This window comes from Eulemur rufifrons, chromosome 7 (genome assembly GCF_041146395.1).
Source record: "Eulemur rufifrons isolate Redbay chromosome 7, OSU_ERuf_1, whole genome shotgun sequence".
Lineage (NCBI taxonomy): Eukaryota > Metazoa > Chordata > Mammalia > Primates > Lemuridae > Eulemur > Eulemur rufifrons.
In genome coordinates, this window is record NC_090989.1 from 38,142,917 (window position 1) to 38,215,005 (window position 72,089).

The window sequence follows — 72,089 nt, forward strand, 5'->3', positions numbered from 1 at the left end:
TGGTCATGTGGAGTGATTTTTGTTCCCCCAAGAATGAATTATACCAAACTCAACTCATTTTTTTTATCTTTATGGTTGCTATAACTGATAGAATATGAATATAACATAGGCTTATTATACCTTGATATCAGCAAACTTCTTTTTCTTATTAAAGATTTTAAAAGTCTTCAAAGTGATTTTAGAAATGAAAGTTAAATAAAATCTTGATGACTTTGCATGAATGAATCCATAGATAGTTATAATCCCTCAAAAGTGTTTATAAGTGAATCAATACAAAGATGAATGAATGTCTTTAGATGATGCACAAAAAATTCTTCATTTCATTTAAAATTATCCATTAATCAAGTATGGAATGGGGAGGACTGAGTAGGAATTTATGTTTTAAAAAGTGCTAAAAGTTTTGCTGAACTAAAATTTTAGTGTGATTCAAAGATCACTATTGTCAAAACTTCTTATGCAATTGCAGAATATCTTATCAGAAATACAGTGTATAGGACAAGAGAGGTAACCGATTACATAATTCCAAGATCACATCTAAAAAATTATATTTCACCTGGATGACACCTAATGAAGGGAAATAATCAGGAGGGCAATCTGGATGGTAAAAATTTGGACATTTAATGAATGAGAGAAATTTAATATATAGAATAGATATGTGTATGTGTTCCAGATGTAAGTATTGAGAATATGTTGATCTCTTTTTGAGAAACAGAACACAATCTGACTCATATTTTAACAGAATTACTCTGTTATATTGAGATAAGAGCAGAGGAGATAGGATGGAAGTGGGAAAACAAGATAGGTGGTAATGATGCAGAACAGAGAGGAAGACTTCCCTGAATTGGGATGATTCAAAACGGTGAAATGCTCTATCTTTTTGGCTTTCCCGTATTTTTAAAGCTAAAGGCAGCAAGATTTGGTGGTATAACATGTAGGGTGTGAAACATCACACACCCTAAACTGCATTTTATTCACAGTATAATTTCAGATTTTAAAGGAACCTTAGAAATATTCTCATCAAAGCTTTGATTTTTTTAAAGGAATATCGTCTACAACTTGCTCTTTCTTGAATACTTCAGTGACAAAAAACTCACTACCTCACACAGCACCCATATCATTTTAGAATAGCTCTACTTTTAAGAGCTCTTTTCTTACACTTACTTATGCAATGAGACAAAGCATCCATCTCTGTGGTAGATGAGTGAGAAAAGATGAAGATACTGGTAGGAAGGTAGGTAAGAGAAAAGGAATGAGAAATCATGTTTGTTTCTTCACTGGTGTATCCTCAGTATACAGCTTTTTATGTGCGTCATTAGCTACGTAATAAATATTTTTCAGTATCTGAGCAATTTGGAGGAAGAGTGTTGGGTCATAATGATGTGACCATAGGATATTAGTAAGAATACAATTTTAATGTTTTTTTTATTCTCTATGTTTACATATGTATATTGGTGATTGAGTTTCTATATGACGATAGTGGTTTTAAACAAATGAAGAATACTATTGCATTCCACTTTACAGCTTCTTGGAGTCCCAAATCTCAAGCTATTTTTAACTAACTATATCATACCCTTCAAACAGGGAGTGATATATAAAATATGTATAGGTACAATGTGGCCACCAACTTATCCAAATGGATGCCAGCTAGACTGGTGCATATCAGCTGAATATCAGCCTGCTTCAACTATGGGAGAATCAAGCTATTAGAGTGTTGAATTTAAATAGTACATATTTCTATTTTGTCTTTATTGTAATGAACAAGCCCTGTCTTTAGCTCCTGCTGTGCACTTTTGGAGGGTCTTCCATATGGTTGCTGCTAAGTATTTTGGCATTTTCCCAACTGTTACAATTGGGTCAGTGGGGGGGATTGTATAGGAGTAATAAAATAAGGGTGACTGCAGCAGGGAGGAGTACGATTACTACACACATAACAGCTTATTGCCTCTCATGCATTCAAGCACAGATCTATGCCATTCATTACAACAGGCAGCCAGGGCCAATTGCCATAAAAATTACTCCAGAAAAGGCCAGGTTTTGGGTGCAGAGACTGTGTCTCCTCACATTTTTTCCTAATGTTTCCTTACTTCACCTTCCCACAATATCTAGAATAACTTGAGGAGGAGCCAAACAATTATACCTTACATATTACTTTGTCATTCTGAGAAAGTTTTCTTGAACAGACTCTTAGCTAAATTTTAGCAGCAGCCTCCTTATCAGTGGCTATGCAGGCTTTGATATCTTATGAGGGGAAAAAATGGGTAAGGCAAGTATGATTGTCCCAAATACATAAAAATTTTTGAGACATAACTCATAAATCCAGAAGTGATTAACAATATTGACACGATTATTGGAGCGTATTCCCTATCAGAAATGACATCTATGAAATAAAATACTACTGTTATTTTTATCCTGTGGAAGGCAGTGTTGCTTAAAGCAGCAGTGGATTGGGAGGAAAAGTTCAATACTAAATTGAGATTCTAAATAACGAAATAACACATTAAACAGAGATATGTGTGTATACATGTACAGACACATGATTTCCATATTTATAGTCCTACATGCAGGGATCCTTTAAATGATTCATTACATTATTCCTTTAATATGATATGGAGTTGTTTTCCCCCTACCCCCCCCCCCATCAAACACCAATATACAGCTATGCAGAATTCTAATAGGATCACGGTATAGCCTTGAAATTTTCTGAGTCATGATTTACAAGAAATCAATAGAGTTGGAGACATTCAAACCGGTTTACAAATGTGTGGATTTTTTATTTTTTTACGTTTCCGGCCAAGAACATGGAAGTGTTCCATTAAGAAACTTGCGCTCATTCCCTTCCTCCTCGCGCCAACCCCAACTCTAGACACCCCATTCCCGGAAACCCGCGCCGGGTCGGGTCGCCGGAGTCCGGGGGCCCAGGGTGGCGGGTGAGCGCCTCGGGTACCGCAGGGGGCTGTGCGGGTGGGCGCCGGGGAGATCGCTGAGCGAGTCAGTGTCGAAAAGAGCGTGAACTCGAGGGACAGTCACCGGTGCGGAACTCAGCACTCCTACGAGCCGCTGCTCTTACGCACGTAAGAAAACACTAACACTGACAGCGACGGGACGGTGATAAATCAACGCGGAGTGGGTCCAGGCGGTTCCGGGACGAACCTCTCTTGTTCTGCCGTCCCCGGAGTAGCCCTAATTGCAGCTTCTCCCGGGGCAAGGAGGAAAGCACTAAGGCTGATCTCTGTTCTCCATCAGCCAAGGACCTGAGCAGAGAGGCCCCCTGCCACCGCCCGCCGTGTCCCGCGCTCTTACACCCACACAAGCCGCAGCCTCGCCCCGCGGCAACCCCGCGAGCGGGAAGAGAGGGCAGCCGCTGAGGTGAGGGAAGTGGCAGCGGCTTCAGGCGCCGCAGTGCGCAGGCGCGCGCCAAACGCGCAGGCGCCGCCTAGAAGTGACTTCTCCAAAAAGTGTCTTAGTTCCTAGTCACCTGAGCTCCCGGCGACGCGGCTGCGGTAGCTTCGCGGATACACGCCCTCCGCGGGTCGTGTCTGGCGACCCTGCCCACCTCCCCTTGGCCCTTCGCTCCGCTACCCCGAACCCGCCAAGGGCCTGTCCTTTCCCTGTCTCGGGCCGGACCGGGCCAAGCCGGGCCGCCAGGGCGCGGTCCCTGACCATGGCGTCCCTCTTCAAGAAGAAAACCGTAGATGGTGAGTTCCAGGCCGGGCTGAAAGGGCCCAGCTCTGCGTTTCCCCGGCTTTTGGTGGGGGGGGGGGGGCGGCTTTCGGCTGCGATTCTTGCTGATGTCCCTGTGGCGGAGCTGGTTCGAGTGGCCCCACAGGTGACTGCTCTCGCTGCGTCACTTCTCTGCTTCTCCATCTCTTCTGACCCCACCTCAATCTCACCTGGCTCATCTGGCTTCTTTCCTCTGATCACACTCCCCCCGCCCTCGTATTTCCTCGACAGGATCCTTTTTCGCAGGAGGCAGGGACCCTTGAGGGTCATTAGACTCGGTGATTTAATGAATTTCTTGTTGATTTCTTCTGCTCGATTTGTTACTCTTCAGTTTGGAGATGTACTACTTCTAGGCATCCAGCCAGGAAACCTCTCTTGGAGTAGGGGGAGGGGATAATAGATAGGCTCTAATTACAAAATGAACTTTGGTCTGGGCAGGTTGCCCCTTTAGGACAGTATCAGTGGAAGTGTGAAACAAATGCTTCTTAATTGACTCCAGTAGAAAAATAAAAGGAACCCTAGGGAAATTTCCAGATTTAGTTTTCATAATGGATTTTTCACCCTTATGATCATCTTTTGCTAACTATAGTAAAAGATGTGGTATGTATTATCTGCATAGAAGTTTAAATTTTAGATATTTGCATTGTTTCAGACATTTAGCTCAGCATCATCTTCAGAGGGGGAAAAAAGTGAATACAGGAATGTACATATTTTGTGGTGTTCATATGCAATGCCTGTAATGTATTTATATAACACTGATTAATTAGTGTTAATTTTCATTGACTGCTACCAGGACTTAAATTCATTAAAGTTATTTATAAATCGTGTTTCCCAATACATGTTGAGTCTAGGTTGTTGCTGGTTGAACCAAAGAATCACTTCTTTGTAAGGGTCTAACTCTGCCACAAAAGGAGCAGTGGTAGCTAGACAGTGATTGGTACAAATAGGGTGCTCAATCCAGACCTGGAAGTAACTCCTTCCTTCCTTTGTGTTGACTGCTCCATTGCCAGCAAAATTATTTTGGGAAGGACAACAAAGCCATCGTCTTCACCTTAATGCTCTACTCTTCAGTGCACCGCATAAATACCACCTTACCTCTAAATCATCACACAGCATTATGTGTTTTTGCTTATTCTGGGTATTTGAAAAAATTGGAAAAAATATTTTTTTTGGTTTATTAACTTTTTATTAATCGAGAAGTACCATTTACAATACCAGGAATAACTAACAACTTGGTATATAATGTAACACAATTATGAGAAATGGGTTTTATGTGTGTTTCTCATAAGAATGCTGTTTAATCTTTAACATGGCACTTTATTTTTTCACTGTTTGAGCACCAATATTGTGATCTTCATTTATTATACAGTACTCTGGGCATGGGGATGGTGGGCTAGGATTTTTTTTTTTTTTATTGTTGCTTGAGTTTTATATAGTGAGAATTTACTAAACAGAGGAAAAATGGTTTTATCTCTCTTACTGTGATGTTACACATTGAATTAATTTTTTTAACATCAAAAGCCGAATATCCTAGTTTTAACTGCTATCTGTCAAATGTTTTCAAAGACATAAATCCCATTTCTGTGCTTCCTGGTGCTTTTGGCAATCTAGGGACTATTGTACTTAAAGTGTAGAGGAAAGAGAAAAAAGACAAAGAGAATGTGCAGTAAGAGTGTTTTCAGTTAATTCTTCTAAGAAATAATGCTTTTGCTGAATAGACTTATTTGTGAAAAAAGTCTTAAGGCCTTTTGCTAGGAGCTATGCCTAGCAAATTAAATTAAAGCTCTATATGTGAGATTTCTGAATGTAAATTTGGCCACCATGTATACTTACTGTAACTACCAAGCTGCATACTTGATGTTTTTTAAAAATTATGTCAATTCAAATCATTTACTGACATTTTAATTATAGATCTGTATTTTCATTATTTTGATATGCAGCTTCACTGTTTTTACTTCTTGTTTTATTACAAGAAAGGTTTTGAGTTTTGTTTAAGAGGTGGCTGCATTCTTCTTAGCAGTAATGAGGCTATGTATTATGAAATTTAATGTATTTTTATGCATTTCTCTCAGATCCTTAGATGTATTGATTATTGATCTTAAGATCTTTTATTGTATGCTGACTTTTTATCTGTTCCAGCAGTAATAAAATTCTGATATATAAGCAAAATATGTAACTGCTTATAGATCTGGGGAATAATTGAATCTTTTTGTCTCTTTGGATTGGCTGGAAGAGTTATATACTGTATCATTAAAGACTACTGCACATGTAAATTAAAAAGGGCGACAACATTACAGCCCTTATTACTATTCAGAGTTATGTTTAATTCATTTTTGACACAAAGATGAACAAGTCTCTGTAGTGTATACTTTGTTACAGAAATTAATGAGAGGTGTACCTCAATGCCATTGAATAGAAGGATTCTTGTGAATTGAAATTACAATTGAGTACTATTTGGTTTTCCTTTTACTTACTGTAATATATATACATATATATTGTTATTAATATATTCATGGACAGTGTTTATTTTTCCCCTGTGAGACTAATTGTGACCTATTTATTGAAGCTAATTATGAACCTGTAAATCAAGATGCCATGAGAACTTGTCATAATGCACAACTAAACATGCCTTTTAAAAAGTGAAGTTCTTTAAGCATTATAATTTTTGTCTGTTATCCTCAGTAAAGACAAATTTGAGGTCCAATTCTTAAGGCAGCATTATGTTAAGCATTTTGCATGCACTATCTTATGTAATTCTCATAAAACCTGACATAAGTACTATTATTATCCTCATTTTATAGATGCGGACATTGAGAAGCAAAGGACTCAGTAACTTGCCCAAGATCATACAGCTACTAAGTGTCAGAGTCAGGACCTTGTCACTTTATGTATTATCATTGTTATTTTTTTTTATTAGAGATCAATCCATGGCACAATTTAATTTGTTGTTCTTGTTACGTACAATAAGTACATAATTAACTTCAATAAATAGGTCACAGTTGGAATTCTCAGCTTTTGGTGGGTGCCATGCAGTATTTACATTTTGTATGTGAACCAGACTCTTATTTTGGAATTAGTAGCAACTCTTTAATTTCTAATGGTGGTAGAACTAGAAATACCTCTCTTTTTCCTGACTCTCCCTAGACCTAGCATTTCTTAGGAAGTATGGTCCAGTCTCTTTTTGCTTCTCATGTTAATCTCTTGAAGGAGTAGTGATGTGTCCTATCCCTACTTCTTCCTTACTTCTCAGATGCCTCCCATTGTGTAGCAGTTTGCTTTGTGTTGCATGCAATGAGGTAGATCTTGCTTAGATCCTCAGTGACCTCTAGATTGTCAAATTTAATGGCGGTTTTTTAATGATCATCTTGAGTCCATGTTTTGCATTTGTTTCTGATATTTTTTTCTTTGAAATTCTCTCTTTCTTGACTTCCCTAATATAACTCTCTTAATTTTCCTCAAATTACTCTGACCAATCCTTTTCTTTCTTTTTTCAAGTTTTTCTCTTCTCTTTTCCTTCCTTCCCTCCCTCCCTCCCTTCCTTCCTTTCTCTCTCTCTCTTTCTTTCTTTCCCCTTTTTTTTTTTTTTTTAACTTATTCCTTGAATGTTAGTGTTCTTCTTGGTTCCATCCTGGGCAACCACTGTTCTAATTGTACATTCTCTCCCTGAATGATCTTTATTCACTTCTATTTTAGTTATAACCTAAGTACTGATGGATCCCCAATTTATATCTCTAGATATACTTTCTGAGTTTCAGACCAGTATGTCCAAAAATTTGCTGAATATCTGTACCTGAATGTCCCACATTACCTCAATTTAAAGATCTCAAACAGAATTCAGCATCATCTCCTTTAAAGTTTCTTTCCTAAGTTTTCGTCCTCCAGTGTTGGCAGTACTTGAGGTTGTCCTCTACTTTCAACTAATTACCAACTAATTACCCGCTTCTTTTGCCTTTTAAATATTTGGCACATATGATTTTCCTCTGTGTGCCTGCAATTCTTTGCTGTAATTCAGATCCTACTCATCTTTGACTTTACCATATCACCTGTTTACTTTATGTCCCTGTAACTTCATAGCCTTTAAATCCTTCGTCCACAAAGTTGGCTATGTGATTGATAAACGTGCAGCCTAAATCTGACTATGCTGCTCCTCAGTGTAAACCCATTTATTGAATCTCAGATACTGAAAAGACCAAGTGTGAGTATTTTAATAATGCATGTATGACTCTCCTTAATCTGGCCCTTGTCTTTCTTTCCAGCCATGTCTATTGACATTTTTACTGTCCAGCAACACGGTTCTTCTGTTCATCAGTATATACCATAGTCTTTCTTACCCTGTCATATTTTTGCTTATGATGGCCTTATGCCTAGAGTTCTCATTTTCCCTTCCTTTAGCTAACCTAAACTATCTCAGGTTTTTTCCTTTTCCAGTAAGTCTTCTCTGATGCTACCTCAAACTGTGTTAAGGACCTCACTTCTTGTATTCCTGTTTTGTAACATTTGCTTTCTGATGTGCATTCACTAGAACCAAAGTACATCCTTCTACACTTGCAAAGTTGGATTATGTTTATTTTAAAACTTTCCCTACATTTCATAATTGCAAGGTTTCAGAGTCTTCAGCATATATGAAAATATCTCTGCAGTAGTGTATAACTTAGAGACTCAATCATTAAAATGATAGCATTTACTGATCAAAAGTAGTGTTTACAGAATCCAGAGCTTAGTATAGTCTACATCCACATTATTGTCACCCATTGTAAGCTTTAGTGGAAGCTTAGAGATAATTTTAAGAATGTTGCAGACAGAAGAGGAACAAAGATTTTTGGGTTTTGCTACATTGGAATGATATTCATATGTGCTAGTTTTCTAGAGCTTAGAATTTGTGAAGTTTTGACTTAGTTGGGATAAATCTGTCAACAGGTCAGTTTTGATGCCACATTTCTGATATGTTAAGAGGAAATAATGTCTACAATCTATATAAACTGAGTACCCTTCCGACACATTTCTTCTTTTTTCCAGAATACAGTAGGACATTCTCATGCTGGGACCTACAGTATTCAGATCTTTCCTAGGATATTGTGTGTCTGCCTAGTACTCCTTATTCTGAATATTTAAAAACTCAAATTTTACTTTCTATTTAACCCCTACATTCTTGTTACACCAAAGAAAAATAGTTGATTGTGGGTTTCAGAAGCACAGTATGTTCTTCTGAGCATTTTTCTTAGCAAAACTTCTCCATAATTTTAGAACAGCTATTTCTGTAGAAAAATCTCTTTCGTTTGTGTTCTCCATCCCTAGCATGACACCAAAGACAGGTGTTTCTTTGCATACTACTCTTTCCTATCTTCAAGTCCAGTCCGTAGGTTTGTGAGACTTTTCTTCCAGGGACGCCTTCCCTCTCATTCTCTCATTTATCTAAGATGAAATATGCCCTTTGATAGTTTTCTGAACTGAAGCTTTTATTAATGATGTTGCCAAAGACTTGGTCTTTGGGGACCAGGTGAGACCTAAAGGTCCACTGATGCATGTCCATCTCAATACCTTCCTTCAGCTCTTGAAAACACTGACATTTTGCTAATAATAAAATAAATTCATTTGAATGAATTCCTCAAGGCTTGAGTGACTTTTAAGACTTACTGGTAGGATCCACACATTTCTTTTTGCTTCCTCTTATGCTGCCATAGAATTTGCCTCTCCTGTTTTCTCTTTAATATTGTGTCTTTTCCTTCCAAGTCCTGCTGAGTTTTTCAGCTTCAACCTGGTTCTTCAGTTGGTTGGCTCCCTTGACCATATGAACAGTAAAGCTGTTGGCATGTTCTTCCACTGTTCTTTCTGTTTCCCATTGTTGCTTTTTGCCTGTTTTTGTTTTTCTTTTCCATGAATTAAAACTGGTTAAGTAAGCTAATATTCATCCCTGAGTTTCTGATACAACATTTTCAAAAGGTGCTTGCTTGTTTTTGTTTTTCTTTTCCATGTATTAAAACTGGTTAATTAAGCTGATAATATTCATCCCTGAGTTTCTGATACATTTCCAAAGATGAGAAACAAATTTAGTTTTCATATCAAATTCTAATCTCTCCTATTCACTCTTTCACTGTCATTTTCCTTCTTCCTCTGAGTAAATCTGTTTCCTAGAACCAACATTTTACTGACCTTTAATGTTTCTTTTTTAGGCCTTAGCTTTAAAGCTTGTAGCATTTTTGAAAATTTTTTTCTCCTCATAAATCCAAGAAGATGGAACATCCCCCCACATAGCCAGGATGCCTTCCCATTTTATTGTTCATTGGTGAGACTCTGTCTCAAAAAAAAGAAAGAAAGAAAGAAAGAGAGAAAGAGAGAGAGAAAAAGAAAAAGAGGGGAAAGCAGAAAATTATAAGGGAAATGGCTGATTATTTCAGTGCGGTATGTTTCCATTGTAGAAAGCTATCTATCATAGTTTAGATTTTACTGTTGTTAAATTATCTTTCTTGACAACCAATAGATTTTATTATTAATATATGTTTTAAAAGAATGTGTTAAATATGCCTATAAGACAAACTCTTTCACATTTCAATATATGTGTTTGTACTCCTTTAGATCACTAATAACTATGACTTACTGGAATAGTATCTAGCATGAAGTAAGGTGGGAAGACAAACAAATAAAGTACATGTATTCCCTACCCTTAAAGAGATTATAATATTGGGACAAAATCATACCTCCTAAGAAATAAATCTAATGGAAAATAAATTTGGCCATAAAATCATTAAAGGTGTCTCAGAACTGTTCTTATGTTATTCCTTCTGAATTAATGGAGAAGGCCAAATCATTAAATGTGGGTTTGATATAGGAATTGTTTTAAAAGAAATGTAATTTGTTTGTTTTATAGGATATTCTCATTGTCTCATATGAAAAGATGTTTTACTATATTTTCCTACTTACCATAATATGTTTTAAAGTGTTATTATGTTTTAGTATGTAATATTAGATACTCTGAGTTTATAGCTTAGAACTGTTTAAATATTAATAGGTCTTTTAACAATTATGAGGCTGTGGAATGTGCAGTAGTTAATTTGCTTTATTTTTCCTTTTATGATATACGGTGACAGTTATGATACATATATTAATAGTTATATAAAATTAAGAAAAGTGGAATCAAATTATTTTAATTACATTGCATGTTTTTTTGAAATTGTATGTAATACTTTTCAATAAAGATGACTATGTCTAGTCTCAACTCTGATTCTCAGACACCTATTGGGTGTTATAACAATTCAGTTCAGTTCTGACACTAATTATCTAGAGTTAGAGGAGATCCTATAGGTCAAGGGCTCAGTCCCACAAGACTGTCTCTACTTCAGATGCCACTCACAAGTCCCACGTTGCCACCTGTACTTCTGACTGACCATGTGTTTCTATAACTATGTCTTCAGGTTTGGTAATTTGCTAGGACAACTCTCAGAACTCAGGAAAGTGTTTTATTTACTATTACTGGTTTATTGTAAAGTATACAATTAAGGAACAGCTGAATGGAAAATTACGTGGGTCAAGGGTGGGAGGGGGAACAGGGTGTGCGCGCCATCTTCCTAGCACATCAATGTGTTCACTAACTGGAAGGCTCCCTGAATCTCAAGCACCCTCCCACCCCTTCAGGTCTCGGAGTGGGGCTGACAGTTGCCGCCCTCTGATCAAGTGCTTGGTCTTACTGGTAACCAATTCCATCCTGCAGCTATCAGCCACCAGCCTCTCCACAGGATGTGCTTAGGTGTGGTGGAAAGGGGTTTGTTATGACCAACAAAAGACATTGTTATCATTTAGGAAATTCTAAGGGTTTTAGTCCCTCTCTGGCAGGAACTCAGGACAAAGACCAAATTTGTATTGATACCCTAGTAATGTAAAAAAATACATGTTGATAGAATTTTTAGGTTTTAGCAATCAAGGCTTTCAGCAATTGCTGTGTACCTGTGTTAGTTATCTGGCCACAGGTTAACTTTTCAATATAATTGCTTCTCTTTCTGAGCAGTACTGTTGTAGCTATAGCAGACTGCCATCACTATTGAATACTGTCACTTCTTCTGTACTAGTTTAGAGTTCCTTAGTACACGAAGGGGTTGTACTCTGGAAGTTCATTTGTAATTTCATAGTTTTAAATTTAGAACACATTTTCTATCAAAATAGTGGGGTAAGTGGTAAATATTTTCATACCACTCCATTGGCTTTGACTTTAGATAGGGAACTAAGTCCAAAAGAAGAAAATTGAGTGTTTGAGTATTGAGGGTGAAGAGGTTAATGATCCCTTTGAAAAATAAGGAAAACAAGAGCTTTTTGTTGTTTGTTTGGGATCAGTTTATAGATGTCTAAGTGAGGCAAGATACAGTGTGTTATGGGCTGAATTGTCCCACGCCCACCCAAATTCATATGATGAAGCTCTGATCCATAATGTGACTGTGGTTGGAAATAGGGCCTGTAAAGAGGTAATTAAGGTCAAATGAGGTTATAAGGATGGGGCCCTGATCCAGTATGATTGGTGTCTTTATAAGAAGAGGAAGATCCACCAGGAAGAGGCACATACTGAGAAAAAGCCATCTGAGGACATCACGAGAAGGTGGATATCTACAAGACAAGGAGAGAGGCCTCAGGAGAAATTAGACCTGCTGGCACCTTGACCTTGGACTTTCAGCCTCTAGAATTATGAGAAAATGAATTTCTATTGTTTAAACCACATAGTTTGTGATATTTTGTTTTGACAGCCCATGACAGCCCTAGCAAACTAACACGGCATGTTATTTTAGAATAGGATCACAACTAGTGCACTATGAAACTAATATCAAGAAAATGTTAATAGATACTTCTTAAAAAGGATTCTTAGCTTAATAAATTTGGGCAATAATCTGTAATCACTTTTTAAGGATTGATAATGCATATTCATACATTAAACATTCTCAGAAGCCTTAAAGCAAATAAATTTATTTTTATTCAATTTCAGCATTTCCCAAATATATTTGTCTACACAACATTGTTATGAAACCAAACTGGGGTCCACTCATCTGGCACTGAAGCCAAGAATTGTAGTGGGAGGAAGAGGCATTTTTTATTGTATGGTGCCATGCAAGGATGACAGGCAACTAATGCCTAACACCCAAACTCTCTGATGGCTTACAAGCAAGGGTTTTTAAAGGCAGGGGTACATTTCAGAAAAGCAGAAGTTGCAGGCAAAGTGTAAATCAGTACATGGGGGTTACACATTGGCCTAGCTCCAAAAGACAGGATTCCTGAAGTGGGGCTTAAGTGTCATGGGTGGACTCAGAGATTCTTAGATTAGTGGAAAGGAATGTTAAGTTGGGTGTGATGGGCACTTCAATTCCTCTGTTCTCCCTTATGTGCATTTTTTAACTGTGGGAGTTTCTGAAAAACAACTCAAGAGCATATGTTACTTTCCACGGGGATCCAAAACACCTTGTCTCTGGTTTGTACTGAGGACCATTGTTATTACTGTCTTCCTGGTCATCAGGTTGCCCATTCACTTTTCAGGGCTGGCTAGATAGTTGCCCCGAACTTCCCTTAAAGGGACTCAATATTTTTCGTTATTTCCCCACTTGAGAGGTCCCTGCTCCTTCTCAACATGCACTCTCTCTCTTTTAAATGAAATGTACATTTCCCATCCAGTCCTGGTCATTTTGGAAGGCCCCTGTTTCTTCATTTCCATTACCAATATGCTATGGTTTCATATTCTTATATTTAAACTTTAGAATTCATCCCTAGTAAATCTTAAGCATTAGATATTCACCAATATAACTTAATTGAGAAACACAGTAAACAAAGGAAGGAAAAATATAATAGATGTATGTAAGATAAAGGAGCTTTGGCATTTTATTTTAACCTTTATTCAGAAAGTCATTCTGGTTGATTAGTTTTATCAGCAATATAACTAATAACTATTACCATAACTACTATGACTATATATTTAGTAATAATTACAGTTATCCTAAAAAGGTTGAGGAGTTCCGGCTTTGTTCTCTTAATTGTGATGAAATTCATATAATAACGATTTTAAGGTAAATAATTCAGTGGTATTTAGTACGTTCACAATGGTGTTTAACCACCACCTGTGTTTAGTTCTAAAACATTTTCATCATCTCCAGATAAAACCCTGTACCAATTAGACAGTGACTCATCATCCTCCCTGCTCCCCAACCCCTGGCAACCACCAGTCTGCTTTCTGTCTTTATGGATTTACTTATTCTGGATATTTCATATAAATGTAATCATAAATTATGACCTTTGTATCTTTCAAGCCTTGAAATGGCTTGTATCTTTCAAGCCATTTTAAAATTGAGTTGTGTTTTGAGTTATAAGAATTACTTATATATTCCAGATACCAGACTCTTATCAGAAATATGATTTGCATATATTTTTTCCCATTCTGTAGGTTGTCTTTTCACTTGATAATGTCCTTTGATGTACAGAAGTTTTTAATTTTCATGAAGTGTAATTTATTTTTTTGTTCCTTATGTTTTTAGTGTTATATCTAGGAATCTGTTGTCAAATTCCAAGTCATGAAGATTTACTCCTATGTATTCTAAGAATTTTATGATTTTAGCTCTTATATTTGGGTCACTGATCTTGTTGAATTAATTTTTGTATACAATATGACATAGGGGTCCAATTTTATTCTTTTTTTACATGGACATCCAGTTGTCCTGGTACTATTTGATAAAGAAACTGTTTTTTTCTGTAGTTATTTTTAATCTACGTCTTTATTAAAAAGTTACTCTAGTGAAGTGGTTAAGATCATTGGGAGATAGATGCTTGGATCCAAATCTGGTATTACTGTTTGCCACCTACATGACATTGGACAAGTTATTTAACCTAACACTTAATTTTCTTATATATCAAATAATAGAAACTCCATAGTATTATTATTATGAACATTAAATTGAATAATGTATGTGTTACCACCCAACCAGGTTCATTGCCCACTGCCCAAGAGAAAGGCAGTACACTGAGACAGCAGGTGTTATGGCAGGGAAAGGGATTAATTCCGCAGAGTGCTAAGTGGGGAAATGGGAGGAATTTCTCAAATCCTCCTCCCTGAGAATTTGAGAGATGAGATTTTTAAAGACAGTTTGGCAGGCAAAGGATTAGGCAATAGGGGCAAAATCTTGCATTGAATTTGTTCCTGGGTTGGGGTCACAATTCCACTTGAGTCAGATTCTTGGTATGAGCCGCTGGTCTGGGTGGATCAGCCAACCCACTGGAATACGGGACTTGGAAGATATCTCAGAAACTACCTTTAGGTTTTCAAAAGGTGATGTTATCTAAGGACAAAGTTAAGAATCTTTATGACTACCAGCTATGTGACTACAGTGTAGCAATTATAGAGAAGCAAACAAGGGAACAGTGACTAATTATTATCATTATTTTTACTAGGCCTTTGCCTTCACAGAGTTTTCAGGCTCTTACCCCAGTTCTTGTCTTGCACCCCTTTAATGAAAAGGGTGGTTTTATATGTAGCAAGATTGTTGATTATAAGAGATCAGTGTTTGCAAGAGTTAACATTGATTCTGTGATCGTTTGAAGAAATCATTTAGTAACAACCAACCCAAATTACAGTTCATCAAGCCTAGAGTAATACTTTAATTCTTCAAAAGGTAGGACTGAAGAATCCAAATGATGGATTGGATTGACATTATTGGAAAGACATTATGATTGAGTATATGTTTACAGTACATCCAAACATCAGGGTGTTATTTACTCCTTAAAATAATCCTTTCTTTTGAGTAAGAAACCTGAGGTTTAGAGTGTTACTAACTTTTCCAAGATATAATCATATAATGATCAAGTGGCAGAGGTGGCATTTAAATATGTATCTGCCTCATTGGAAGGTCTGCTGTTTCACTGTTATGACTTACTGTAGGAAAAAAAAAAAAAGATTTAATAAATACAAGATCTGTCTGCCTTCCTGAAATTTCATATAGTACTGGAGTATGGAGAGATAGAAAGCATGGGAGAGTGTGTGTGTGTGTGAGAGAGAGAGAGAGGGAGAGAGAGACACAGACAGACATATATATGTGCCATATAAAATGTTATGTACAAATCAGTTCTCTAGGGGAATATTTTATTGTGATTTAATGTATACTTTGGATTAAATCTCAGGCTATAGAATATTTATACTCGCCTTCTGTTAATTCTTCATATAATTGATATTTATAATCCAAGTTTTAATATTTAACTTTTTAGTATAATTAAATTGAAATAAAAATGTGTAAATGTAGTAAATATAGGTTTTTTTTTTTAATCATGATCTCTGAGTCCAGCATTTTAAATGGTATTGAAAATTTTACAACCCATAAATTCAGGTTTCTTTTGTGGTTCTCTTAGATGTCATAAAGGAACAGAATCGAGAGTTACGAGGTACACAGAGGGCTATAATCAGAGATCGAGCAGCTTTAGAGAAACAAGAAAAACAGCTGGTAAGTAGAACATTAAATTTCAGTGTAACTTTTCAAACAAATTTGGAAATTAGTGTTGGAATAATTAACTAACTAGGAAAAAGGCACATGGCAGGTGGTAAGTGATTTACTTGACTAAGAAATGGCATTTAATGACTTCCTGCATCTTCTGCTTACCTTTGTTTATTGTGTCATTCTGCTGACTTTTATCAGGATTCTGTGTATTCTGAATCAAATTATTATTCAGGTTATGAAAGTCATGAATGCCTAGGAAGAAATACTGCTCAAAATGGAAGCCCCTTCTTAGTTAACAGCAAAGATAAAATAGTCATGGAAAACAAGAGAGGGTTATAAAAAAAGTAATTACATTAGCTCATAGGTGTCTTACTTGATATTTTAAAGATCATTGTGTCTGTGACAATGAATATACTTTTTTTAATAGACTCATCTACTTCATCTTTAATATTCTGTATGCTATATTTTTAAATATATGTTGCCTCAATCTTTACAAAAACAGCTTTATTGAGTTATTGACATGCAATAAACTGTACATGTTTAAAGCATGCAATTTGATAGATTTGACATATATATAAACTCAGGAAACCATTATTATAGTCAAGCTTGTACATATCCATCATCCCCAAAAGTTTTCTTACGCCCTTGGGAATCCCTCCTACCCAACCCTTTCTGTCTCCCTGTTCCTCAGTGAGGCAAATACTGATTTGTTACTGTAGATTAGTTTACATTTCTAGAATTTTATATAAATGGAATTTTATAATAATTAACTCTTTTTTTTATATATGTCTTCTTTCACTCAGCATAATTATTTTGAGGTTAATCAATGTTGCATGTATCAGTATTATTATATTTTTTATTGATGCATGTTATTCCATTGTGTGGATATTTCACAATCTATTTATATCTTTACTAGCCAGTGGACATTCAGGTTATTTCCAGGTTTTGGTTATTTTGAATAAAGTTACTAAAAACATTCAAGTAAAGTCTTTGTGTGAACATGAGTTTTCACTTCTCACGGGTATATTCCTACGAGTAAGATGCTATGTCATAGGGTAAATGTGTTTCACTGTATAAGAAAGTGTTAAACAATTTTCAAAGCAACTATATTTTTCTTCCCAATAGAAATGTGAGACTTACAATATACTTGGAATTGGCAGTCTTTAATTTTAAGCCATTCTGGTGGGTTTGTAGTAGATTGTCATTTTAGATCACATTTCCCTGTTCACTAATGATGCTGAGCTGCTTTTCATGTACCTATTTGCCATTTACATATATTCTTTACCAGTGTCTATTGAAATATTTTACCCACTTTTTTCATCAAATTGTTTTCTTATTAATTAGTTGTAATAGTTCTTTATATATTCTAGATACCAGTATTTATTAAGTATCTGTTTTTCAAATATTCTTTCCAAGTTCTTGGCCTTGTCTTTCATTTTCCTAAGTATCTTTCGAGGAACAAAAATTGCTTTTGGTTTTGTATTGTGGTCAGGTACAATTTGTTCTTTTTTTTTCTGTAGTTAGTATGTTTAGTGCCCTATCTAAGCAATCTTTGCCTAACTCAAAGTCACTGATATTTTCTCTTATTTTTTCTCCTAGAAGTATTACAATTTTACTGCTTACATTTAAAAATGTGAACCATATTAAGTTTCAGTCTGGTGTCAGGTAAGGGTAGAGGTTCACTTTTTGCATATGGAAATTGAGTTATTCCAACATAATTTGTTGCTGGCACCTTTCCCTTGTCACCACTTGTCATTTGAATTAGTTGTCTAAATGCATGTGGGCATCTTTCTGGGCTCTGTGCTATTCCATTGGTATATATGACTATTCTTAAGCCAATACTACATTGTTTTTATTATTGTACCTTTAAAGTAAATCTTGTAGCTAGAAAGTGTTAATCCTTTAACTTTGTACTTCTTTTTTAATAATTGTTTTGAGTATTTTTGGTGATTTCCATTTTCCTATGAACTTTAGAATTCGCTGGTCATTTCTACAGAAAAGGTCTAGAATTTGATTTGGATTACACTGAATATGTAAGTCAATTTGGGAAGAATTAACATCTTAATATTAAGTCTTCTGACCCATGAAGATAGTATTTCTCTCTACTTATTTAGATCTTTAATTTTTCTCAGCAGCGTTTTATACTTGTAAATTTAAAGGTCTTGCACTTCTTTTGTCAGATTTATCCCTGAGTATTTCATATTTTTGATGCCAAATGATATTTTAAGAACAAATTCAATTTCTGACTTTTTGGTTTTTGAATATAGAACTATATTAAATTTTTGTATATTCATCGTGAATCCTATAATCTTAATAAACTCACTTGTTCTTGTAGACTTTTTGTAGATTACATGAGATTTCTATATAGAGATAATCATGTAATGTGAATTAATAAAACTACTACATCTTCCTTCTCAATCTTGAAACCTTTTTTCATTTCTTTTTCTGACCTTTTTACACTGGCTAGAACTTCCCATACAATGTTGAGTGTAATTGTTGAGAACAGACATCCTTATCTTTTTACTTTTTCTTAGGGGAAAAAACATTCTCTTTCACAATTAAGTATGATATTAAGTATAGGCTTTTTGTAGAAGCCCTTTTCTAGGTTGTAGAAGTTCCTTTTTATCTAGTCTGCTGAGAGTTTTTATCAAGAATGAATTTTGTCAAATATTTTGTTTGATATTTTTTGTATCTGTTGAAATGATTGTGTAGTTTCTCTTTAGTCTGTTAATGTAGTGAATTAAATCAATTGATTATCAAAAGTTGAATCAACCTTTTGTTTCTGGGATACACCCTACTTGGTAATGATGTATTTTTTGGAATGTATTTTCAATTTACTGAAATTTTGAGAATAATTTTATCTATGTTCATGAAAGATATTGACTTGTTAGGGGTTTAGTGTAGTGTTTTTATTTGATTTGATATCAGAGTAACAATGTTAGCATCATAGCATGAGTTGGCAAGGATCCCATACTCTTTTCTTTACTGGAAGGGTTTGTATATTTTACCTTAAATGTTTGATAGGATTCATCAGTACAGTCATCTATGAGTTAAGTTTTCCTAGTGGATAGGTTTTTTTAAACTATGTATTTTTTTTTAATACATGTAGAGTAAATTAAGTTATCTGTCATTTGAATGAGCTTTGGTAGTTTGAGTCTGTTAAGTAATTTGTCCATTTCTACTAAATATATCATTTATAATATTCCCTTATTATTCTTTAACATCTTTAAGATGTGAAGTGATGCCCTTCTTTTCAGTGTCAGTATTTATTTGTGTGTTCTCTATCTTTCTCTGTCTGTCTTGGTTTTTTTCTTCAGTCTGGCTGGTGTTTATCAGTTTGATTGATCTCATATTTAAGAAAACAGCTTTTGGTTTCGTTGATTTCCTGTACTGGTTTTTCTTTTTTAGTTTGTAAATTTCTTTTCTTGTTTATATTGTTTCCTTCTTATGGCTTATTGCTTTGTGTTTCATTTGTTCTTCCTTCTACTTTATATTGAAGCTTACGAGGTATCCATTGTTTTTTGATACAAGCTTTGATGCTATAAATTGCCTTCCAGGAACTTTTTTAACTAAAACTCACAAATTTTGATATGTTGCATTTTCACTTTAAGTTCAAAATGTGATCTTATTTTCTCTGTGATTTTTTTTTTTTCTTTAACCCATGACTTACTTAGAACTGTATTTTTAAATTTCTGCTTATTGGTGATTTTGCTCCCCTATTTTTCTTATTAATTTCTAGTTTAATTTCATTTTGATTAGAGAGTGTATTTGTGTGATTTCAGTCCTCTAAAATATATTGAGTCCTGTTTTCTGTTGCAGAATATGAAATATTTTGGTGATTGTTTAGTGCACAATTATAAAGAATGTATATTCTGCTTTAGGTGATGGAGTTTCTTATAAATGTCAGGTCAGATTGGTGATAGTGTTTTTTAAGTTTTCTGTATGGACACAGATTTTCTGTCTACTTGTAATAATTATAGGTTATATACTTAAGAGAGGAGTTGTTGATATCTCTCATGATAATTTTGTATTTGTCTATTTCTCTTTTCAGTTCTGTCAGTTGTGTTCCATATATTTTGAAGCACTTTTATTAGGTGCATACACATTTAGCATTGTCATGATATCTTTATGTACTGAATCCTAAATCATGTAATGTTCCTTTTTATTTCTGGTAATAGTCACTGTTCTCAAGTTTAGTTGATCTGATATTAATAGAGCCACTTCAGATTTGTAGATGTTGGTAAATATTTATATAGTATTTATTTTTTCATCTTTTACCCAGCTTTGTTTTTATATTTAAAGTTGGTGTCTTGCGATAGCATATATCTTATCTGACAAGCTGCCTTTTAATTGAGATATAAAATGGACCATTTTGCTTAATATAATTATCCATATTATTAGCTTTAAATCTAACATTTTGCTCTTTATTTTCTCTTTTCCACCAACTCTTTGTTTAATTTGTTTGTTCCTTTTTTCCTATCTAGTTTTGTATTAGTTTTTTTTAAATTTTTCTTCTAGGCTACGTATGTACGCTTTTGAAGATTTGCTTTGTATTTGTGGATGAAAGTCCTAGTTCTCTTTTTTCCATGTGAACATGTGGAGGAAATTGCCCTCTCAGATTACTCTTTCTCTCTATGACTTTATGGTAGCCTCTTCCCTTCTTCATGATCAGAGAGAAAGAGTGTATTATATGTAATAGGTCTATTCTTCTGAAATAAATTATTGAGGGCTACTCTTTAATAATTTTATTCCCCTCCTTTTATTTGCTCTCACAGGAATTAGAAATTAAGAAAATGGCCAAGATTGGTAATAAAGAAGCTTGTCGAGTTTTAGCCAAACAGCTTGTACATCTACGAAAACAGAAAACAAGAACTTTTGCCGTAAGTTCAAAAGTTACTTCTATGTCCACACAAACAAAAGTGATGAATTCCCAGATGAAGATGGCTGGAGCAATGTCTACGACAGCAAAAGTAAGTTGGAGCCTTTATATCCATAAATTTATACTTTTTTATCAAAGATATTTAAATATTGATATTCAAGTCAGATTTAAAAGCATCTCCTGGTGTATATGTGGTGCAGAGTCTATAATTTTAGTAAAATGAGTTATAATACTAGATAATCCAAGTAATTACTTCTAGATTCTTTATTGCTATATTTTAATATGAAATTTCTTCTTTTAGGACATTTTCATCTTCCTAAGATCTCATGTAGCTTCTAAATTTATAAAATTGACTTTTAAAAGTGTTTGCTCTCTTGCCTTAAACTGTCTGAAGATTTTTGGGCTTCTTCTTTCATTAAGCTGTAAGTCTGATTTCTTTTGAGTAATAATTTCCTCTTTATTCATTTTTATGAATATGCCAGAAGGACACAAGAATACTATCAGAAGGATTTATCAGTTACTGTTTTTCTGGAACTTATGTTTAACTTACTGCCTAGGCTGGAAACTTTTTATTAAATAGTAGTGTTGAGCATAAAGATTACTCATTTTGCAATTTTCTGCAATTGGTAGCCTAGGAAAAGGTACCTAATGTGGTCCTGCCATATAGAGATGTCTGAATTGGAATTCTCACTTAAGTTTCATAGAAATGTGTTAACACAGCAAATATTTATGTCCTCTAGGTAGAAACTATAAGAAGTGATGAGGATGAAATGGGAAGCAAAACCAGGCATGAGCCTAACCTTCATGAAGCTTATGGTCTATTTAAGAGGCAGCCCATTTGAAAGGTAGTTTGTACAGTGGTTAGGAACATAAGCTCTAGAGCCAGACTACTTGGGTTCAGATCTCACTTTACTTAGTAGCTGTATGACCTTGGGCAAGTTATTTAGCTTTTCTGTGCCTTCTTTCTCCATTTGTAATGTACTAAAAGTGGTAATACCTAGCACGTAAAGTTTGTGTCACGTTTAAATGTTATTTAACTTTAATATTAATGTTATTATACGTAAGGTGCTTAGAACACTGCCTGGCATACAGTAAGGTTATATAGGCATTAGCTACCCTACTATCATCATCAACATCATTATTGTTATTAGTATTGTTTATAACAATAGTTTAGGTTGCAATTAAAGTAATATAATTTACACTAATAAATGGAAAATTTCACCTGTAGTGAGTAGGATTTAATGGGAGTATCTGTTCTAATCTGGGATGTTAGACTTTCCTAAGAAAGTCGTATATAAACTAAAATCTGAAGTATTGATAGGGAAAGCAAGTGGAGAAGAGCATTCCAGGTGAGGGACTACTATATGTAAAGGTCCTGTGGCGGGAGAGAACATAGTACATTTGAGGGAATAAAAGAGCAGTGTGCCTAGAGGACAGTGATGCAAAAGACTATCTTATTAAGCAGAGTTCACTCAATATTAGGTCTCATAGGCAAATTATGGAGTTTGACTTTTAGCACTAAGAGCAATAGAAGTAGCAGGGAGTGCAGTGTCATACATGGAAAGATTACTTTGGCTACAGCATTGCATACAGATTGAGAAAGGATTATGTTTACTTCGTGTCTTTCAAACCAACATATTTTCTATTTTATGGTATCTTGAATATACTGAATTAAACTATATAAAACATACATACACATCATATATATATAAATACAGTCATGCTTCACTTAACAACGGGGATATATTCTGAGAAATTCATCCTTAGGCAATTTCATCATTATGGAAACATCATGGAATGTACTTTCACAAACCTAGGTGGTATAGCCTATTACACACCTAGACTATATGGTATAGCATACTGCTACTAGGCTACGCTATATTGAATACTATAGGCAATTGTAAGACAATGGTAAGTATCTGTGTATCTAAACATAGACAGTGTTCAGTAAAAATACAGCACTGTAATCTTATGGGATCACCATTGTATATGCAGTCCATGGTTGACCAAAACATATGGTACATGGCTATAAATAAATTTTCTCCATACTAGATAGTATTAATCTCTTATAATGATATAGTTGGAGATATATAGTATAAGAGTATTGTTTTCACATAATTTTATAAAACTCAATTTTTTAAGTTTCTTTAAACCATAATTTAAAATGTGTTAATAGATTATGTATGCTAAAATATCCTCTAATCTTTTTTATAATAATTTAGACTTTAAAAATGTTAATGAAAATTTTTAAGAATTTTTTAAATTTATTGACCTTATCTACACATGTATGCACATATATTTGCACCTGCCACATAATAGATAAATTTAATTTTCCTGTTGGAATAGCAATGAATTTTATGTTGAAAGTATTTTTTATTACATAATTTTTTGCCTGAAGTTCAGATAAGTTTTTTTTCACATTGGCTTTTATTATATAGATGTTAAGCAGATAGTTTACAAATGAATATTTCATTTTTTCCTAGAATACTTAACAGTATGTTTGATTATGACAGGACAGATATCTTTTAAAAGCCTGTCTATATTTGATATATTCCCTTTTGATTTATTCCATAGTAAAACTTTCATAATTATGAAGCTAACATGAATTATTTTAATATATTTAAAGACAATGCAGGCAGTTAACAAGAAGATGGATCCGCAAAAGACATTACAAACAATGCAGAATTTCCAGAAGGAAAACATGAAAATGGAGATGACTGAAGAAATGAGTAAGTTTAAGAAGTTGTAATGAAATTTACAGTTTTCTCTTCTTTGAATTAGCCAAGTTTATTTAGTAACATTTTCATATTCTCATCTATGAAGGCAGAAGTAATGAAACAAAATGTAATAGAGCAACCTCATAATAGATATTTATATTGTAATTCAATGTATTTTTAAATTGACAATGTGTGTGTCTCAAAATTCTATTAGCATTTAACTGAGGGAAAAGTATAAAATATGTTATGTTGTATTTCTATTACACATTGGCCTCAGCAGTTTTACTTATTGGTTAGTGTACCAAAACCAACTTGTGAATAAAATAATTCTTCATGGTATAAATTAGGTAGTTTCAGAGTTACAGTGTTTATATTGGAGGTAGAGGTGGAGCTGTTCCTTTTATTTTTATTCTTTTATTTTTTTTTCCTCTCACAGTAGTCATTTAGTATTTAGTTTTCTTCTTTTTGAACATAAACTAATTTATATGTTATTGCGGAAATATGGAGAATCCAAAGAAACAGAGCATATAAAAATCATCTCACCTTACACCACCCAGATATGGTTCCTGATAATGTACATTTCCTTCCTGTATTTTCCCGTATTTTATAAAAGTGAGATCATGTTACATGTACAATAACGAATATTAGCCTGCTTTTTAAAAATGTAATAATATAACATAAGCGTGTACTCATGACCTTAAATCATCTCTGAAGTCTTTTTTAAAAATTGCTTTAATATTACAAAACATCAATATACCCTAATTTATCAAACCATTCTTACATTGGTCAATAAGATTGTTTTTAAAATTTTCAGTATATTTGATAATTATTTGAAAAATATGTTTATATATTATCTTTGACTGAATTTCTTAAATCTCCTTTGAATATTAACTTCTTTAAGACTTTTTGGGTCATATTACCAAAAAGCAAAAATTTCCCAGAAAGAATTTTTATTTCACCAGTAATGAATGAGTGACCTTCATAGCACCCTGGTCAACATTAAATCATTACTTTTTTTATATGTCAAAAACTGGCGTCATTGTTTTGAAAGATATTTTCTAATTGATTTACATCTATGTAGGGACATGCCATTTTAGCTCTGCTTATCTGCTAGCATTTTAGTTTAATAGCATTTAATTTATAAAATAGTATCTAACTAAATTACCAGGGTTAGTTTTTATTTCAAACCTTTACTTTGAAAAATATGATTCTTTCAAGGCTCTTGAAACTTCAGTGAATTTTTAGTGACCAAGAGAATTGTTGTTTATATAATGATCACAGTATTTAACATGTTTATGTGATTTCCAATGATGGCACAGGTGTGAGCAGGTCTTATAAGAGAAATTAAATTTTCCATTAAGCTATAATGAAAAGAATCAATAATCCTTTATTTAATCATATATCTATTGTATCTATCATAGTTGTTATCATTTGTATTTTAGTACTTTGTTAGTCTGAAATGATAGTTATTGATGATTACTCGTTTATTTAATACCTAGTAAAGTAAACTAACAATATTTTTATCCAAAGTTAAATTCAAGGTATAAATGAACATATCTTTTTACCATTAGAATTTATATTCTGCCATGTTGCTCCAAAACTTACTCACATTCAAGTCTTGGAGACAAGATCATTGGGAAATTTTTCTCATAACTGTGATTAGTTTTGTTACACTTTTCCTGAAAGCATTCTTTGTTAATCTGTGATTACACCTGTCTGGTGTTTTTCATCTATCCCCTTCATTCATTTTTTTCTGCAACTACCTCTTCATTCAGACCTTTATAAACTCCGCATCTCCCTACCTCCTTTATAACTACCATACAAGTAACACACTACTGAATTATTTTTCCAGAAGCCTCTACACATGCTGATCAGATTCCTTCAGTGGCTTTCTGCTGACTACAAAGTAAAATCCCCAAATAATAAATCAAAAATAATTTTCTGGTCAAGCGCCTTTAAAATTTTACCAGTGAGAATACTGAGTCCCAGAGAAAGGTAAAATGACTTTCTCCCAAAGTTGCCTGGGTACTTAATAGACTAAATGAGATTATAATTCAAATCTTAACATTAACTTTATTTCTTCCAAGATGATATTCCATTTTTTTAATCCTTAAGCTCTTTAGCCTTTTCCATATTTATACTATTGAGCTAACTCAAAAAATTAAACTGTCAAATCATGCTCATACAGATCAGAGACCTTAACCAATATTAACCTTTATTAATAATGTCAAGGATACAGACAATTAAAATGGACAGGCAAAGCAGTGAGAGGGCTGAGACATCCCAAATCAATCACCAAATCTTTTCTCCCTATTTCGAATACGAGCTCTCTGACCCGGAATAATAGATAGTTGCTTATCATCTCAAGTTGAAGGGATTATTTAGATTATGAAACATCTCCAATACCCCAGACAGTCAGCTACTTTATGTGACATTTTCCAGGGAGTCATGGCTCATAAACCCATAGATTGTAGGTTTGCTACTGTAGCATCCTAAACTAGAACATCCTGCTGAGAGCATTCCATAGACAAGGGCTCTCTTTCTAGCAAATACTAGTCTATTTACCAGGAGCCCCAATTATCAACGTGATTACAAGGAGATCAGACGAGGTTTCAGATTGTCTATCTTTTTCAGGGGACATCCCTCAGTAATCAGGAGAGGAATGATTACAAGCCAGCTTCTTTAATTTTTTTTTTTTTCTTCCAGACATTGTCCATTCATGGACCTTGAATAACAACCAAACAGAATAATTTACTCTTTCTTGTTTGTGTCCCTGTTGCCTCACCGTGTCTTTGCTCATGCTGTTCCCTCTGTGTTCTGCGGGACTGCCTCACATGTTCCTTCCTCCCAGTTGGACATCACCTTTTTTGTCTGAAACTTTATAATCACTTATCTAAATCTATTCATTAATTTTTCTTTTGTACTCAAGTGCAAACTACCTAAGATCTTTATTTTTCTCCATCTATCCGTCCATCATATTTATATTACATGCCAAGCACTTAAGTGTACAGTTTCAAAGATAAATAAGACATAATCCCAAGCTTTCAAAAATTCTTTCCCCACAACTCAGCATGATGCCTTCTATACAGAATGCTTTCAATAAATATTTTGGGAAGGGAAGGGAGGAAGGGTCATAGAAATAGTTATCCTGAAAGGTTAAATTGGACATCATTCTTTGGGCAAATTTAATAAAATATTGAACCTTAGACTGCATTAGAATATTATCCTTATATCTTTAATGTAAATTTAAGAAATATGAAAATAATGATTATAGGTATAAAAAGAGTAAATTGTCTTTAAATATTAACAGGATATTTAATTGATGCATATTCTTCCCTGGTTAAGTTCAACAGCTATCAGCTCAGTGGATACAATTTGTGGAATCATATTTTTTTTTCAAATCTTAAGCCTATAGCTGTAAATATCACATAGTTTTTTTCTATTAGATATATTTTTTTTAAAAAGCAGAGTAGACTTATTTTACTGCAGAAGTAAAACAAGTACATTTGTGTTGGAATGAACATTATTCCAAATTTAGTGGCTCAAAAATGTATTTACCAATGTACTTTACTGATATCTTAAAGTGACTTCTGTAGATGATTGATTCACTAAATTTACTTTCTATATTATAAATATAAAAAAATACACATAGCTGGGCTAGCTTCTAAAAATGCATTAATAAGTCTAACCTGGAATTTGTTTGACAGTAACTGCTTTGTTCCCTCCTTTCCCCATTCCCCAGTCAATGATACACTCGATGACATCTTTGAGGGCTCTGATGATGAAGAAGAAAGCCAGGATATTGTGAATCAAGTCCTTGATGAAATTGGAATTGAAATCTCTGGAAAGGTGTGAACATGTTCTTTTCTTAGTTGGAAATAGTTTCTACCACTTCTGTCAGTTAATTGTTATAAGTTGTTTTTTACCAGTAGGTGCACGTTTTTATATTTGTTTCAAAAGTAAATTACATCACATCCTTGATGTCCTAGCCTAAATGTTTGCTAACACACATTTTTTCCTCTTTTCCTTTCTTTAATACAGATGGCCAAAGCTCCATCAGCTGCCCGAAGCTTACCATCTGCCTCTACTTCAAAGGCTACAATCTCTGATGAAGAGATTGAACGGCAACTCAAAGCTTTAGGAGTAGATTAGTCAAAAAAAAGTCATAATATTTTTGCTTATGTAGTATAAACCAGGCACAGTGCAGATTCCTTTTACAAAACACATTTATTTTGCAAAAATAAAGAACATGATTGAACAGTTGTTTCCTAACCCATGGCTATTTTGAATCTTTTGCCAAAGAATGACAATGATGCAAAAATGGGAACAGTTTGGATTTTAATTAGAACTATTTAGGAGTGATGATGTGTAAAAAGTTGACTTTTTTTCTGCATGGCACAGAGAAATTATATTCATTACTTAGTGTCAGTTTATGTTCTAAATCTTTTTACACTGAATATAAAAATCTTGTTAAATGCCACTAGGCATCAACTTAAAGAGACTTGTAAAAATATTAAAAGTATATCATTAATTCTGTATCTGTTGCTTGTCTTTCGTAAGTGATTATGTGTTATGACCATAGGCAGTTCAGCTGCCAAATTATTTTTAAATGAGCTAAAAGAAGAGTGCTATTTAAACATCTGTCTTAAGCAAAAACTGTCATGGCTTTTTTTTTTTTTTTTTTTCCTTTGGGAGAACATTCTAGTTGATAAGTTTATTACCTTTCCAAATGTGCTTGGCACCTGCCTTAAATAGCACAGACATTTTGTACACATCATTAAATTATTTTGACTGGCAAAAAAGAATTACATCTTAAACTAAAATTGAGGCCTTGTACAAAGATTTTCTAGACTCTCTTTAATAAAGCTTATAAAAGCGAATTGAATATAATTAGCAAAAAAAGACACTGAATTAATAACATTTTACAGTAATAAAACAACATAGTTTGGCCTTCTAAAAACTGAGGAAATTTTGTCCATATGAATTATAATTTAATCTCTGTTTAATTTTGAACTGTATTAATATGTATATTGACTTCTCTAAATTGAAGCCATTATTCTTAATTAAGTACTACTGCAATGACAATACTCAAAGTTTTTAACATAAAAGTTAACTTTTTTTGGTAAAACTACAATTTTGTTAGCAATTACTGCCTAAATGTATATTAATGTATTAGCAGTATTTTTTGAGGTAAAGTTGCTGTGATATTTAATGTATGTATAGAGCGTGAGAGAAAATGAAGGAGTACCAAATCAGTTAGAAATAGAATTTAGCATTAGGTTAGTTTTGAAAAATGATGTAATATATGGGTTCTAGCACATCCCACCATAAAAACTGAAGGAGATAAGGTATGTATAACCTGTTTAATTTGGGATAATGGATATTTTGGACTAATGTTGACAAAGTAAAATACATCTTAGGACTAGTACGTACACCTGTGACATATGGATTGGTGGTAGGAATGAAAAACTAAACTGTATAGTTTACACTCTGTAAGCCATTTTATAATGTTCAAAGATTAGGTTTCATTATTGATACTATTAAAGACACAATTTTTCTGAACAGTGATGGGTCAAAACATTTTATTGGATTATTGAATGTTAACCCAGAACATGTTTTGATTCTTGGATGTACATAATAATGACATCTAACTTATTTACTTTCTTGTTTACATGTGGGGGCTTTTGTTTTTCAAAATTATTTTGTTAAAAAAATTCCAATAAAGATTTATTACTGTTATCCCTTATCTCTTTTATTCTGTTTTTAGCTTCTGCTAAAATTAAAATTTTAAGCAAATTTGATAATTTTTCAAAAGAATGATTTTTATTATTTTCTCAGAAGGTACCATTAGATAACTCTGCTACTTACATTTTAACTAAAATAAGTGTCTTTTAAGAGTTCATATTGGTAACAAGCTGATGTTTGTGAATGTTAATAAGCCTAAGAATTAGTGGTTTCACATTCAATTAATGTGATAATCTCTTTCCTAAAATTTCCAGAAACTAAACATTTTGAAGTTTTATTTTTAAACTTACAAATCTCCATGATTTCTTCCACTTACCACAAAGACTTTTGAACCCAAAAGATAGTCATTTTTATTTGGCTATATTTGTAAAATGTTCTGGTGACAGTTTTCACAATCACTATAAATTTGTAATATTACCATATCCTTTGCTAAAATAAAACAGTTCCTTTTGGGCCCTTTAAGAATAAGAAATGAGGATTCTTCTAGATTGAGCTCAGTGGAAATATTGATTTTTGTAAAAAAAAAAAAACTGCTTTTTCTAACTTCCCTTTTTTTGGTAAAAGGATTTATTTAATAATTATATTCAAGCAATAAGAGATTGCCCATAGAAAGAGAATAAAAAAGTATTTCTGTTATTGAAAAGGATGCAGTCCAGTGTCACATTTTGCTACCAGATGAAAAAGTCATGGATGGGGGAGATTTCAGAGTACCAGAGAAGTAGAATATGATACAAAAATGTCAATGGTAACACCTGTTCTTAGAAAACATAACGTGACCATCTGTTAGATGATTCTGTTGCACAGACAGTGTGCTCTGGGGGGAGTCTCTGGTTATGGCAGGGGCCAATGGAAAGGGGCTCAAGTTTGAGACCCTATAGGTGAGAAGGAGGAAGCTGGCAGCCTATGGGCTTTGTGTTATTTGACCTGCACAGTGATGTCTATTTTGTCAGTGGCATTTTAGTGCCTTTAGAGGAAACCTGGCACTCTCTCTTTGGCCAAATGTACTTTCCCTACAAGCCCAGTTACCACAATTCTCAGCTGATCCCTGTGGGCCTAATTTAAATATGTACTCTTAAACATTTTATGTTAAAACAGGGTCTGCCCAGGTCTGCAAAGAAACCTATGATAATGTTCCCTGATACTCTGCATGAAAAGGTTTTTGCAGCTTCAGACACACAGATCAACTTTCCAGTTTCCTGTCTGTAGAAGTTGAGTCCCATAAAGAGACTCAAAACCATTCTTCTAAGCTTAGTTCCTTTAAGAGTCAATTGAATTGGCATTGCCTTAGAGGAAGTATGATTTCAGGTACCCTTCGAACACCACACCTCCCCACAAGTCCCCCAACAACTTGAAAATACACACACACCCTCATCCCCAAACACTGAAAATATTTCTTTGACTAGATAAATCCTTTCCACCATTAGAGATGGAAAAGTAAATTATATGAATGAGTTTGTCAACCACCTCTACTAGGTAAAGTTGAATTTACCAGTTGACATAAAGGACAAACATCTCTTCATTTTAATAGACCACTCCACTGAATTCCTAAGGACTTACCACTGAGGAGCTTACAAGGACATAAGATGGAGAGACTGTATGGCTAAAATTAGCCTTTGCTATTTATTTAAGGTATAAACATTAATTCTGCACAGTAAATGACATTTGTCATTTGCTAAATTATAATTTAGGATTGTAAATAACAACCATTTTCTATTAAAATTTTAATCTATATTAAAATATCACAACATAGGTAGAAAATAGTCTCAAAACTCAGTACAAATGAGTTAATAGTAAATGCTAGTATATTTACAACTAACAGATGAATATCTAAATGAGTAAAGAATTCCTATTTCAATATTATTCATTAAATATAATTTCTTTTAGGGAGAAAAATTAGTTCCCAATGCTGGTTGTGTCTAATTTTGAAAAGAATGACCTTGTGGATGAATGTCTGATAATATCTATTATGATCTAAACATATATATACATATATAGATAGATGATCTAAGTACATATACATGATTATTTTTGTTACATAAAGTCAGAATAAACATTACCAGCAGATTCATATTTAAAATGCAAAAAAAATCACTAATCTAGATTTATATTGCCTTACATTTGGCTTCTATTTGCAAGTTTCAAAGAGCATATATGCATTTTTGCATATATGTATACATGTATGTGTACATGATCTTGATTTTTTGCAAACTAAAGAATCCTTTCCCCAATTAATGTATGTTTTAAGCAGGTAAAGAAATACTGTGTTATCCAGAAAAGGAATTTGAGCACTTGCATTGCTGAATAATTTGGAATTTATTCTCAAAATTTTTATATTTGTTACCATTTGGATGCTAAGTATGTGCTTAGACATGGATGATTAGGTCACTGAAAACTATCTTTTGTTAATTAAATATCTGTCTTTGTTAGTTACCTATCAAATTTCTGCCCATCCAATTGATGGCGATTATGTGTGCACATACATATGTGATCTATGTAGATTATGATATATAAAAATGCTAGGTCTTTAGTAATATAAAAGGAGACTGAGGAGTATAATTTATTTAGTAAGCATTCTAAGTTAACAATAAAATGTGATCTAATTGTTTCCATTTTTTATATAAAATAAGTTAAACAATGGCAGCAAATTTACATTTGAAATGCAAAAAAAAGGTCACTTCTAAATTTCACACTACAGTTTGCTTCTACTTGCAAATTTCGAAGAAGTGCATTCTTAAAAGTTAAGTAAACATTCTTTGAATAAAATTCTCAGAATTAAAAAGCTCAATATATCAAAAGTTTTTGTATTAATAATAAATTGTAACAAATTGTACTCAAAGCCATCATCTGTTGTTGTGGGATCTCAGATGATTTTCTGGATTATGAGATTTCAAAGATAGATTACATTTTCAAATTAGGTGACACCCCTCATATTTGTAGTTACTGTTACCAACACACCCTTTCATTCATTTAACAAAGATTGCATGTCTACTATGAGCAAACACTTCCCCAAGCACTGCAGAAATAACAGCAAACAAACCAGGTCTTGTCCCAGCTCTTGTGGCTTGCAGACATGGTTTAGGGCTGAAGAATCCACAAAGCATATTTTCTATAGCTAAACATCAAAAAGGTAATTTTGGCAAAGAATTAAAATATCATGAATTAATGTTTCTACATATCTCCTTTGAAACAGTTCTTTGGGTTCTAAGCCATAAATAGCTTAGCTTCAAAAGTATCAGTTCTGATTGCAGCTTATTCCTAAATACAATGATAAAATTCTAAGACACTTCCAGTTCTTAAGTTCAAAACTTTTAATTCAAACAAACTAAAGCTGGTGGTGGTAAGTAGAACATTGATTAATGAATTTTCTAATTGAAACTTCCCTGGTGAAATGCTTTAAATATGTGACAGTACTGACTAAAATATTAAGATAATAGGCTTGGAAAAGAAACTTTTAAGCCAAAAGACCTATATGCATAATCATATGTCTGTGTGTGTGTGTGTGTCGGGGTGAGGGGGGGGAGAGAGAGAGAGAGAGAGACAGAGACTCCATTGTTTTATTCCTCTTAGTATCTTTGGCTTAAAATGTGTATTGGGGCTTTTGAGAATAATTATTTCACATAAAATAATTTATGTAAACCGATATAATTTAAACTGTTGGGTTCTTTTTTAAAAAATAGTAGTAAAGAAAAACTTCTGCTAAAGTTATTGGTATAAAATTATTTTTGAAGTCAACTAAGTAATTTCTATTTTTGTTGAGGAATAGAAAGGAATGAAAGTGGGGAAAAAAACGGTGATTGCACAATAACAAATTTTATCTGCATTCAAGATGCTCTTTAGAAATAGAAAATAAACTCTGATTCAGACTTGTTTTCACCCGTTTTTCTCTCTGCCTTCGGTTGCAAAACCAAACTCTTACTACTTCTTTTTCAAGATTCAGTTCTTCAGCCATCCGCATGATCTCTTGAGAGGAAGGTTTATTCTGTTCTCCAAAGTGTCTCTCCAGAGCATCTTTAGCAGCAATACTGGGGTGGGGTGGGAGTAAGGGGTGAAATTATGTTTTTAGTGAAGTTTTTGGCAGATCAAAATTAAGTTAGGTTGAACTCCCAAATATTAACTTGCAAAGGAAACTTAAGGACTCTGAACACACTTGCAAAGCACTTCAACAAGAACAAATGTACAATGTGTTAAATATTTAGATGTTTGTCTTAATGCAGGGTTAACGTTACCAGAGTCACAGGAAGCAATAAGTAGGGGTACCCAGGCCTTCTATGTTTATCCCACTTTGCGCCACCAGAGGGCACTGCGATCTTGAAAAGGAAATGAACACTTCCATAGGCCTTCCTAAATATCCCCCTAAAATCATTTAGGTTGTTTACAATAGGTGAAATGTGTAGTGAAAAAACCAATCAAAACAAAACCTATGTTTTAGCATTTCCTATGTGGGCCGCATAGAAACTACAAAAATATCAATGAAAAATCTTTCTGGGTTGAAATGTAAAAGGTAATGTCGAAATTTTAAGAGACTGAAATACTGATTAGCAGTGTTTCTATTTTTAATATCACAGATACCATAGATACCTTATTGCCAAAGCAAGAGCACGTATATAAGAGGACGGTAGAGACGGTCCCTCTTTTAGAAGTGATTGTTTGATTTCTGTATTTATCCAAAACTTCTAGAGCAAAAGTGTTCTTGAATCAAACAATATAAAATTTTCCATCAAACGTTAAAAATTATTTGCTCTCCATTTCTCACAATTAAGTTATTAAATTACACTTTTTAAAAACCTATCTTATTTCTTCAGTTGACTTTATTCACTTTACATTTATATGTTATGTTGCATGTCTATTACATTCAAATGCTCATTCCATTTATAAAATAAACATAATTTATAAAATATTAAAAAAAAATACCTTATGGTTGTTCTTCGTTTCCTTTTCCTTTCATTTGCTCCTACTTTTTCATTGTACAATGCTATAATGGAAAGGAGGCATAATTAGGAACACAAAGTAGATTATTTTTTTAACTATTACATTTGGGTTTTAAATTTTCTTTATAAAACAATGAAAAATTAAAATGTCATAAATTTTTGTCTTAAGTTTTTGCAATCTAAGTCGTTTTATTAATATATTACAGGCCCTGGAGAAAAATGTTAATGCAGAAATAAATATGAATTTAGCAACTATACATAATATCCTCACCTTACTTTTGTTGGAACACTTGGTGTGAATGCTTTCAGACGTTTCTCTTTATCCAGCTTTGACGGTAGTATGAGTGATGATTTTATCTCATTAAATTGCTCATCTAGCAATTGTTTATTTCACTTACTTTGAAGATTAGTGTGTACAAATGGGCTGTGTACACTAATATTATTTTTATTTATTTATTTTTTTATCTTTTTTTTTTTTTTTTGAGATAGAGTCTCACTCTGTTGCCCAGGCTAGAGTTCCATGGTGTCAGCCTAGCTCACAGCAACCTCAAACTCCTGGGCTCAAGCGATCCTTCTGCCTCAGCCTCCCTAGTAGCTGGGACTACAGGCATGTGCCGCACCGCCATGCCTGGCTGATTTTTTCTATATATTTTTAGTTGTCCAGATAATTTCTTTATATATTTTTAGTAGAGACAGAGTCTCACTCTTGCTCAGGCTGGTCTCAAACTCCTGAACTCAAACGATCCGCCTGCCTCCGCCTCCCCAGAGTGCTAGGATTACAGGCGTGAGCCACCGCGCCCAGGTCTGTGTACACTAATATTAGATTATAAAAGTGATTCACGTACAGTTACTTCCGTATAGCACACAGGGAAAAAATCTAAATATACTAAAAAATAAATATTTCACCAGTTCACATTGATGCCATAGTATCCAGAAAGCTTTCCTTATGTAGCTTATTCTCTCCTCAGTAAATTCTTGCCAAACTTACATTGGCCTTCCTTTTTTTTTTTTTTTTTTTTTAGTGTGATATCACAAGATACTGGTTTTTCATCTCAAAAAGAAAAGGACAAAAAACTCCATCAAACCTCCCACTTTAGCATTAGTCCCACCAATTGAAGCCATTTTTTTTTTAGGTTAAAATATAGCACAGCCTTCAGAGCTATAGCTTTAGTACCTCCTACTTGCTCAGCTTCCTCCAGCCATTTGGATAATATTGCTTTCAGTTTGCATGCATTTTTAAAGCTGAGCTGCAGATTTTCAAATCGGCAGATAGTGGTTTGACTGAATTCAGAGCCATGCACAGCTGCCAGGGCTTCCCCAACATTTGTTTGGGTGTATCCTGTGAAAAGACAATAAAGATGTTAGCTCCAGCTTTTCAAAAAGCATTAATTTTGGTCCATTATCACACAAACCTATGTATTTTCTTTGTCAATTATTAAATACTGTTTTTTAATCATATACTTTTGGCAAATTAGAATTATCTAGTAAGGTTCAGTGTAGGATTGTCCAGTACTTCTTCAAGTTAATAAATTACTTTTTTCTGAAAGTCAAAAGAACTCAGATAGGAACATCTGCCATTCATAATATCTAGCCAGGCTAAAAAGGTGTGTCCTGAACACTTTCTGAGACACTTAAACATTCTTGCTCTTTTTCTCATTATCATTAAATATCTGATACATGCTCAAAAATCTTTAATATATTAATTATAATGCATGAAATATATGGCAATATATCATAAAATTTTTATTTCAACTGGAGGAGTAAAAATTCAACTATATTGTTGAGTATCAAATAAAACTAAGAATTATGCTTAATTTCCCTAAAATCATGTTTATTATGAAACTATGATCACACATTCCATGTATACCTCTGAATACATTTATTGTATTGTTTGGTAATGGTTCTATCTTCAGACAAAGGTCCTTATTGATTTTCCCAAACATTTTTAGAGGACAAGCTGAAATAAACCATCAATATATAATTTGAAACATTCATAGCAATATAAATAGAAAATTGAAAATGAATGTTATAAAGAAGCCTACTGCTATGTTTATTACATGCAATAACTACGTATTACTTTAGGCCCTAAGGCTACATACCTACATATATATATATAAACGATTACTTATGATGGCCATAAATAAATATTATTATAAAATTACCTATGGTTCATTCCCCAAGTGCAGAGGTTTGAACTATCATTTCAATCTATTAAAAAAATACACAACTTCATGAATTTTAACCAAAGTTAATTGTTATAGTATTTTATATTAGAAACAATGAGCAAACTCTCAGACAGTTCACAGAAAAGGAAATACAAATGATTGTCAAATATATAAAAGAATGCTTTTCACTCTGCACTCATAGTAACATAAATTTAAAATGAAACTACAATGAGATACCACTTTGACTAATTGCAAAGATCCAAAAGACTAATAGCATAATATTTCTCAATCACTACATATTTATTCTATGTTCCAGTCACACTGTTTCAGATGCTGGGGATACCATTAGTGAGAAAACAAAAAGAAATTGATAAACAAAAATCTTGTGCCTTCATGGAGTTTATATTTTCAAGGTGGTATAAGAGATACTCACAGTGGTAGTAAAATTTGGTGCAACTTCTATAGAGACCAGATTGACAACATTTATTAAAATAACAAATACATGTACTCTTTGATCAAGCAATTGTGCTTCTAACATTTTTCCTACACCTATATTAATATTTACATAGAGGCAAAATGACATTTAATGGGGCTAATTACATGGTTTAACATCGTAAGATCAGAAATCACCTAAATTCCACTAGTAGGGAACTGGTTAAATAAATGGTAGTATATTCATAAGGTGGAATTTAACAGCTCCATAAAAGAAAAAGATCTCTAGAAAAATTAATACTGAAATCTCTCCGAAATACATCTGTATGAAGCAATATCTATATTTGCTTATATATGCACAATGTGTCTCTAGAAAGATACAAAAGAAACTAACAACAATTAAAAGGAAGGACAATCAGAAGAGATACATGTCACTTATACTCTATCATTTTTTTAATCATGAATATATTATCTATTCAAAAGTTCAAATAAAATATAGGTAAAAACGGGCACATCAAAACTAACCTTGATGTGGGTAAAATTGGGAAAAGGTGCCATCAGTTTAAAAATCTGTGTATTTTGACTATTAAGAATTTATAAGAAAATAAAGGCTTTTGTAGAATTGTTATAATTTGACTAACTTAAGTCCACAGTAGAGATGTAGACTGAGAGCTGTTTTAGACTTTTGAGTCAGATTATAAGAGATTTAACAGTAATAGAGTAAGGATTTGAAGACCAAGTTATTTGCCCCATTGCTCTTAATAAGCACATACCTAACTTAATTCTTCTCACTTTAAATTCATTGGCAAACTTTTCAAGTTCTCGGATTTCAGGAGAATCCATATCTATTGGCTCTTCAACCAATTTACTTTTCCGCCTGAGTTCCTGCTTGAAATCAGCAGCTGTGGGGTCCTCTGCCAGGAGAGGCTGGTGTATGGGAGGAAATCCATGACTCAAGGTGTGGTCAGGAAATTTATAAAGACAAGGGGTTAAACTGCCTGTGAGAAAAACAAAAAAAGAAAGGAAAGGACCATTTGTAATTATTCCTTATTTCTATACAGGGAACAGTTTTGCCTGCGAGAGCCCATTATTCTATAGACATTCTTAATACTTAAAAGTTACCTTACATTCAGTCTTCCAAAGGAGGAGTCAAAGTAGCTTAGTAAAATTGGAGTTAATTTGTCTTCCACCTACTCCAGAGCAGCAAAAGCAAAGACAATGTTAAAAGAAAGAAATAGGGGATTGGGAATAATTAAAACAAAAATAAGCAAATTCTCTCAGAAGTGTAAGTTTCCATCATTTTTCTCTTAAAAGACACCTATTCCCGGGAATCTGAGGTTCCACTCTAACCAGAATCTACACTTTGATCTCTGTATTCTTAAGTCATTGAACAAATAATGTGTGATGTTTGCTAAAACCAAGGCACTAAATGCTTTGGGCAAAATGCTGTCCTGGGAAGTTTTTTTTTGTGATTGGGAAATTCATTTTACAGTATTAAAAAGCCCCACTGTTTTATTGGTAAATGCTTGATTTTAATAGAAAATAATCACATCTTTTTTAATTTAACAAAGGTAGGTAAGAAGAGAATTATGACGATGTATAATACATTAAATTGGTTAAATAGATTTGAAGAGTGAATAGAAATTAACAAAAGGTAAATTTAAAATTTCTATTAAAAAGTTAGCAACATGCATTCTTGAAAAATATACCATATCATGGAATCACTTCTTGATTACTATTTAAGGAGAAGCAAAAGCAAGTGGAAAGAAAAGATGCAATTCTAGATATGACAGGTAATCACTCGTAAAGGATGAAGCCTTGTCTCTACCGTGCGAGTTAAATGACACATCACAAAACATTTAAAATGTTATGAAATTAAAAAGAAAATTACTTCCAGATTTTATTCTTTATTAGGAAAGAAGAATCTCTCTCAGTTGAGAAGCATAGGTAAGGGGATGACATCTAAGCCAAAGTCCAAAACATTTTGTTTCTTGTTTTCTTCATTGATATGCTACAATTTTTATTGGTAAAGATTTTACTTCAATTTATATTAAATGACACGTACAGTCAGCCCTCTGTATCCATGGGCTCCACATTCATGGATTCAACCAACGATGGCTCAAAAATATTTTTTAAAAAGCAACTAAAAAACGAATAAAAATAATGCAAGTTGAAAACTACATAGCATTTACATTGTACTAGGTATTATAAGTAATCTAGAGATGATTTAAAATTTTCAGGAAGATGCACATGGGCTATACACAAATACTATAACATTTTATATAAGGCATTTGGGCATCTGTGGATTTTGCTATCCTTGGGGATCCTGGAATCAATACTCCATGGACATCAAGGGATGACTATATAACCAAGACATTTTCATATAAAGATATTAAGTAATTAATCATTTTTCTTATAAGTATAAATGAATATTTCAAAATAAATTAGCATGAATACATGCAATCATCACTCCTGGAAATGTACTGAAAAAATACATTGAGTTCATGCTACCTATAATTTCTCCATAAATATATTAACAAATCAAAGACATGAGTAATAATTATTTTTGCCAGGATATATAAATCTTGCATTAATATATCAATATGTAATGAGCAAAGAATAGCGTAACTCAGCAAATTGTTGACTTGTATTATTTATATAAGAATATGTAATTATAAAGTGTACCCCATCTAATAGAATATATTACTTTTCTGAAGCAAAGTAAACATACTAATAAGAGATCAAAGTGACATAACAAATTTATCTGCTTCACAAATATGGAAAAGATTTGAAAGAAACTATTTTTTGCCTTGAAAAATCCATGCTACTCTTACAACCCAAAATTATTCAGGTTTACGTTTTAAAAAGTCAGCTATCTGCTTTATGCTTTAGTATGTAGTATATTGGTTGGAACAGAGAAAATTTTATAAAGCAATTGTATCAACTTTTAATTGTATAGCTGTTCTTTGAAAATGTTCTTTGAAAATATTCATTGTTTCTGGGGTTCATTTTTAGCTTCCTATTAGTGTTAGATTTCTGCTAGTTAAAGTAAAAGACCTTAATTATATAAAAAGAATACCAATGACATTTATTTTAGAATCTATTAATACTTAACATTTATCTCAAGACCTGTCTTTTGATTATGCTTTCAGAGTTGATTCTTACAAATATTAAAAAAATCATTTCTTTCTTCATTCTCATATATCAGACATTACTTAATACATTTATTAAAAATAATGGGATAACCTGAGAAACAGTAAAATCAAAAGAAAAAAGGCTACTGTTTGATTTTGTACATTTAATATATTTAAGAAACTAGATAATTCATTTAACCTATGTCAAATTGTTTATTTAACATAAATAATTTGTTGCATATTTTTACATAGTATTTCGTAAGTCTGAATTTGTTAACAACCTTGAGCATTATTTTTGATTTTTCTGGCCAATCATAACCATGCACAACTATTATAAAAATCTATGCAACACTTTATCCTGTGTTCATTTCACGTTTGTCATCTTACTTATTCTTAAGTAAACAAATGAGTTAGAAAGGATATATATATTTCCCACCAATTTACAATTTAAAAAATTTAAATAGAAAGAAACTAAATAACTTTCTCCAGTGCCACGATGAACTAACGATGCAGTTGAAACTAGAAATCAAGTCCAATAAGCGTCATGATAAACCACATCAAAATAATTATCTACTTTATTTTCCAGGAAGTCTATACTCAGATAAATGACTTTTCTTTAAAGCTTTTTCCTACAGTTAAACATATTTGGCTATATTGAATATTAGGTTGGTGCAAAAGTAATTGCAGTTTTGGACCCTGAATTTTAAATCATTATAACTAGGCTCAAACACATCTTTGTTAATCAAAATAGGAACCATTACAATCAACACATTTTTGGCCAATGAGAAATAAGTTTGTTATTCCTGTAGCATAAAAATCCATGCTTTGGAATTTGAGAAACTTGGAAACCATTTTCTGCATCCTGCTGGTTGTGGAAGAATTTTTCCTACAAAAAGGTGTCCAGATGCTTGAAGAAGTGGTAGCTGGTTGGCGAGAGGTGAGGTGAATATGGTGGATGAAGCAAAACTTTGTAGCCCGATTCGTTCAACTTTTGAAGCATTGATTGTAGGACATGTTGTTGGGCATTGTCATGGAGAAGAATTGGACCCTTTCTGTTGAACAATGTGGGCTGCAGGCGTTGCAGTTTCCGGTGGATCTCATCGATTTGCAGAGCATACTTCTCAGATATAATGATTTCACTGGGATTCAGAAAGCTGTAGTGGATCAGACCAGTAGCAGACCACCAAACAGTGACCATGACCTTTTATTGGTGCAAGTTTGGCTTTGGAAAGTGCTTTGGAGCTTCTTCTTGGTCCAACCACTGAGCTAGTCATCCCAAATTGTTGTATAAAATCCACTTTTCTTAACATGTCACACTCCGATCTAGAAATGGTTCATTGTTGTGTACAATAAGAGTAGATGACACTGCAAAATGATAATTTTTTTTGATTTTCAGTCGGTTCATGAGGCACCCACTTATTGAGCTTTTTCACCTTTCCAATTTGCTTCAAATGCTGAATGACCATATAATGGTCGACCTTGAGTTCTTCCGCAACTTCTCATGTAGTTGTAAGAGGATCAGCTTTGATGATTGCTCTCAATTGGTTGTTGTCAATTTCCCATGGCCGCCACTGCATTCCTCATCTTCAAGGCTCTTGTCTCCTGTGCAAAACTTCTTGAACCACCACTGCACTGTATGTTCATTAGCAGTTCCTGGGCCAAATGCATTGTTGGTGTTGTGAGTTGTCTCCACTGCTTACGACTCATTTTGAACTCGAATAAGAAAATCGATCAGATTTGCTTTTGGTCTAACATCATTTCCATAGTATAAAATAAATATAAAATAAATAGCAAGTAATGTCATTAGCAAAAACAAAGTATAAAGCGAGAAATGCACATTCAAATGATGTATAACCACATTTATTTACAAATGTATTCCAATATCAAACGGCAAATTTCCACAATGCTAAAACCACAATTACTTTTGCAACAACTCAATAAATATTTATAATGTATGAAATACACTTAAAATTTTCAGACAAAAATACTATAATTATTTTTTAAAGTATTAGAATTGTACCATCCCTATTTCCAGAAAATTGAGAATGTATTTTATATGTCATAAATACCATGGGAAGTGGACACCAAGGAAACACATTTGATCAGAGTCTATGATAAAGTACACAGAAAATGCTATGGTCCAAGGTTTGACATCCAGAGCAAGAATAAAAACATGATGTGTGATACATTTTTATTTTTCATTAAATGAAAGTATCCAAAATTATTTCAGGGTCACAATTTTCCTGGAAGTAACCCCGAGAAATTCATCGCAGCAGTTATGAGCACAGCCAAACAAACTGCTGTGTTTGGGGGAGTGTTGGGAGTGATTGGTATGGGATACACAGAAAGATATTTTTCAAAATTTTTTAAAGCCTAGATTCCTGAAAAAGAAAAAATTAGGAAGAAGATGAAAGATGTGAGTCACATGCAGCAGAGGTCTCACATGCTTTTTCTCAAACATGGATAAAGCAAAACTGTCTTGAGGCCTAGAGGGCACACACTTAAATAGCTGGGAAGTGCTTGCACACTCTCTACAGTCCGACGTATATTTTTACTTTGCAGATTAATCCACCAGAGCCTTTCTGACTTGCTGTGTTTGTATTTCTATGTGGCAGAGGAGGGAGAAAAGAAGTAAATCTTTTAAAGGAGGCAATGGGGGCCAGGGATAGGGCTTGCCTTGTAAGGCGCTGACTCAGTGCACCATGGCATGGGGCGATTGCTCTTTGTAGCATGTGGCTAGCTGACAGCATCTCAGGTTAGGGGAAGCACAGGAACACAGTAAATATACCACCCTTCTGTACTTGTAACATGCACAGGAACATGTATTTGAATATTTTTTCCCCACTTTTTCCACATGGGCAACAATTCAAAGCAAAGCACATATTGCAACTCTGATCTTTTTACTTTTATGCCTTGGTAAATCCTATTTATGTAGAAAAGGGGTCCACTGCCTGCTTTTGTAAATTCAGTTTAATTGGAACAAAGCCATGCCTATTTGTTTACACATAGCCTATGACTGCTTTTCGGCTATAATAGCAGAATGGAGTAGTTGCAACAGAGACTAACAAGTTTAAGACATTTACTGTCTGGTTCTTTACAGAAAACCGTTGCCAAACCTTAGTCTAGAAGGAAAATACATCATGTTACTGCTACTGAAAGACCTTTCATGAAATCAGGAAAAAGATCTTCAGAATTACTCCTTCCCTCAGAGTTGTTACAAGCAGAAGAATTTAGGGCCACATAAAACAAAACAAAGCAAGACAGGAAGGAAGAAAAGAAGGAAGGAAGGAAGGCAGGCAGAGAGGGAGGCAAGGGAAAAGAAAGAACCAAAGAAGTATAGAAAGAAAAAATTAAAAAGAATGAAAAGACGAGCTCCAAAGTAAACTATTTCTCCATATCAACTGTCAAACTGATTTCTGTTGCCTTCTGTGTTAGCCCAGGTGAAGAAGGCATTTTCAGGCACAACAATCTTTTATTATCCATTTCTCATCAAAAGAATGGATGCTCATCATCTTGGTTAATTCCCAAACATCAGATTTTTAAAAATTTTTTTTTCTTCTTTTTATTTTATTTTATTTCAATAGATTTAGAGGGTACAGTTGTCTTTTTGTTACAAGGATGATTTGTATGGTGAAGTCAGGGCTTTTAGTGTCCCTGACTTGAATAGTGTACACTGTACACGATAGGTAATTTTTTATCCCTCATTCTGCTCTCACCCTCCCCTCTTCCGAGTCTCCAATGTTCACCATACCACTCTGTGTGACTTGTATACCCGTCATTCAGCTCCCACTTATACGTGAGTATGCGTGGTATTTGTTTTTCCGTTCCTGAGATACTTCACTTAGGATATGACCTCCAATTTCATCCTAGTTGCTGCAAAAGGTAGTATTTTTCTTCTTCTTTTTGATGGCTGAGTAGTATGGCATGGTGTATCTATTATGTGTGTATATATATATATATTTGTGTGTGTGTCTGTATATATATACACACCATGTTTTCTTTATCTACTCATCAGCTGATGGTGCTTTCCTCTTAAAATTAATTTTTAAAACAAGGACTCTCACACCACTTCTTGGTTTGACCATTATATCATATAACCAGGCCAGGTTTAACATTCATTGCATGAGGTTGATTTGCTCAGTTTCCATGAGACAGAGGAAAGAGTGAACAGCCCAGTGAGATTGTTTCCTAAATTTCACTCTGCTTTAGATACTGGGGAACAGAAACAGTCTCGGACGCCCAGGAATCAGCGTTTTTAGGACTTTTTCTTGATATTTTGTTTTGTTTTGTGTTTATCTAGATGAAATTTTGAATAGCATTTGTGATTCTGTTTCCTATTGTTTGTACTGTAGTCTGTTGAATTATCTAAATTCTCAGGAGAGAAGGAACAGAAGAGGAATTTAGCTTCCAGTGTATCTAAAGAGAAGACTGAAAGAGAAAGTAGGTTGAATTGGTACAAATCTGCCACAACTCAACCCTGATAGGGTTTAGTACCCACCACAATTTAGATACGAAGAGATTGAAACTCAGGTGTTAAGTGACTTGAGTAAGGTTAGTAATTAGTTAATGGTGTAGCTAATTCATTGCTCCCAATTAATCCCTCTCTTTAGTTTGCCTGCATCTGGACTATTAAGTCCAGTGGATTCAGCTGACAATTAAAGTCCTCCCTACCAACCTGACAAAATATTAGCTCTATTCCCTTCATGTGGGTTAATTTAATAAAATGCTCCAACTACGTGTGTAAGCATCAGAGTATGGGTAATGAAATAACTATATTAAAATAAAGGAATTTCACATCATTTAGAGATATCATTCTTTCTATATTTTCACTTTTATCTAGACTATGTGTCACTGAACATGTCTGTGGTGTTGAGATGCTCCTTGGATTGTGTGAAAATGGCTGATTTGATAAATGCTTGGAGACTTCTCAGAAAATTCAAATGACATAACCAGGTTTTTAATGTGTATTTCATACGTTTTTTCTGTCATTTTCTAATTCCTGTATTTTGTAACTTAATTTGTGCATGAAGTGGATGAAGGCAGGAGAGTTTAGATTCTGTAAGAATTAATCTCCCATGAAGCAAATGCTAATACTGAATATATGTCAAAATATACACATTCTGACAAATTATAAAGCATATCGCAATTTAATAATATTCCTCTCAAAAAATATTCAAATATAATCTTTAAGCTTGACATGGTGAGATTTTCTTTCAGTAACAAAATATATTTAATTTTAAGACTAACATGATACCTCCAAATCCTGGTATAACCCTTTTTGCTCTTGGTGTCACTAAGCCAGGTTTTGAGTCATTTTAAAAGGCTTTTCCTGAGGCCTTTCCTTTTTAATTGTAATGATGAAGGGGTTCACAAAAGAGGGTTTTCTGAGTTCCTGCTTGAGGAAATGTATATCAGCAAACCCTGAGCTGCCCATTGACCTACGTTGGCCCTGTTGGCTCCAGTTCTGAGCAAGAAGGGTGTTAGAATTCTGGGGCTGGCTGAGAACTCACGAGGCCAACAACAGCATGTCCTCTTTGATTTGGTGGGGACGGAGGTGGTAGTAAAACCATCTTACGGTATTTGAGCAAGAGTTTATTGGCCACTGGCCTGTGACTGGTTTTTATCTTTGTGCCAAACTCTGTCAATTGACAGGGACTACCTCTGTGTTTGATTAAGAGAAAAAACCAAAAATGTATCTTGGTTCCTGGGACTCACTTCAAATAAACTGTAAGGCTTTTCCTCCAGGAAACAGCAGCATGTGTTGGTCATTTCCTGTCCACATAATCAAAATGTTGTAAAGGCCACAGCAAGCATTCCACCTTCACCTCCAGCAGCTAAGTGCATATATTTTACTATTTTATAATGAAACTAGTTCATCGTCCAGGATCGCTGTTCTCATTAACTGTGAATATTGATTAAATACATGGATCATAAATAATCAATTGCCAGAGAGGAAGAAAAAATATAGCTTTCCTTATTTCTTAATTGTTAAAAAAAAGACATCAGGATTTACAGGTAATTGTTAAAAACATCAGTTTTCATTTTACCATAATTGTGAGGTTATCAGTTTATTCAGAATACTCTTCATAGAATGTAAGAGAAGTTAATATTTTTCTAGAATATTGTTTTATTTTAAAGTTTTAATGTTTTATTTGGTCTTAAGCTGAGAAATTTTGAGAAATTAAATAATTGAAAAGTTAAATTCTTTGCTCCATTTTATTTGAAAGTTATAAGCACACATCCATGGGTTTTTTTCCCCTGCTTATCTGGATAATAACAAAACACAAGTCAGAAAATATTTCTCTAACATGTGATTCCTTTATCCATAATTTCTTTCAGTATCAAACATACACACACACAGATTCTCTCACACAATCTTAATTTATCACTAAGAGTTCTCGTTCTGCTGTAGCAATAAATATAAAAGATCAAATAATTTCTTTAAAAACAAACCAACAAATAAAAAAAATCTGTGCACAACAAAACTATGCACTGTTTAAAAGCATTTAAGTCTTTTATCTGGTCATGTCCTGAAATTAAGAGATGAATTTTGTGATGAGTGGATCTCATCAGCCAGATTTTCCCATTCCTCAAAAACCATGCTTCAATTCCTTCATGTAAGAATCATGAACATAGGTAGTTACGCTTGATATAGTGATGCTTTACTTATCCAGAGTAGAAAAGTATGTAGCTTCAATTACTTCAATCCCAGTTAAGACCCAAAAACAATTCAGAGAGGGCTTCTAAATCCTGAAACAGCTATCGCTAAAGCCCCTACCAATCAGGCTCTGCCTTCAGTCAGTGTCTTATTTATCTTTATAAGCCAAATGTCCAGAAGAAATATTGGGATGAGCGGGATGTTCTATAAATCTGTGCTGTCTATATGATAGCCACTAGCCACATGTGGTTATTTAGCACTTGAAATGTAGCTAGTGCAACTGAGTTTTAAATTTTATTTCATTTTAGTTATTTAAATTTAAATTTGAATATCTACATGGGGCCAGTAGCTACTATATTATTAGTGTAGGCAAGGCTGCCAATAGCACCAAAAAGTGACGACAACCAACAGTTTGACAATAGCTAATTCAAATAAAAATCATACAAAGCAAAAACAAGAATTAAGAAGCACAGCAGTTCAGGGTTGCATAAAACAGGGCAATTATGTATTACCCCTATGTGTCTGAGGGCGTCACAGATCAGGGAATATATAAATAAGTGGTGGTTTTAAACAATAATTTCCAAAGTTAAGAGATCAGAATTTTATGTTATACTCTGGTCATAATTCTCTCAGGCCCAGAAAATCCATCCAAGTGTCCCTAAATTCAACATCATGTATAAAGACAATTTTTCTTACCTGCCATCACTCCATAGGTTGATGGCTGGTTTCCATAATGACACGAAGGAACAGAATAATGAAGGCCCGTTGCTGTGTTTCCCAGCGTTTTCACCAAGGAATGTGTGCGCAGACATTTAGGAGTTTGAATCAAAGACAAAATATGCAAGACTGGTAAGAAAACTTATGGGGATTCAAGACACATTCATTTCATTTCAAAAATACAGATTTATGCCATTATTAAAGTTATATGCCTTTTATTTTATTCTCATTTGGGGGAAGTTCTCTGATGAGTGGGTTAAAACTAGGGGTCAAAGTTTGTCTCAAGTAATGAGATCATAAAGCATCAAAGTGGACTATATCCTTCATTAATTATCCTGCATTCTGTGCTGCCACTAGGAGGGGCCCCACGAAGGCATGACTGACCACTCTGGAGCTTGGCTTTTGAGGAGCTGCAGAATTCTTGTAGGTTCTACCCAACACAGACATTACAACAAACTGACTAGAGGAATAGTCTCTTACAATTCTTGCGTAGGATGGTATAAAGAGGTTTTTCTCTGGAAGAATGAATGCAGAAATGGGCGCATAACAGTCTGTACTTTTATTTATTTTCCTAACAAATTTCTTCCATCAAAGAGGAAATGGCAGAGCAACTAGCCTCCTATTAGATACAATCATAAATATTCTACTACGCTGAAGAGTGTTGTGACAATGTATGATCTATTTATGCTGATGTTGTAATCACAAAGTTTCATGTTTTCGGCATGCACACAATTGATTCAGCCATTCTAATGGTAAAGCTGGTCAAAAAATAAGTTCCATTGATTGTTGGGTGACTTGATATCCATAAAGCCTTATATAAACATCATTGTTCAAAACTGATTATATGCTTCCTGGAATCAATCTTTTTACTGAAAGTAAATTTGAATTACTAAAATTTATTGGGTTTTAAACACAAATCAAGATGATTAGAAGCATGAACAGTAAAACTACTTGTTAATGGTTAGCAGCATGACAATAAAACTATTTGTCAATGTTTCCTCATATATTTTATGTTTTCATTTTGCATTCATAACCTGAATATATTGGTGGATTTTCATAAATATAATATAATTACACTTTCTGGAATAAAGTACAGAATTAGGATCATTTGAGAATATTGATATTATCATCCAGTGATTAAGAACATGCTGTCTCTTCATAAAGTAAAATAGATTTCTTAAAAATATAGAACAATCTTTAACTTTTAAATATCTGCACAAATTTTCATTTTATGACTAACAAGTAGAAAGAACTGAAGTTATTTTTCAACATGATAATTACACATAAAAATCTTACTATACATTCCAAAATTAAACAAGTGTTCTCATTAAAATCGGTATTTCTAATTTCTTAGGCAGTTTGATATATATGATTATAATTTCATGGAAAAATTGTAAATCAATGCTGTTATCATTTAAAACATTTTTAGGTCATTTTCACTGATTATGAATTTTTTTCATTTCCAAGGTTTAAATAATTTTTGTTTTTCTGATTTTAGGAAGTTGCCTACAAAAGCCTAGTTTACTAAGTATGTTAATTATTTTTAAATAAATAAATAGGATTTTGAGACTAAAACTAGATCATTTTGCTAGCTCATTACCTCAATTCTAAATTTTATTTTCATGCTGGCCAAATTCTCTTCAAATATAGATTAAAGAAACAATGTATCATCCTCCTATTCCCCAGTGTATAGAAATATCTATTATTCAAAATGTATGATTAGCTGTGTGGTAATTGTTTAGATTTATTTATAATGTATATTTTTTATAAAAACAACTTATTGTATTTTCCAAATAATACGTTTGAGGATATTTCCATTATTACCTTTAAAATTATGGAAATCTTTGGTGGATGAAAAAATATCTCTACATTAAATGATTTTACCAAAGTCCAAATATCTGTTCTCTAGATTTTTTGAAATTCAGCAGAAGCTTTATGCCAAACTTGCATAAATGTTTGGAAACTACCTAATTATAATAAAAGATAAAGCTTAAATCCTTTAAATGGGAATATTAATGTATCAACTCAAATTTTGATTTCTGAATGTATAAAATTTTATTTCATTTCTAAATATGAGGCAGATTGCATTTAAAACTGATGAACAGTGAGCAGTATTTTGTTATTTAATAGAAGAAATTTACTGAATTCAAGGCTTTGTCCATTTATAAATCAGTTTGAAAAACACTTTATTTGTTATTTCATAAAGAATGAACACATTGGCACAACATGAGTACTTAGTTCACTGTGTTGAGGCGATATTTTTGAATTCTCAAGCTTGATTTTTATGTTAAAAAGTTATGTGAGGCGAATGTTAAAACTTGGTTAGAAGCGAAGTCGCTTCAGACTCAATCTTGAGAAAATTTAACTCAGTTCATGGGCTTTAAATGCTATATTACTTCTAGCTTTGATTCTTGAGTTTTATATTATGCTAAAAATGTAAGTTTATTAAAACTAATTTAATTATTTAATTCTTTAAAAACTATTGTTGGTATTGGGAATTCCTCAGCTGTGTTTAATATAAGGTTTATAATTGTTTTTAGACGGTAGCAAATGTAACCTAAAAACCAAATAAATCTTTAAGATAAAGAAGTAGCACCTTTTAAATATTAAATTATTTTATCATATTTATTTCATTTTGCTCCTTATTCCATAAACATTTCCATGAAAATGGCTTCAGATTACAAATACCCAAGCTCACTGTTTTATTATGTAGAAAACAGATCTTTTTTATTATAATAAAACAAACAATAATTTAAATTATTGCCCTTACTAATATTTATTTTGAAATTCTTAGGCATTTTGGCTTCTTTAATGTTCTTAATATTTAACTTAAAACAAATTAAATTAAAGTGGAAAAATAAAAGTAGCAAAGAGATTAACCAACAAGATTCAAAGCATCCATTCTGAAATCTTTAGGCCCAGCCATATGTAAACTGTCATAGGAGTCAGTACCTGTAGACATCACATTGGTGGCATGGTTGGAGACTGGTAGACACTCGGCGGCACTGTGATGCATTATCAGAGGCAGAGTTGCAGAAGCGTCAGAATTCAGAGGTATAAAAGTATCAGCTGAAGTAAAAGATTGGCAACTCATTCCCACAAGAGAGTAGAAAAATAAAGAGAACACTGCTCCCCAAATCAGAGTTTTATTATATTACTGTCTCAAAGGGCCAATTTAATTCTCAGTACCTGCATATATACATCAGAAAGGCTCTGAGGCACCAGGAGGGCGCGTGCTAGCATTTATACTGCAAGGAAATCCCTTTATACATGTTAATAGTCTTTTCCCAGGAGTATTGCTTTATCAATCTGAACCGTCTTCCTTTCTTACCCAGACATAATCCATGCCCAAGAAGGAAGCTGGTTCTGGGGTATAGATTGAGGCAACGAGAGAAATCTGAAACTTTATTTAACAACTTCAGTAGTTCAGACCTTTTAGAGAAGAATCAAGAACTTTGAAAAAGTGTCCCTCAAAGAAATAATGCTACGATGAATTGAAAAACAGTAGGTGTCTTTTTGCTACTAACACAATTGCAATTTTATAAATGTGAGAGGCTTTTCTTTTTTTTTTGATAACTTCTCATTAAATCTGCAAAATAACATGAAACAAAGAGAAATGCATACTAAAAAGTTTTAAGAAACTGAATATTTAAGTTTATACTGAGAGAAGCATGTAAGACAATATGAGAGTGAATATGTTGTCAATTACTGATTCATATTCAACAATGCACAGCTTTGAGAAACTATAACAACCAATTTAATTTTTATTATATTATAAATGGAAAATGGAAAAATATTGAATAAAATATAGTAATGTGTAAAGAAGATGAACATTATTTTTCCCTTGATTTTAATTTAATCATAGAGAACCAAAATTTAGTAAGCTCTTATTAGATGCTGACAATATTCCAGGCATTTCTGTATGTCATGCAAATCTCACGACACCTCTGTGAGTTATGAACCATCTCATCCTCAGTGAGCCAGACTGTGCTAGAAGGTGAGATCTTGGCCATTTTGCCACAGAGCCCGAAGTAAACATGGTAGCACTGAATACAAAATTCTGACACAGAATATACCAACATTATATAAGAATGAAAAATAATATATTACAAATAATTCAAAGATAAATGTCAGCATCAAGATTTTGTAACTATCATGATTTATATAATGAGTGAACTCAAGTACTATTTATAGAATGTATACCAGGATAATACAGCAAACAGAAGCAGCTAAACAGGCGTAGACATTACTGATAAATGAGGGCCACGCCACATTAGACTCAAATTTTGTATTATGGAATGTTTCAAGATAACTTGAATTGGTTGCTTGGTGCTAAGTTTAATGTTAATATTGACAAGAATACATTTTCAAAAAACTGGAACACTTTGTTAGTAACCAGCTGATACTTTGTAGGAAAGTATGTGAAAAGTTGCCCAAATCACTAGATGGTAAATGAAAAATATTTATTCTAAAAATGACCTATTTTTCCATTCTGATGTCTATATCTTTGAAGCTCTATTAGTCTTCTCTAATGAGAGAAGGTTTCAGTTAATCAAAAGCATTTATTACACTCTTGCAGAATTCTGGGAATTTTCAGACTTCACATATACAAAGAAGTGGTTTTTCAGTATGTTTATAAAGAGACTTTGTTAAGGAAATTAAATAAAAATAAGTTTATTCAGTGTCATGTATTTAAAAAATTAAGCTAAATGATATTTACAGAGAATAGAATCTGAAAATCACCCTTAATGATTTTACTATTGTTCTATAGTCATTGGAATATATTGGGAAAGTATATCAACCAAATGATAGATTACGAAGGAGTACCCTCAAACCTGCCTAGCAAACAATACAAAACTTTCCCAGTAATTGATAAGGATATGTAAAATTATAAAAATTGCAATCTTGTACAGAATTTCTTTAATAATGGCTTTAAAAAATAAATACTTGCTCTGTGAAATGCAAACCAGAATGTTACAGTTGAAATGGGGTAAAGTCAGGAAACAGATGTTTCAATTATATAGTCTACTATACTATATCTGTAGGATTGTTTAGAATGTGCGTCTCTAGGATAGATTCTGAGATGTGGAATCACTGAGTTTAAGTCTTACGGACTTTTTATCATCTCAAAATCATTACCGATTTGCTTTTCAAATAATTTGTTCTATTACGATTTTGCTTTCAAATATCAGGAACAAATTGAGCCAAAAAGAATTGTTTATTATCAGAAGACATGGAAGTTTCTTGGAACTCACAGAAAAGAAGGAAGTCAGGCCAGAGGGAAAGACTTAACAGGAAATGGGAAGCCCTTTGGCACACCCATCTGATTCTTCTATCTGCTTTTTTCTGTGTCTCTCACTTTTTTTACCCTCTAGAAGAGCTTAGGCCAATTCTCCCTCCATGGTCACCTCACAAATCTCCAGATCATACCCTAAACTTTCGAACAGGCAGAGAGTATCTTATAGCTTCTCAGTCTACATTTATGAGAAAAACGTTCTCATTGGCCATGGTCACTGGTGTGTCCCAGAGGCACAAACTGGGTTCCTGGAAGCCCATGCTTGTGAATGGGTGGGTTTGCCCTATGCATTCGAGCATTTGTAGGCAATGAGGTATGACTGTTATCTGGGAAGACTTCTGTAAAAAGTGACTGTTATACTGCCTTATCTTACATTAGCCCTAATAGTGTGAAATTGACAGTTGTCTTGTTTGTATTCTTGTGAATAATAAAGTCTAAATACTAAGGCTTTGTTAATCTGCTGAACAATGGTATTTTATTATTTTAATCTGCATTTTGACTACTAATATGCCATCTTTTCATATTTATATTATTATAGCTTTTTGTATTTATCACTTTGTTAATTAACTGATTCTATTTTGTCCTTTTATTTAAATGCCATTCAGACAGTTTTATTATCCATTTGTGTGTTTTGGAAATATATTAAGAATGTTAATTTTCATTGTTTTTATCATCTTATGCTTAAAATTTTCCTAATTTCTTATTTGTTTTATAAATTTATACTGGACTTTGACATACATAATGTTATATGTAAGAGCTAAACATGTTGATCTTTTTTGTGCGCATTTCTTAATGATTTTAAAATCCTCCCATATCCAAAGGTTTATTTATTTTTTACTTTTGTTTTATTTTGGAGCCCTAAAAGAAGTTCCTCTTGACATTTTAAGCTGTCATATTAACTATTTTCTAGAACTTATTTATAATTGCTTAGACAATAATGAAAATTGTAGCTCAATTTGAAAGCTATCAGATAAATAAGAAATAAATCTACTTTAAATTAAGGTAATAAAAGAGAATACACAGAAGAGAAGAAGTCTTGGTCAGGCATATTTGTTAGCCTGATTCATAACTTGTAACTCCTGTTCAATTAAGCAAAGGGTTTTTTTTAAAAAATACTCTGAGGTTTGAAAAAATGATCACATTTTGAGAAAAATACAGAAGTCCAGAAAAAAATCCTATTGAGAAATAATACTCACATCTATTTATCTCTAGGTTATAGAGTTTGAAACTTGTTTTTCTTTTTCATATTTATGTTTTCTAATTTTTCTACATTTTTTTGCATGGGTTCAGAAGCAGTATAGTATGTTCAGCATGTAGATAGATCCTGGAGCTAAACTATCTGGGCCAAAACCCAAACTTTACACCTTAATAGCTATGTAATGATGGGCAAGTAATTTCACCTTTCAGAGTCTCAAGTTATTTTATTTGTAAAATGGAGACTAATACAGTCACTTAGAAAAATGATTGGCAGGTAATAAGCTTTCAGTAAATATTAGCAATTAGTCATATGCAAAGTTTTATCATAAAAATTTTTATGCTTACTTAGTCTATATGCTGTATATATATTATCTCATTTGATCCTGACATTAACCTGGTTAGGTAGGCACTATTGTACAGCTGGAAAACTGAGGCACAGACAGCTTAAATTCTTACCAAATGTCATGCAGTAAGTGGTGAAACTAGTAAAGGAATCCAAACCATTTAAAGCCTGAGCTAGCTACACAATACTGTCTTCTGTTATATAGGGAAAATCTATATTGATATAGAGATTTATCTAACTCTAGTTCTATATCCCTATGTATTTCTATATTTTATTTGTCACCTAGCATCAGAGAGAAAACATGGAAAGAAGGCTGATTCACATCACCTAAATACACATCTAGGAACGACACCAATCGGATATCAGACTGAGGTGGGGGGTGGGGGAGGGGTTGGGTGTATGCCTACACAATGAGTGCATTGCACACCGTTTGGGGAATGGTAACACTTGAAGGTGCTGACTCGGGAAGGGGGGATGGGGAGGAGGGACATATACCTACTTGATGGGTGCAACATGCACTACCTGGGGAACGGACACTCCTGGAGCTCTGACTTGGGGGGAAAGGCGGTACATGGGCAACATATGTAACCTGCAATTCTGTATCCCCCATAACAATAAGATGAAAAAAAAAAAAAAAAAAGATATGATATTCTCATAGCTTTTCAGTGTCTGCATCTCTGTATAAGCCTGTATTAGTACCCAGCTATATTACATGAATGATATGGGCATTATTTCTTGTGGACAATGGACTGAAGCTGCTGAATAATTTAACCCTATTCAATAATGTGTTCAGTTGATGCAAATAATTCTTTTTTCCACCAACTTGCAATTCAAATTACTTTGAACTGATTACAAGCTGTGGGAAAAATACATATATATGTATATATAATGCGAAGAAGAGGGAATTAATCTTGGGAACTCCCATTAGGATAACAAAGTGAATATGAACCTAAATTAATTTATTCAGTTAGCTTAAGTGGCAATAAAATGTAGTATTCTCACAACTCATAACTTTTGAAAAGATGATGAATTTTACTCAAAGCAGTTTTTTAAGGAAAAGATGATACAGCCATATGGCTTGAAAGGGGACTCTGTCACATTGGGAAAAGACATTATTTAAAGCACATATCAGTCATGCATGCCATGTTTGGCTCTTTATTGATTGTGAAAGTAGCAATGAATGTATGTATTATGCAATTCATTCCTGCTTTAATTCTTTCCTATCCAGAAATCAAGGTTCTTTATTGCCCTAGGAAGAGATAACGTCAACAGCTTGCAACCTTGCTGAAGATGAATGCTCTCTTAATGCTGTCTAAAGGGTAAGCTTGTAACTTATGGAAAATAAACGTCAAGGTGAGACATTGACTTAGAAATGATGCTTGCCCATAAGGGCTATATCCCTGTTGTACTATAGCTCATGGGCAGATTTATCATTTGTCTCACTCACTTAAATAGATCCAGTCTTGTCCAAATAGTGTACTGCAGTGCCTGAGTTAATTTAGTTGGAAAACCTCTTTGCTCTGAGTTTCCTTACATCTCATTAATAGATAATGCATAGAGGTATATTTTAGAGTGTATAAATCTTTCACAAGAGATATGTTTGCTATTGCACTTGAATAAGAAGCAAGATTCCCATTCCTTAAACTCATGATGTAAAAGAAAGAAAAAATGATTAGCTTCTTGGTAGTCTTACCGGGTAACACAAGGATATCATATGGTGTAACAAGAAATGAATGCAGAACACAGCAAATTAATTGATATTGTGCAGAGTGAGTCTGCCACCTTTATTCATTTAGGCATCTCTAGAGATGAAAGAAGCAGAATGCTTCCTTAGTTACTGCAGTGAGATTATTTAATTATAATCATCTGGCTATGGCTTAGTTCAAGACACAAGATAATCTCATGTAGGGATTGCAGAAGGGAGAAAAGCTAAACAGTGGTGCAAAGTGGGAGGAAGAAAGGTGTTTCGTTTCCTCTGATGGAGATCAAAGGATACATCTGATTATTTACAATTGCCCCAGTGTTTTGTTTTATTTTGTTTTTGAAGGGGCCTAGACTATTTTAACTAAAATAATTCAGCCACCTATCAGTATTGTTGAGGTTAAAGGGACATTCAGTCATTTCGTATAATCCACAATGCTTGGTAAGAAAAACATAAAAGTGAAGGCAAGTGAGACTTATCACAGATCACGATGAACCAGAAGGCCTGCAGAAGACAGATTCTGCTTGAAGACTATTTTAAAATAAATCATCTATACCATTTCTGCTTATACTTGTTTTTTTTTTTTAACTACCATGTTTAAAAGTATAATTTATGCTGTTTTCTTCTTTCCTACCTATCATGCAGGAATGTCATGGGCAGAGGAAGTATTTATAAATTTCTGTTCATTCTGTTGATAAACAGAAGTTCTAGTAATTTAAACTTTCATAAATCTATATTATTCTGAATCACTAAGGAAAAGACATATAACTAAATTTTACCAATTTATGATTCAAACAGGAAAAAAAATGGTTTGATGGATGTGAAAGCAATAAATGGGAGCATAATGACATGAATTGAGAAGTCCCAGTGACTGAGGGACATTATAGAAGAATAGCTGAGGGCTGTTCCTGGCATGTAGGCCTAGGCGTGCAGTACTCTTTAGTGACCGATTATTAGGAAAGAGAATTGCTTCTTTTATAATAAAATATTTCTCTCTGAATTCAAATTCAGATTCAGCTAGTTTTTATTGAACATCTACTTTGTGACACATTTGTGTAAAGCAGTTTGAAATACATTGTTATTCCATCATATTTTATTTAAATTGTTGTAATTTTAGTACTCTCCAAATGATATACTAACATCTCTCCTATATTGTCACAACCTTGTTGGACAGATAGATTAATAAAATATAAATTTGTCAATTACATTCCTTTTCTTGAAAAAGAACATGCTACTATATATTTTTATAGTGTTACTATCATAGAAATATCCAAATATTCTGATTTATACTTAATTTAAAAATCCTAATCTCGCCACATACATTTTTATCAAGTACCAGAATTCTTTCAAAGCAGTAACTGAACAATTACTGTGCAGCTTAATGTGTAAGTAAACTTAAGTTTAATTCTTTATTTAAATGTCATTCTGAGCAAGTGAAATGTGCTTGTCTATGCCAGGGAAAATGGAGAGAATAGATTAAGACAATTTATAGGAGAATACTTCTTCATGCCCCAAACAATAGCAATGAAATATATATGTATGTGTGTGTATGTGTGTTTGTGTGTGTATGTGTGTGTATGATTAATTGCTATCTAGATCTTAGAGCTCTGAATAAAACAAATATAATTGCATTAATCTTGACAGGAGCCTGGAAGTTTAATTAAGAAAAATTGAAGTATTCAATAAAGGGTAAATAAAATTAGAATTTCTCTCTCTGAGACACCTGCCTTGCACGAGATTGAATCTGCAAATGAAAACCACTCTGTTGTACATTGAAGAAAGGAACTATCTCTGGGGCTAAAGCCATTCTTCCCACGGTTCTCAGAGAACATGTAGGATGTAAACAAAGTGCCTTGACAGAATTTTTAAAAACTAGGTTAGCTAAATTCTGAATTTTAAAGAATGATAAATAATCAATCTGAATAAAATAATTAACTGACCTGAAAATGTTTGTAGACAAATTTAAATGCATAATATAAATAAAACCAATGTTGTTCATATGCGTAGGATACTGTGGATAAATGAACATTAAAAAGGGAGTTTCCGTGGAGTCAGATACTGAAATACAAAATCGAATCTGACCAGGATAATCTAATTACTTTACTCTATGAAGTCAGATCATTTTGAAGTCCATTATATGTTATATGTTATATGATAATAATTTTTGGAATGAAAAATTGAATCAATGGTTCAAAAGTTGCAAATGATGAATGATTAAAATGTTGATATTTAAAAAATATAAAAAACACATAAGAATTGTCTTGTAAAATATATTCCCCCTTAACAAGCACATGTATTGACTAGTTAATACACAGTGAAATAAACACATACCTCACTTGTCTTACTTTAACTCTGCACACTTTCAGGAGATAAATAGATTGGAGAGGGTGAGAGGAAAAGAGAAAAAGAAGGAAGGGAAGAGGGAGCTGGGAGAGGGAGGTGGAGAGATGGAAAAGGATTGATCATATACCATGGATATAAAAGGCCCATTGAGAAGCTAATGTCAAGGCAGATAGTAACAGGTACACAGAACACATATAGGAGAAAATGCTGTTCATGTGTCACATGTAACATATGTAAAATAAAAATATACTATATGAGATTCATTGTAATATATTAATAGAAAGTACAACGTAAAATATAAGAATTTTGTTTTTGACTTCTTAATTTATTCTTCCTAGTATCTACATTATTTGTACTTTGTATCTATAATCTGGAGAGAAAAAGTAGGAAGGTAAAAAGGATGAAAATAGAAGGATTAGAACAAGTTCCTAGGATTAGTCAATTACGCAAGTTTGTAAAGCTAACTACAGAATTCTAGTTTAAAAATGACTAGTAATGAGAACAAAAGTTCTCTGGAGTTCATGGGGGCTTTGTAATATTTTAATGACTTCTTTTATATCGGAGAACAAAGTACAAACCATAATGGTGTTGAGAAATGAGGACCAAAGGGAGATTAACATGTAAGCACTCCGAAAATCCATTTCATTTTTATTCATACCTGAACTTTGGGAACATACTTCTGTTTAATGAATATTGATGCATTAGGCAGAAAAACATCATCTGTTCAGACACAGTTGGCAGTTTAAGGTTTCATTTTTCTATCAAACATTTTGCAAGCCAAGTGATTTCATCAACATATTCAAATTGATGCCCAGCACTTATTAAAGGTCACTTGTAATACTTTGAAACCTAAGACAGAGAAGGCAAGATTTTAACCTAAAAACATTATGATGGAGATTTTTCTAATAAAGTAGTTCTTAATATTTCATATTTACAATAATTTGTCCAATTCTACTAATAATTTCAAAACCACTTATACAAATCTCATCATGAACATTTAGTTTTTGATGAAGGTGTCTTTAAAATCAGTAGAAAAAAAGTATTATTTAATAAATAGTACTGTGACACTTGGCTTACTTTTAAAAAACATATTGGAATACGAGCTTTACTTCTGGCCATATACCAACTAAGTACAAATGGATTCAAATGTCTGTTATAAAAAATGTAGTCACACGAGTAGAATTTATAGGTGATTATCTGATTTCATGATGTAAATTGATAGTTAAAGAAAAAAATAAGAATTTCATTTGGAAAAGACATACATATTTGGTTACATATACACATCAAAAAGTCTGTATGTTAAAATCATCATAAATGCACTAATTTTAACACTTTCAGACTTTCAGCTCTCAAAAGATAGCAATCTTATAATGTAGAAAACTTTCTGCTACAAATAGAAATGATGGATGAAGTGAAATTTTTTTAATGTACAATGGGGCTAAGAAAGAAAGAAAGAAAGAGAAAGAAAGAAAGCAAATTCTCCAGATACTAGAAACAGAGAAGTATGTTGGTGAATTTATACAAGATCTGGGTTACTGGTGTAGTAGCTAGAGCAAATGTCTGGCTTAGTAATAGTTAGGATCTTGGATTTTAGTGGTCACACATTTAATGTACAGAAGACAAAAGTATAGATCCATATGAGGTAAAAAATTGGATTTTAGACAGCTTTATTACTTTGTAGTCTTATAAGGCCTGTACTCTCACTGGAAAGAGGTATTAGAAAAAAATATCTGCTCAATGTGAAAAGAAAGATGACAAAACAGCCTTTTTATGACTGGGCTATTGGTGAAAAACACAAGCAAAAAAAAAACTTTCCATCAAGAAATTTTTAAAATATAGTTTTTTTTCACTCTAAGAAATAACCCTAAAAATTATTTGTATGAGAGACATAGCCATGCTCTTGTGACAATGGCAGGGACTCACCCACAATGATGGCCACCTATGATTTGCGTACCTGCACAGGCACCATCACCACTGAAAATAAAGCTAGTGACTAAAAATTATAAATCACATGAGGAAGAAATCTACCAAGAGCAAGAATCTGCAAAATCAACAAATCAAAGACTGAGTGAGCAACCCAAGACCTTGAGCTAACATAAATATTATTGAAAATAAACTATAAAATATGAATGACTAAAAGGAAAATCTGAAACTGTAAAAAAAGAACAAGGCAACAAACAGATACATTTAAAAAAGAACCAGGTTGATATTCTAGAAATGAAAATAAAATAACTGAAATAAAAATCTCTGGGGATAGCATAAACAGACTCAATTGAAGAGAGAACTTATCCATGGGCATCATTCACAATGGAATACAACGAAATAAAGAAATGTTAAATAGCCTAGAAAATTTAAGAGACACAAGGTATAAAATGAGAAGGTCTATTATATTATTAATAGGAGTTCTAGGGGGAAAAAAGCATATAAGATCTGTGAGGAGCAATATTCAAAGAGATTATGGCTGAGAAATTTCTAGAATTGCTGACAGATATGAATGTTCAGATTCAAGAAGAAAAATAGGCCTCAACCAAGTCACTACTATAAAATACAAGGCCAGAGAACTTGGAAGTAAAATTGCACAGCAACTAAGACAAATGATGATTTCTAGAAGCAAATGAAATGTAAAAACAGAAAAAAAAAAAGAAAAGATACACTTGGACTGAAAGAATACTTCTGAATAATCACAACAGAATAACATCTTCCAAGTTCTGAGAAAAAATAAGTTAGCTTCAGTTCCCATATCAATATTAAGAAAAACAGTCTTCAAGTCAAGGGGTATTATCAGAAATATGGATATTTAATTATAATAAAAATGCCAGCTCAGCTTTCTTGTTCTGGTTCTAGGACAAGATGGAGTAAACACAGTTCTCCCTATTCCTCCCACTAAGTAGCACTAAAAACCTGGACATTGAATGCAAAGCAAACCTAAGACTATAAAAGGGAAAATGGCAGATTGTCGAAGAACCTCAAGAACAATAGGGCAGTGTGTTCCCTGCTTATTCGTTAGACAGCAAACAGTTCCCTGCTTGTTTGTTCCCTGTGAATTTCCTGCTTGTTTGTTTTGTGGCATATATCCAAGGTTTGGTACCAATAAAAAAAAATGAGGAGAACAGACGAATGTAAGGAACAGGACATGAGAAAGGGCATTGTTTGTCTGCTGAACAGAGTTGCTTTGGTGTGACTAGACAGAGGGAGGGCAGACTATCTTGGCTGACAGTATATATATGCACTTAACAGAAGGTACAATACAAAGAAATACTGAGGTTCAATTTAAAAAGAAAAGAAAGACATTGGTAAAAAATAAAATAAAAAAAACCTCAAGATCCAGCCAATACAAAACCAATCACTCAGTAATAAAGGGAGATCAGAACTTCGAGGCTAAAACTCAGATTGTTTTTAAAGAACGTTTGGAGCAAAGTAAAGAGATTGATGGATAGTTGGTGTGGGAAGTGATCCTCAAAGGAAACAAACCTTGTAGAGACAGCTCTGGATGGAAGGCTTTTGGCTGTCCCCATTGCATATTTCCTTTTATATTTCTCTTACCACCAGGACCCGTTTCCATCCTGTGCCTTTTGAAGGCATCCATGGTCTGGGAGACACTTCCTGGATGCACCCAGGAAGAGTTACAGTACATGTGACATTGGGTATCTACAAGAAAACGCAAGTTCTCTAACAATGACCTGTCATAGCATAACTTTAATGAATATTTATTCTAAAAGCCCCCCCCCCGCCCCCCCGCCTCCTCCTTCCCCTACTAACCAGAGATGAGGTTGGGGAAAAGCAATCGGAATGAAGAGTGTGAGATCTCAGCCCTATCCATGTTATAAAGACCAAAAAATAAAATCAAACAAGTCCATAGAGGCTAAACAGCTTCATGAAGTTCTCACAGTGTGGAAGTGGCCCAGCTGGAACTAACAATTAGGTTTCTGGACTTTAAGGGTGTACTTCCTCCCTCAAGTTGAAGCACCAAAAAGTTTATATGCTCTACCATAAAATAAAGAATCATTATAAGCATAATTTATTCCCATGAGGTTCCTTGAAACAATTTCAAAGCTTATATGAATTTCCATTCATAAATTTGGCTGTACAAAAAATACTGTATTTCTTAATTTATGAGAGTCATATTCTTTTTAACTCAAAGACCCCATCTTATATAATAAGACTGATGGGAAATTAAACTCAAATTTTCAGAGATCTGCATCTTCACTGTCTTCCAGGAGCTTCAGTCTCTGAAGGAATAATCATCTTATCACGGTGGTTACTGGTGAGACACTTTTAGTTCCACCTACATAGTCACTTCAAGCCTCATTGCTACATTTAGGCAGTGCTTGAGACAAAGAAATCTTTAGTGTGAGGCTCTAGGTGTAGACTGGACCATCTTAAGCACTTGTGTTCCTTCTTTCTGAAATCCTTGGGTCTACAAGTTCCCTCTTCTCCAAGTACTAACACCACTCTATTCTCTCAGTGGAACAAGATAATAAATAAACTCATGATAACACAAGCCTAAACCAAAATGTTACTATGAAACAATGATTTGAAGTGAAAATATCAAACCACCAATGTTGTCATGATATTTTACAACCTGACCCTGCAAATGTAATGCCTGGAATGAAGCATCCTCCAAAGCTACTATTTAATCCCTTTTCATAAGCTATGACTCAGGCCATCTACATGTTTGCTTCAAACATTCTTTATAATTTCCTCTCAGATCACAAATATTGCCAAAGCATCATCATATGTCAAATGTAACCCAGGAAATACCAATTTGTGGATATAGTAGATGTCAGGGAGAGAATAAATATATTTATAAAATGGACAGTTACGGTATGAAAGAAAATCTATTAACATTGTCATATTTATACATATTGTAAAGTATTCTATGAAGGTATTTTTTGAAGTAAATATTACTAAGAAAGTTATCTAAATACTCCATTTCATTCTTAATGTGTATATCAACCTGGGTTAACTGGCAGTTTTAAGCAGCAAAAATTTGATCAGAAAACACTTGAGTCATTTCAAAATTAACGGTTATTTACCACAGTGTCATAAGCTGTTTTAATATTTGGCAGAGTCTAAATTTAACTATAATCTCAATAGCAAGGACTATAACTAAGTGTTAAAACTTTATGTATTAAATAGATACCCATAATAGCAAATTATATTAGCACTGATCTCAGCTTAATGGACCTACACTTGAGTCTCTGTATTTCCTGGGACAGGTTCTTCATGACTTGGGAAATACTTATTGTGCTTTTCCGGTCCTAATTTCTGGCTTTGGCTGTTATGACATTTACTGGACCTTCACATTCATCACTGCTATAGGCACTGTCACATCTCTGTGAATAACTGCCAGGTCTTTCAGTCTTTGAATTGGTCTAGGACCACTATTTAGAATGAGCATTAATAACACACCAGCAGAAAATTTGTCCCTATTTTCTATCATAGCTGCTGGCACTTTTCACTAAATTAGTATTCATTTTTATTAAATCTCATTCTACTAGCTTTTGGTAATCCACGTATCTTCAAAAGCTACCAAATGTAGTCCTCAAGAGTGATTTATTCACCAAAAGATTCTACATTGTGTGGTGTCAAGGATGGGCTTGGTCCTGTATCTCCAAGTATAGATTCAGAATTTTAACCACAGACTCAGGAAAAACAATGGAAAGTTGATTAAAGTCATATGAGATATTATTAATGAGTGTGCATCAGATAAATTTCATTTTGAATATCTAAAAAAGCTGTACTGTATAAAGAAATTTTAGAAAAATTTCAAACAAAAATTTGAATAAAATCAATTCTTGTACCTAAAGTTGTCAACTCCTCACTAGAAAATTTTGCCATTATAAAAATTTTGCTAAGTGTACTAGATAGACTGTTTTACTGCTATTCAGTATTTTATTTTCTAGCTCATCATAATCCACTTTTATACTATGTCCAACACGTTCACAGTTTTTTTTTTTCCCCATGATACTGACATTTGCTTTAAGTAAACCAGCAGGTGGCACTATCACATACCTAGAGCCAGGAAAATAAAATGAACTGTTGACATTTAGCTGAGACTACAGATTATTGTCAGAAAAATAAACTATTCTCAAAGACAAGTCTAATTTTATTATTTTTCTTTAATAAAATCTGTAAATAAAAAGTTAAATCTTGATTTCTGAGTACTTTTTATGAATTATACAGAGATGATGAAAGGCATATAATTGTTTCTTCAGAATATTTGGAGCCACAGAAAAGAAAAGCAACCAGAATACATATTGAAAGGGTGGCATTGCTAGCAAACCATCTAACATGAAAAAAAAGAAAAAAAAAATCACTGCACACAATGCTCCTTTGTTTGCTTAACCATCTGTAGCTTAACTTGTTTTAAGAGTTTGTTTTACAGAACTTGAAAAGTACTAAGCAGACAGAAAAGGATGAGTAGCCCTCCTCCATATCTGCCAGACCATGTTCTGAGAACTCAGATAAAGCCAGCCTAGCAGAGAAAAAGAAAAAGAAAAAACACATACAACCACCTCCTGTTATCATTTTGTGTCAATAACTACTCTATTCTTTATAACTCTAACAGAAGCCCAAGCCACTCAACGTTGGGACCAGCATTTCTTCTTTCTTTTGTGCTGTTCCATTTCCTCCTTTGAAAAGTAGTATAAACTTCTTGCTTCAATGCCTATCCTAATCTTTGAGTCGAGAATTCTTTCTCATCCCATGGTATAAGCCTCCCTCCCTAACACGTATTGAGTATGTTTCTAGGACAAATAGGATGAAGGTAGATAGTTGTGAAAAGTATTGCCTGGTTCCTGAAATAACCCTTAAAATGGCATTTCATTAGAAGTTTTCCAAATGTACTTATTGATTTTAAAAATATTGTACTCTATGATGAAGCTGTTAGAATAAATACTGAATCATCAGTAAATTATAATTATATGTGTCAATTTTCAAGAAAAATGTAACAACCATTTATTTTGTTGTTTTGTCTAAATAATCTTACCACTGAAACTATAGATACATGGAGGAATATAATAGTATTTTTAAAATAAAGAAAAGATATACTGTACTGCAAAGAATTTTCAAAGTTCACAACACCAAACCTCACATTAAACTTGTTTCCTAACATAAAATTTTTGACTCTCAGGAGGTATGTGAGAAAAATGTACTCTACTGAGTGAATATTGACTTATTTACTCTATATCTCTAAGTACAAGTGAAATAGGATATATATTTTTAGTTTAATACAGCCTGGTCAACACTCTAGAACAACACACTAGAAAAATTCTTTATTCGGGCAGCCGAATCTAGCCCACAACCCATTTTGGTAAACAAAGTTTTATTGGAACATAGTTATGTTCATTTGTTTGTATATTGTCTGTTGACGTTTTCACTATAACAGCTGAGTTGAGCAACTATGACAGAGATGGTATGGCCCACAAAATCTAAACTATTTATTTACTAGCCTTTTACCAAACAGTTTGTCAACCCAGATCTAAAATACAAGATTGATTTATCTTTTCCCCTTCAAATTATATGAAGAAATTGCATGAACAAAAATTACGATGATAATCCAGTATATGCTTGTGATTTCTCTACCAATCATCAGAAAAATAAATTAAGGAAGCCTCAAAATTCATTAATTAATACTGAATTCCTCTGACTTCAGATAATTTCTAATGGATACCATGCAAGATCCAAAGGATACAAACAGTTATAAGACTCAGTTCCTCAGATTTAAGAGCTTATAGTCTTTGGGAGAGATAGTAGACTTAAAAAAGAAAACTGCTAATACAAATCAGCTTAAGCTAAATTCCAAAGAGACGGTAAAATCAACAAATGCCATAAGAATTCAGGGAAAGGAGAGATTATTGTTTAAATTAACTAAATTAGGAGGCTATATCACCAACAACAATTTCAAAGGTGTTGATTTTGCAGTTTTCATAAGTAGTAGGATTCACAAGTTTGGCAAGTTTAAGAGAGCGCATTCCAGACAAAGGGAATAGTTTGAATGATCTTGGTATGGGTACATGTATTAAGAACTTTATATGGTATTTTAATATTAATATGTTAATATATTCTTGAGTTTTTGTACATTTGTTGATGTTTTTAACTTATAATGTAAATTTTTTACTAATTTATAAAGGATAATTCCTAAAGAGACATTATGTTTTCTATAGAGAAACGATAACTGTGGGATGAACATAAAAACCTAAATTCTCCTCTTCAAAAAAGAATAATTTTTTAATTTAGTGAAATGTAATAGTGTAACTTATTATACAATTTCTCCTAGGTTTTAAATACCTAGGTATCATAATATTTTATCTAAGCATGTCAAGAAAGATAGTTCAAGGAAGTAGAGTTTGCTAATAAAGGAGAGCATATAGTACTATGTATTTTATCTTCAACTTAATCTATGTGCTTCTATTTCAGTGGCTACAATTATTCAAAAGTTTAGTTAAAAATATAAAATAAATTGCCTTTGGAGTGAAACTTGGGGTATTCAATTTTTTTAAACACTGAATTCTACTACAAATTCAGAGAAAAAGAAACTTACACTAAAAAACATATTAAATGCTATTTCAGTCTGATAGAATATGTTCTGTCTTGAGTGGAAATACTGGACAGTTTCAATGGCTTACTCTTTGCTTATTTTAGCATATAGTGGGTTTTCTTAGAAAAATTTGAAATTAAGAATAAAAAAATAACTCTTTTTAGAATGTACTTCTAGTAGAGTTTTAGAGGGTGAATATAGATAAAAGCCTGAAGAATAAGACTTTGGAGTAAAGAAATTATAAGTTTAAATAGAATATTGGAAGAAGGAAATTCTAATTAAGTACAGTAACATGTCGGTTGTTTGGTCCTTTAATAGGATGTAGTCAAAAGAAATAAATTTTTTGTGTGAAGTTAGATACAATTCTGTTAAGTGTTAAAACAAACATTTTGATTTGCTAAAGAGCTAAGATTCTTGAACATTATGTAATGTTTTCTAGATGATTCAAGATCAGTATTATGAATATCAGTTATCTTATTAAGTATAAGCAGTCCTATCTACCACTCCAATTAGAAGGACAAAACAGATTTGGACAAAAGTAACAGACAGGAATACTGTTTGCTGTTCTTCTCTTCCTTCCCCTGCCATGTGACCCTGCAGTGCACTGGAGCCTGTGAAATAATAATATGTTGTCCTCATTCATTCCAAGTTGGGCTTGGTCAAGAAACTTGTTTGGGCAAATGGGATATAGGTAGGTCTTAAGAAACATTATGTGTTTCTAATTGCTGTCTTACACTTTTGTTAAATGTCAAAAGAAGAATATGCCCAGAATAGCTGCCTGTCCTGGAAAGAGACCTGTGGAGCTCACAGGAACCCAACCCACAGCCTGGAGCCCAGTCCAGTGGGCCCATAGCCTGAGGCACAGCTGCCCTAGCTTTCTCATATAGATCTGTGAGCAAGAATAAATATTTGTTGCTGCTCTTGCGAGTCATTGAATTTCAGTAATAACTCTCTAGTACACAAAGATATTCTGCATAAATCAAAGATGTTATTTTGCTGACTTTAGCTTATATTTATCCATAAGTCATGAATAAAGCATAAAGCTTGTTATTGAAAATTGATGGTGGTTAAAGTCACTTAGATTTTATGCATGAATAATACAAAGTGGAGTTGTAAATCGTAGAAATTCCGGAGTCATTTCTGGATGAGGGATCAGGGTTACCTGTCTCTGATTTAGATGGTTCCAGGAAGCACCTAGTATACTGCCACTAATAAATTTTGCTACTAATGTGATGAGGTTTGGAATTTCTTTAATAAAAAGTAGTGCAATGTGTTTTATTTTACAGTTAGAGATAAAGTTGAAAATGTATAAACCTATAGCGGGAATTATTTTTTGGTAGACTGTCTCCAAAAATAGGCGCCAGCAATTCCTCGTATCCCTATGTATGTATACTGCTCCTCTCATCAAGAGATGGGGTCTGTATCCTCCCTCCTTTCATCTGTCTTAGCCTTGTGACTTGCTTTGACCCTTTATCAGTTCTAGGACCAGGGTTTAAGAGATCTGACAGCTTCTATTTTTGCTGCCGTGAAAGCCAAGCACCATCCAAGAAGCTGAATCTTGTTGGAAAGAGAGCTAGTCTCTAGCAGTTCCATCCACCCTAGCGGAGGTACCAGCAATGTAATTGAGGCCAACTTAGACGTCCAGCTACAGACTAACTTCCAGCTAAATACATTTGCATAAATTACCTCAACTGATATCCCCCTGGAGCTGAAGAACTATCCAGCTGATCTAAGGTAATCCAAAATACCATGAAAATTAAGAAATTGTTTTTTATGACACTAAGTTTTACGAAACAACTAACATTATTTAATGAAATTATAGTGTCAGAACTTTTCTGGGAATATTAATTAAATTAAATTAAAATTGGAAAGAGAGAGAAACAGTACAATGGAGGCAGGGAACAAGCCCAGAATTCTGATCCTGGTGTGTCTGAAGTTGAAATTAACTTTTTTCATGGGTTTTTTTTTTTTTTTTGTATTCTATGGAAGTTTCCAGAAAAGAGAGACTGATTTAAAACATGTCAGTTAGGATTTGAGTTTCTAAGCCCTATATAATACAATTCAGATATTTCTAACCTTTGTGTTTTGCTAGGGTACAATTATTGTCTTGTATTCAAGTTGCCAAGTGATGTGAAAACTACAAAAGAAAAAGAACCCAATTTTCGGCCGGGCGCGGTGGCTCACGCCTGTAATCCTAGCACTCTGGGAGGCCGAGGCGGGTGGATCGCTGGAGGTCAGGAGTTCGAGACCAGCCTGAGCAAGAGCGAGACCCCGTCTCTACTAAAAATAGAAAGAAATTATATGGACAACTAAAATATATATATACAAAAAATTAGCCGGGCATGGTGGCGCATGCCTGTAGTCCCAGCTACTCGGGAGGCTGAGGCAGTAGGATCGCTTAAGTCCAGGAGTTTGAGGTTGCTGTGAGCTAAGCTGACGCCACGGCACTCACTCTAGCCCGGGCAACAGAGTGAGACTCTGTCTCAAAAAAAAAAGAACCCAACTTTCTTTGACTTGGCTGACATCCCACTTGAAATACTGTGGACAACATTTGATTGGACTTAAATAGGAGAAACACTAGACTCAAAATGCCTCAGTTTTCCAAAATGCTCATTTTTATACATACTTCTTATGTAGAATTACTTGTTCTATAAGTGGCTATCAATATGGGATTTGATATACCTATTACTTTGTTCTGAATAAGATTCTTATAATGCATGTATTACAGTTTTTGTTTTGTTTTTATTTTTTTGACTTCTAGGGCTACAACTGTGAGTTAACCATACATGGCAGCACATAAAAAATATAAAAGAAACAATACTTTAAAAAATATAAATCATTTATTTATAGTGGTATGCTTCCAACTTACTAAAAACTGTATCAAATAATATATTTTCTCATAGCAAATAAAGGGCCTTGGGAATTTGCAAGTGCTTAAACAAGTTCTAAATTTGTTGCCCACCCAACTCTCATAAAAATTGAAATTTGAAATATAAAAAGACTTCTACATTTAGAGTAGAAATAATCTATATTTTCCCTGTAAATACAGAAATTAGTGAAGAAAAAAGTCTTAAATTCAGTTGAGCATTTTAACAATACATGGACAGATTTGGTATTGCTCTAAAAAAATGGCAATGATACAGCAGGCAGTTATTTAAAAGTTAAAAGGAATCTCTTCTACATTAAGAATACCTAGGCCGGGCGCGGTGGCTCACGCCTATAATCCTAGCACTCTGGGAGGCCGAGGTGGGCGGATCGTTTGAGCTCAGGAGTTCGAGACCAGCCTGAGCGAGAGCTAGACCCCATCTCTACTAAAAAATAGAAAGAAATTATATGGACAGCTAAAAATATATATAGAAAAAATTAGCCGGGCATGGTGGCGCATGCCTGTAATCCCAACTACTCGGGAGGCTGAGACAGGAGGATCCCTTGAGCCCAGGAGTTTGAGGTTGCTGTGAGCTAGGCTGACGCCACGGCACTCACTCTAGCCTGGGCAACAAAGTGAGACTCTGTCTCAAAAAAAAAAAAGAATACCTAGCCACTATTTACTTTACCATGGTAGTATTGGAAAAGGTGAAAAGTTAATGCAGTGCTCTTAACAAAGTGTGATGTAATCATATTTTATACTAAGAGCAATGGAAGCCAACAAGGGATTATAGAAGAATGACATAATCGTATTTATGTTTTAGAAAGACCATTCTGAATATAGTGTAGTGAATGGGTCAGAGACAAGCACAAGTGGAGGAGGCCTTCAGCAGTGGTCTGAGCTAGGAAGGAAGGTGCTTCAACTCAGGTGATGGAGATGGAGAGGAGACAGACAATATCTGCCTGGGATCCTCGGCCCTGTATTTCCAAATGACTCAGGCTCTCACTTCTTATGTGTCTCAGCTCAAATGTCACCTTATCAGAAAGGCTGACCCAGATAGCCCTATAAAATAGCTCAAGTATCACTCCCTACCCTGTCTTCATACTGTACACCTTTTCTCTGCTTTATTTTTTCATAGTAATAATATTTCTTTTCCTCTGTCATTTGTGTATTTTCTGTCTCCCCTCACTAAAATGTCAGCTGCTTGAGGACAGGAATTTTGGGTCACTGTATCTTTCTTGAATCCCTAAAGATTTCAAGCAACTTGCTACTCAAAGTATGGTCTGTGGACCAGCAGCACTGTCATCACCTGGGAATGTATTAAAAATGCAGAATTTCAGGCGCTGCTCCAGAACTACTGAATTGGTAGCTGATTCAGTTTAACAAGATCTCAGGTGATTCATGTATGCATTAAAGTCTACGAACCCCTGGACTAGCACACTTTACATCTTCAATAAATATTGGATGACAGCATGAAGTTAGAATAATAGCATATGGCCATGGGCTGAGCACAGAGATGGAACTAAGGAAGACGTCAAGGATGGTAACTGAGTTTCTGGTTTATGCAATTGGGAGGGTGGTGGAGCCACTCAAGAAAATAGGAAACACCAGGGATGGGCAAAGGCTAGAAAGATGTAGCCTCAATATCAGATATTTTGAATTTGAGTCTCCTATGAACAACAAGTGGGTAATTGAATATGGCAATTTGAATTTCAAAGGGATATCAAGATTAGATACATAGATTTTCTACAGATATAGATTAGAATAATTCAGAAACACTTACACTTTGTAGGTCTCCCAATTGTACTTTGGCCAGATGATAAACTGGAGCATTCACAAAAACATTTCTATTAAATGTTAATGAACAGGGAAAGTGGCTTCAGCTGTAATTCTTAAGAACTTAAGTTTGGCCAAATCAGATGCACTTCATTATTTAGAATGAGAGTAAACTTCCTGCTACTTATTACCTGACATGTTTAATGATTTTAATCTACTGTTCATATTATTAGTCAATATTAGCTGATAATAATTAAATGCTGTGGTCATTGTTAACTACTTAATACTAAGATTTAGGGAGACAAATCTGATTAAGGATATCTTTCTGAAGCTTGTGACTTAGTTACGTATACATTACACTCTTGGCAGGTAATCAGAATAAATATTTAGGGGGCAATTCTTTCAGCTTCACTGAAGCATTTAACTTAATTGATTACACTTGGCTTTTACAGATAATGAGGGCTCCCTGGCTGTAAATTGCTCAGA

The 72,089-nt window shown here is 33.6% G+C and overlaps 2 protein-coding genes across 3 annotated transcripts; one reads left to right on the forward strand and one right to left on the reverse strand.

Annotated features, from left to right (window-relative positions):
- The first annotated feature begins 3,478 nt into the window (after positions 1-3,478).
- Positions 3,479-28,222, forward strand: CHMP2B (charged multivesicular body protein 2B). Its single transcript, XM_069472459.1, has 6 exons — positions 3,479-3,695; positions 16,078-16,169; positions 20,939-21,133; positions 23,669-23,771; positions 27,502-27,608; positions 27,801-28,222. The coding sequence occupies exons 1-6, from the start codon at positions 3,662-3,664 to the stop codon at positions 27,909-27,911; spliced, it is 642 nt and encodes a 213-aa protein (XP_069328560.1). The 5' UTR covers positions 3,479-3,661; the 3' UTR covers positions 27,912-28,222.
- A 4,558-nt stretch (positions 28,223-32,780) lies between these two features.
- POU1F1 (POU class 1 homeobox 1) lies at positions 32,781-50,753 on the reverse strand. Of its 2 annotated transcripts, none has more exons than XM_069472461.1 (6): positions 50,491-50,753; positions 47,518-47,589; positions 37,803-38,027; positions 35,607-35,771; positions 34,416-34,476; positions 32,781-33,526 (listed from the first exon to the last, which is right to left on the reverse strand). In XM_069472461.1, exons 1-6 carry the CDS (start codon positions 50,630-50,632, stop codon positions 33,316-33,318), a joined length of 876 nt encoding a protein of 291 aa, XP_069328562.1. In that variant the 5' UTR covers positions 50,633-50,753; the 3' UTR covers positions 32,781-33,315. The 2 variants fall into 2 exon arrangements, with proteins under 2 accessions (XP_069328562.1, XP_069328561.1); XM_069472460.1 differs by having other exon boundaries at positions 47,518-47,667.
- Positions 50,754-72,089: the final 21,336 nt, after the last annotated feature.

Bases quoted from the DNA above. Each gene is read 5' to 3' on its own strand.
- CHMP2B (XM_069472459.1), top strand. From the start codon at position 3,662: ATGGCGTCCCTCTTCAAGAAGAAAACCGTAGATG. The intron at 21,134-23,668 runs GTAAGTTGGAGC...ATATATTTAAAG, and splicing joins CAATGTCTACGACAGCAAAA to ACAATGCAGGCAGTTAACAA. The intron at 23,772-27,501 runs GTAAGTTTAAGA...CCCATTCCCCAG, and splicing joins GGAGATGACTGAAGAAATGA to TCAATGATACACTCGATGAC.
- POU1F1 (XM_069472460.1), bottom strand. From the start codon at position 50,632: ATGAGTTGCCAATCTTTTACTTCAGCTGATACTTTTATACCTCTGAAT. The intron at 35,772-37,802 runs GTATGTGCTTAT...GTCTTTTCACAG, and splicing joins AGTGAGAAGAATTAAGTTAG to GATACACCCAAACAAATGTT. The intron at 34,477-35,606 runs GTACTAAAGCTA...TTTCCATTATAG, and splicing joins GGAAGCTGAGCAAGTAGGAG to CATTGTACAATGAAAAAGTA.